The sequence below is a fragment of the Carassius auratus genome, chromosome 12 (genome assembly GCF_003368295.1).
Source record: "Carassius auratus strain Wakin chromosome 12, ASM336829v1, whole genome shotgun sequence".
Taxonomy (NCBI): Eukaryota; Metazoa; Chordata; class Actinopteri; order Cypriniformes; family Cyprinidae; genus Carassius; species Carassius auratus.
Window position 1 is genome coordinate 20981938 of NC_039254.1, and position 72089 is coordinate 21054026.

General features: G+C 35.9%; 3 protein-coding genes across 6 annotated transcripts in view; all 3 read right to left on the reverse strand.

The window, feature by feature from the left end:
• Positions 1–6417: 6417 nt before the first annotated feature.
• On the reverse strand, positions 6418–46120 carry LOC113112128 (disintegrin and metalloproteinase domain-containing protein 11-like). 2 transcript variants are annotated; one of them, XM_026277579.1, is made up of 27 exons: positions 45769–46120; positions 45302–45471; positions 39898–39974; positions 39547–39613; positions 38412–38494; positions 36319–36382; positions 33482–33542; positions 32244–32350; positions 26617–26691; positions 26463–26534; positions 26187–26353; positions 24973–25057; positions 24223–24313; positions 24070–24121; positions 23409–23508; positions 19905–19976; positions 19477–19569; positions 16058–16138; positions 15913–15963; positions 15509–15572; positions 12371–12476; positions 12123–12242; positions 11545–11713; positions 10957–11071; positions 10241–10331; positions 9739–9756; positions 6418–7901 (listed from the first exon to the last, which is right to left on the reverse strand). In XM_026277579.1, exons 1-27 carry the CDS (start codon positions 45827–45829, stop codon positions 7886–7888), a joined length of 2328 nt encoding a protein of 775 aa, XP_026133364.1. In that variant the 5' UTR covers positions 45830–46120; the 3' UTR covers positions 6418–7885. The 2 variants fall into 2 exon arrangements, with proteins under 2 accessions (XP_026133364.1, XP_026133363.1); XM_026277578.1 differs by lacking the exon at positions 6418–7901 and having other exon boundaries at positions 8526–9756.
• Positions 46121–47157: 1037 nt separating this feature from the next.
• Positions 47158–60077, reverse strand: LOC113112130 (protein DBF4 homolog B). 3 transcript variants are annotated; one of them, XM_026277584.1, is made up of 12 exons: positions 59810–60077; positions 55980–56095; positions 55723–55851; positions 55344–55394; positions 54445–54511; positions 53668–53717; positions 53533–53569; positions 53244–53289; positions 50920–51057; positions 50698–50833; positions 50127–50260; positions 47158–47914 (listed from the first exon to the last, which is right to left on the reverse strand). In XM_026277584.1, the coding sequence occupies exons 1-12, from the start codon at positions 59820–59822 to the stop codon at positions 47875–47877; spliced, it is 957 nt and encodes a 318-aa protein (XP_026133369.1). In that variant the 5' UTR covers positions 59823–60077; the 3' UTR covers positions 47158–47874. The 3 variants fall into 3 exon arrangements, with proteins under 3 accessions (XP_026133369.1, XP_026133367.1, XP_026133368.1); XM_026277582.1 differs by having other exon boundaries at positions 47158–49987; positions 59810–59997; XM_026277583.1 differs by lacking the exon at positions 59810–60077 and adding an exon at positions 57538–57615 and having other exon boundaries at positions 47158–49987.
• A 9974-nt stretch (positions 60078–70051) lies between these two features.
• The window catches only part of LOC113112131 (kelch-like protein 11), a 7287-nt gene continuing 5249 nt past the window's right edge, over positions 70052–72089 (reverse strand). Inside the window, exons 1-2 of the mRNA XM_026277585.1 lie at positions 71728–72089; positions 70052–70883 (exon numbers count right to left, since the gene is read on the reverse strand). The exon at positions 71728–72089 is cut by the window's right edge and continues 5249 nt beyond it. The gene's annotated coding sequence lies outside the window, so the exon portion shown is untranslated. The remainder of the gene's footprint in view (positions 70884–71727) is intronic.

Genomic DNA, 72089 nt, shown 5'->3' on the forward strand with positions numbered 1-72089 from the left:
TACATGACCGTATTGTATGTATTTTAGGAAAGTATTATATATATACAGGTCCTTCTCAAAAAATTAGCATATTGTGATAAAAGTTAATTATTTTCCATAATGTAATGATAAAAATTAAACTTTCATATATTTTAGATTCATTGCACACCAACTGAAATATTTCAGGTCTTTTATTGTTTTAATACTGATGATTTTGGCATACAGCTCATGAAGACCTCTCAAAACATTAGCATATTTCATCCGACCAATAAAAGAAAAGTGTTTTTAATACAAAAAAGCTTCAAATAATTATGTTCAGTTATGCACTCAATACTTGGTCGGGAATCCGTTTGCAGAAATGACTGCTTCAATGCGGCGTGGCATGGAGGCAATCAGCCTGTGGCACTGCTGAGGTGTTATGGAGGCCCAGGATTCTTCGATAGTGGCCTTAAGCTCATCCAGAGTGTTGGGTCTTGCGTCTCTCAACTTTCTCTTCACAATATCCCACAGATTCTCTATGGGGTTCAGGTCAGGAGAGTTGGCAGGCCAATTGAGCACAGTAATACCATGGTCAGTAAACCATTTACCAGTGGTTTTTGCACTGTGAGCAGGTGCCAGGTCATGCTGAAAAACGAAATATTCATCTCCATAAAGCTTTTAAGCAGATGGAAGCATGAAGTGCTCCAAAATCTCCTGATAGCTAAGCTGCATTGACCCTGCCCTTGATAAAACTCAGTGGACCAACACCAGCAGCTGAAATGGTATCCCAGATCATCACTGACTGTGGGTACTTGACACTGGACTTCAGGTATTTTGGCATTTCCTTCTCCCCAATCTTCCTCCAGACTCTGGCACCTTGATTTCCGAATGACATGCAAAATTTGCTTTCATCCGAAAAAAGTACTTTGGATACTTTGTGCTGCTTCTCTGTAGCCCATTTCCTGCACATGCCTGTGCACGGTGGCTCTGGGTGTTTCTACTCCAGACTCAGTCCACTGCTTCCGCAGGTCCCCCAAGGTCTGGAATCGGTCCTTCTCCACAATCTTCCTCAGGGTCCGGTCACCGCTTATCGTTGTGCAGCATTTTTTGCCACACTTTTTCCTTCCCACAGACTTCCCACTGAGGTGCCTTGATACAGCACTCTGGGAACAGCCTATTCGTTCAGAAATTTCTTTGTGTCTTACCCTCTCGCTTGAGGGTGTCAATGATGACCTTCTGGACAGCAGTCAGGTCGGTAGTCTTACCCATGATTGCGGTTTTGAGTAATGAACCAGGCTGGGAGTTTTTAAAAGCCTCAGGAATCTTTTGCAGGTGTTTAGAGTTAATTAGTTGATTCAGATGATTAGGTCAATAGCTCGTTTAGAGAACCTTTTCATGATATGCTAATTTTTTGAGATAGGAATTTTGAATTTTCATGAGCTGTATGCCAAAATCATCAGTATTAAAACAATAAAAGACCTGAAATATTTCAGTTGGTGTGCAATGAAAGTTTAATTTTTATCATTACATTATGGAAAATAATGTATAATAAAAATAATAACTTTTATCACAATATGCTAATTTTTTGAGAAGGACCTGTGTATATATATATATATATATATATATATATATATATATATATATATATATATATATATATATATATATATATATATACATACATATATATATACATATATATATACATATATATATATACATACATATATATATACATATATATATATATATATATATATGTATGTATATATATATACACACATACATATATATATATATATATATATATATATATATATATATATATATACACACATACATACATATATATATACACACATACATACATTATATATATATATATATATATATATATATATATATATATATATATGTATGTATGTATATAATGTATGTATGTATATTTTACTATGTATAATTTTGCTAATAACAGGCTGGAACAGGCTGATCATTGGTGAATATAACTCTGCTGAAGTATTATGGTAGTTTTGAAGGCACAAGAAAATATGTGAAAACATAATTTTGAACCGAACTAACAAATATTGCTAATTTATCTTTACTTGATTTTACTGAAATTAGAGTTTGCAAGGATACTTTTTTTATTGTTGTGATGAAACAATATTTGCAAAAATGTGGCCAGGGGCCTGTACCATGATGGTGGCTGAACTAATTTAGGGTTACAGGATTAGTTTTGAGTTGACAAAACCAAACCAGTCCAATCCAGCTTTGTTGATACCATGAAGCTGATCATCAACTTTTTCTGTCATCTCTGGCTTGATCCTGAGTTAATTGAGCATGTGCACATGAAAGTGTGACATGCCTTGAAACTGATTCACTTCTCGTGAGAGACAGTGCGAATTTAAACACATTTACGCAGCAAGATGAAACAATATATCCTTGAAAGAGGAAAACTTAGAGAAAACAAGACTCTCAAGACACTGACTCTCACGCTTCTTGCGTCAGATTAAGGCTGCATCTCATTTCTAGTTTTACTTGATCTTAGTGCTGCGTTCGACACCATAGATCATGACATACTCCTAGATCGATTACAAAACTATACAGGTATTCAAGGGCAGGCTCTAAGATGGTTTAGATCCTACCTGTCCAATCGCTACTATTTTGTTTATTTAAATGGGGAGTCATCTCATTTATCCCCAGTAAAATATGGAGTGCCACAAGGATCTGTCCTAGGTCACGTTCGATTTTCAATATACATGTTGCCCCTTCGTCCCCTTGGAATTATAAGGTTCTATCTGAAATTTTTGAAAAAATTGAGTTATTCTCATATTGTTATTCTGTGACAATGTATTTACATTTTGTGATAGATTTTGTTTATGTTGTATACATTATGGGATTTTTTTGTTTCAAAAAACAATAAGGTACTATCTACACAGTCGAATGGAATGCAAAAACTTTAAAGCTGAATATCTCAAAACTACAGGGAATGCAGATAGAACCTTATAATTCCAAGGGGACGCCTTGGTAATATTATTAGAAAATACGGAATTAGCTTCAACTGTTATCTTGATGATACTCAGCTATATATCTCAACAAGACCAGAAGAAACTTCTAAATTATCTAAGCTAATAGAGTTTGTTAAAAATGTAAAAGATCGGATGACCAATAATTAATTTTATATTTTTTTATGGACCAAAAAACACTACACAGAATCTTGTAGATTACAATCTGCAACTAGACGAATGTACTGTTACTTCCTCTACAGTCAAAAACCTGGGTGTTATATTATACAGCAACTTGTCTTTTGAAAATCATATTTCCCATGTTACAAAAACTTTATTCTTCCATCTTAGAAACATTGCCAAGCTACAAAACATGTTATCTGTTTCTGATGCAGAACAGCTAGTTCATGCATTTATGACCTCTAGACTATTGTAATGCATTTCTAGGTGGTTGTCCTGCTTCTTAAATAAACAAGCTACAGGTAGTCCAAAATGCAGCAGCTAGAGTCCTTACCAGGTCAAGAAAATATGATCATATTACCCCAATTTTACAGTCTCTGCACTGTCTACCTATAAAGTTCCGTATCAGTTACAAATTATCATTACTTACCTATAAGGCCCTAAATGGTTAAGCTCCTGCGTACCTAACTAGCCTTCTACCACATTACAATCCATCATGCTCCCTAAGGTCACAAAACGCTGGACTTTTGGTAGTTCCTAGGATAGCAAAGAATGCTAAAGGAGGTAGAGCTTTTTCACATTTGGTTCCCAAACTCTGGAATAGCCTTCCTGATAATGTTTGGGGTTCAGACACACTCTCTCTGTTTAAATCTAGATTGAAAAACGCATCTCTTTCGCCAAGCATTCAAATAATATACCTTAAATTGTGAGTGTAGTTGCATCTGATCAAATGCGTATTCTTATTCTTTAGCTTGGGTTAAACTAATTAATTTTACTTTGTTGGATCAGCAGCTATGCTAATGATGTCTCTATTTGTTTCTATGTTTTTCCACGGGATTTACATCCCGTTGTAACTAGGATTTACACAAGCTCCAGTCTGGATCCAAAACACCTGAGAAGAGATGATGCTGACCCTCAGAGGACCCAAGATGATGCTAACCCTGAATCAACAAACAGAACTAACAAATATTGCTACAAGTGTGATTGCATCATATAATAATTATTAATTATTAATAATATTAATAATGTTCATCGTCTGGCTGACAACGTCTTGTATTAATTTTTCAATAAATCCTGTCATCCGTGCACAAACTGACAGTCAGCACTTATCAGCTATTACTAAATATTGTAGAAACATAATTTTCTGTAAAGTTGCTTTGTAACGATTTGTATTTTAAAAAGCGCTATGAAAAAATAAACTTGAATTGAATTGAAAAGAAAACATCTTGCCATATAAAGTACAAGTAAAAGTTGTAAAGTTAGTTTATAGAGGATAATATTAATAGGTATAAAACACTTCAAAATCTAAGCTCATATGTACTCATGTTTAAAGCTATTGATTCTAAAACTTAATTATATTGCATATTATCTGTTTATATTCATTTAAAATAAAAGCTTAATAATTACTATTAAACTAAGCAAGCAATGGTATAATAATTATATAAATCATATCAAATAATGCTAAAAAATAATCACTTCTAAAAATCAGAATATTGTATCTTTACATTTTTTTTATTATGTAACATTCTGAGGGAGTGGGGATGTGTCACTTTGCTTGTAGCTAATTGGTCAAATTTCGGTTTGAGATCTCTAAACCAGAACATAACCTGCCCTGGAGCAGGAGTTACTATAGTGGTGAACACCACTTAAAGCCAAGCAACTTTCATGATACCTTAAACCCAAGATTGGTGCAAACTAAACTGAAACATACCTGGCTAGCCAGCTAAAGCAGCTTCATGGACATGGTACAGGCCCCAGGTGTAGTGTTTGTATGGAAAAGTGCACACATTCCTGCTGATCACATAGATGTTTTAAAACTCAGAAGATTTTCCCAAGCTCATCAGATCACCATTAAATTAGGTATCCACTGTGTACTACTAGCTTTATTTCAGGTACTGACTCATTCCTCTTCTAGAGTATTTTGTTTTTCATTTTTAAAACTTGAAAAGGTTAAAAATGCTTAAGTTGTGATTAAACGAAGTCGTTCTATAAAATGGTACATTAGATTTCTACAAATATGCTCTGGCTAGTCGCATTCTCATAAACCTTATTTAGTATAGTTTGAATATTTATGCAACGGCTTGAACAGGTCTCCATTATGCCTTAGAAATAAAGTCCTAACATTAGCCAAGAGAGACATCAGGTTAGCTTACATAAGGGTGTCAAAAATTTTGCCTTTATATATATATATATATATATATATATTGAATTCAATTTCTAATTGAATAAATCAGAATATCACAGAATCCATTGCTAATGCTGCCTGTTTCCCCCCCATTCCTTAAGGATAATGCAGTTTAAGAAATAGGTTTTGTTAGTTAAAGGGATAATATAAAAGTCTAATAAATAAATTTCCCTATGTACAATTTAAGATTGAATTTTTGCCTCTGACATTATGGAGTTGAGATGGCCCAGACAATCTGCCTCTGTATTTTCTGTGTAAATTAAACACTGCCTCTGTGTCTTGAAGTTCACCGATGTCAATACAATTCAGTGTTTCCTGCTGGCTGTGCATGAGAATCAATAAGCAGCATGGAGCTGATATGTTGTCATTCTTGGTATCCGGTGCCTTTTGTGTCCCCAATAAAGACCCTACTGCCTTAAAATGTTGTATAATATACATTTCAATAACTTAGTGCCAGATACATTAAGATATTTTTAAAGAAATACACAATGTCCATACATTCAAATCATACCTCTTTAAAACTGTTGTTCACTTGTTCCTCTATCAGGGCATGAATGCTTCAATTTATTAGTAACACTTTATTTTGATAGTCCAATTTAGCTGGGTAGTAATTGATTACATGTAATCTGGATTACATAATCAGATTCCAAAAAATATGTATTTGTAATTAGATCAGATTGCAATTACTGCAATTAATTTTGCATTTTTATGATGTGATAAATTTAATTCACAATCTCCCTGCTGTTCCTTCACAAACACCAGTTTGGGAAACTTTGACATAATGTAATATTTAATGCACTTGATTTTGTTAATAATAGCAAATGGAATTTTTTTGTTTTCATTTTATTTTTACATCAATATGATATAAACACGAATCTATTTAAATCAGTATGATAAAAGGGGATATCTAAAATGTTTAATGTAATGGATTATGTTAATAAACATGTCATTTGGAATCAGTAACAGACTAAAATTTTAAAGTATTCTACCCAGCTCTGACTTTAAGTGACTTAAGTACGTCAATTTATTCTATTAACCTTAACCCTAATCTACTAATACACTAATGATGTTTTATATCTCCTTATGTGTACACAAAAAAGTTATTTTAAAGAATTGTTTGATTTTCTCATTTAATGATGTCCAAAAGCACAGAATACCAGAAATGACCCAGTAAACACAAATACAAAATGCCTGCTTATTTCTGAATGTAAATCTAATTAGGAAATGTTGCGTTTTTTTTAAATTAAATATTAAATTAAAATCATTTAAAACGATAAAACCATGAACCTAAGTGTCAGTCCACTAAAAGTCAACTTTGACATCAGGCAGCAGATCATAAAGAAAAAATACTTAGTGCACCTGTAAACTGAATAGTGGATAAGATTATTGTAACATAAAAATGATTGGAAATTTGACTTTTGACTATTGTGGTTTTGTATGGATTGTTTTACCCATGACCACTGTATATATTAGTGTCAGTACAACTTTTGTTTTAATCCTTAACACCAAAAATTTATTTGTGCTTATATCTGACTGCTATTTATTTCTACAGTCAAATGGCAAAATAGTTCTGTCATATACATTATATACATACATACTTATGCTCAGCTCAGTGCATTCAAACGGTGTTCCACTTATGCTTAAGATTCACAAATGAAGTATAATACATATTTTACTAAAATTACCTTGCCTTGCCTCACTCAGCAATGTGCATATGAACTACATTAAACACATACAAGCAATGCCTTATTTTTTGTTGTTTAAAAGTACATTCATATGATTATGCAATATTTTTTATCTATTATAGATGACAGTAAAAGCAGCAAGATTATAGATATCCGACTAGCATGAGAGTAAACATGGAATGCTAGCAGACATTCCATTGCAAGAGAATACATTGTTTTAGGATTTCCACTGGGACGTCCGTAAATACTGAATGTCTGTCCTTCTATCCGCATGGAACTGAGAGTGTTTGAAAAGTCTAGGCTTCTCAGTGCTAAAATGATTATACTTTAGCATTAAAAAAAACATTTAAATTGGTCATGCATAGCAAATGTTTCGATTAATGTGGTAAAGAACCACAATTAGTAAATAAAAAAATTGAAATAAAGGTGAAGTGTGTCAAGTGACATGCTTGAATATGCAGACAGGTATCTGCATATAGCGGATTGACTATCTGATGCTTTTTTTTCTTTTCTTTTTTTTTCTGGAATTCAACAATGTGAATTTCTGACAAACAGAGTAAGTCATACAGGTTCGAAACTGCATGAGGGTGAGTAAATTATGACTTTTTTTCCGTTTCTGTGCTGGGTTTAAAGAGCCAAAACCCATTACAAATAGCCAACATCAGTAAAATCGAAATCAGTTTAAAAATGTTACCATGGGATGTACTGATGAGTGTTTCTAGGCAACAGGTGACAGGCAGTAACAGGAAGTCGGAAAGACAGGACAGCATGACACTGGAGTTTGGTGAGAGAGTGGAAGACATCTGTAGTTTCTTCTGTTTCCCTCAAAGTTTAAAGAACACAGTGCAGAAGCACAGGGGAGCAGATGAGATGCTTTATCCCCCTCCAGATCTGAAGAATAGACAGAAATGAGGGAAAATAAAGGAAGAGAATCAATACGTTAAATGATACAACTCACTATGCATTATTTGTTTTCTTTATTTGTTTTCCAATTTAAGAAATTGTGTGATTTGAAGTATATGACAAAAAAAAAAATTCTAATTAAAAGAATTTTAGTAAAAAGAGCCAAAAATGTAACCATTGCTCATCATTGAGGGATTAAGAGATTGCTTACGTTCTTCTTCCTTTCTATATATTCTATATATATATATATATATATATATATATATATATATATATATATATATATATATATATATATATATATATATATATAGTCTTTATTATTATTTTTTTTTTAACAATTTTTTTTTTTTTTTACCTTTATTTACATAGGACAGTGTAATGACAGGAAGGATGGTGGGTCACAAGCCAGGATTTGAATACGGTATGCCCATATCATCACAAAGCTTACTATCTTTTAAACTTTTGATATTATTTCACCAGTTTTATTTTAGCAGTTTTTAAAAGGATTTTATAATACTTCTAACAGGATAGAAAGTGAAGCTGGGGGCGGATTATTATCAAATTATTACAAATTAAAACAAGGTTTTTATTAAAGAAAGAGAAAAATGAAATAAATTTGTAAGTTATGTTATTTCAGCACATTTGCTTTCTTTCTTAATTGTTAGTTCAATATTTTCTGGAAAATAAAGTACACTGCATAAAAGGAATGACTTGCCACATTAATTCATTTTTAATATAATATAACATATAATTACATGTATTGTGTGAATTTATTATTCTAAGAGTCTTTTAGAAACAAAGAATTAAGCATGAAGAGCAGTTGTCAAACCGAAACACTGAGCGCTTGGTATTTTATTTAACTGATGGTAAAATGACAAAAAAACTGATTTGAGTATAATGCATAACAGTTTACATGTCGATGTAGACACACATAGCAAGTCATGGGGGGAAGACTTGAGAATGTAGTGATGATTTGTGACAAAGTTTAAGCAGCACAAATCAGAGAAAATAATATAGTTCAACGGTTGAAATGCCCACATCTATGGACAAGGATTGAAAGCACACATGGTTCACTGCTCACATAATGAAGGATTTGAAGAGATTTTGTATAAAGGAATGGTGTCAGATCTCTTGCTTTATGTGAGTCATCAACCTTACAACACATGATAGGATAAGATTATCATAGCAAAGGGTGGCTGCAAAATAAAGGAATGCCCTCTTTTAATTGTGGAATATAAACATTTCTGTATAAATGATTCGCCATAAGAAGACGACAAGTTTTTCCCCTATAAATTATTTTACTTAAAATAAAGGTTAGATTTCTGTGAATAATTTGGAAGATCAAAAGGATAATTTGAGACATTATTTGTCCATATAGTTTATATACCAAGGTGTATTTGTGGAGGAGGCTGTATTAGCCTCAAATATATGCAATCTGAATCTTAAAATGACAAGATATTTGATATAAAATAATACTCAGTTAGTTAATATTAATAGTGTTTGACAACAATAATGGCATTATTATAAATACCAACTAAACTGGCCAATGTTATTGTACTGGTAATCTAATAAAATGCATTATGTAATGGAATGTAACTGTGTAATGGAGTTAGGGAACAAATGTGATGTATTGATTGATTGGTGCATTGAAATGAATTTGTAACGAAGGAAATGCAAACATTTAAAATAAAATAAAACAGAATAAAACAAAACTCAGAGAAACTAAATGGGCAGGCGAAGACGTGAAAACGGCTGGTGCAAAATGTGTCAGGTGGACATGGATGTATGACATCACATCATGTCCTGTTGGGCATGGTCATACCTTCCTCTTCTGATATTTCTGTAATCAAGAAACAAAACAGAGAGAGAAAAAATGGGATTAAATTAAGCAAAAGTAAATGTCACATTAGAAATTGTGCTGCATTTCTCATAAAAGTAAGATTTAGACATTATAGGGCAATGCATTAAAAAGATTGTTTTATGCATTTCTGTGCATGACCATGTATTTAATCAGTTATCAGAGAACTACTTTTTGCACTTGACACTAAACTACACAGTTTAAGATAAAGGAAATACTTTAAATTTAAATACTTTAAATTAAGGCTTGCTTTGTTTGCTTTCTAATCTCATGTTTCAGAATTATTATTATTAGTATTATTTATTTTTTGTCAAGTAAAACATTTTAGAAACCCTAAAAAAAAAAAAAAAAAAGCAAAAATACTACAAGAACCAAGGCTGCTGAAAAGGCAGGAAGTCACTGTTGAACTGAAAAGAGGAAAATGCTACTCGAACAGCATTTTCTGCAGTAATCGTGGATGTCTTACTTGAAGCCCCAGCCTGTTCCTCCCAATACTATAGCTGCCAGTAGTATCGCTCCCGCTATTGAGCCAATAATGATGTTTGTACCACTCGGACCTGTGGACAGTCAGACAGAAAAAAAAAAAAAAACATGCATTTATCATTAGTTTTCTGTTACATTCTTGCTATATATTTTTAATCATGATTTTGTCATGTGCTTAAATTTTAAATGTTAGTTTTTAGTCTAGTCTTGTTTCTTTCCTTCCTGTACAAATTGATTTTTAGCTTTGACTCAAACAGTGGGCTTAAGCTCTCTGAAGAAGGAGGCGGTGACATCTTGTGATAACATTTGGTTTGACACTTACAATTATTTGAGCTTCTAACCTATCAGAATCTTAGAAATGACTGATGATTTTGCATATGCTTAGAAGTAAGTGGTTCCTAAAATTTCTGAAATCAAAAGACTCCATTATAAATAATGTAATATATAAATAAAAGGTTTCCTCATGAGCACACACCATGAGTCAAATACTTCCAAAAAACGTGACAAAAAGCCAATTGCGAACCCACCGATAAGCTACTTGACCAATTTGATTTACACACATAATTCCTTGTTATATCTCTGAACTGTAAAGGCTCAGTGATGAAGCTAACTGAATCCTGAGTAAACATTTAAAACACAGGCAAAGAGACGCTGGTCCAACTAAAACCAAACACCCGCATGACTGAATATGTTGGGAACCTTTGTACTTCTCAGGACCGTCTTGAGGCTGGGGGTCGGGAATAGGGTCATATACACTGCAGTCCTTCCCAGTGTAGTCTGCATCACAGATACACTTCACCTCATTACTGCATGTCTGAGACAGGGAGAGAGGCAGACAATGTCATAAGCATAAAGCCGGAAATAAATACTTTGGCTAATACACACTACAATCACTGTAGTACAGTGTAGGAGAACTTTCTGGACAAGGATGTAAAACAGTTCTATTAATCTGATGCATGGTGAACAGAGTCAACACTGTCAATTAAATCACTGCTTATTAAATTTGGAAAATCTTACATCAGACACTTTGACAACTGGCTGTTTTTCATTGTTTCTGAGTATTGTTCATTCTTACTTACAGCAAAACTGACTATTATCTAAATCCCTTCATTTCTTTCTCGCATTTAGACTTTTTAATATCCTGCAACATCTGATAATTTTACATTAATTGCTTACTCTCGCTTTGAACAAAACAGACCAATATTTTAAGAAAGGATGAGAGAATATACCTTATATAAACCCTTGAAACAGTATGAGACTGTGATTTTTCACAGAAGAACAGCTCACCCCATGATCAGAGCACACGTGAGAAGAGGACGACCCAGGACAGGATGACAGGTTGAAGGTGGTGACCGGAAGACACCGATGGTCCAGGCACATCATATTAGGACCACAGGGCGTGCCGTCCTCCACGTACCCGAGATCAGTGCCATCTTCTAACACTGCATGACCCCCGCTGAACATAAAAAAACAGCTCAGTTTTACACACAAATGCACACTGCAAAGTAGGGGAGGTTACTTGGAGCTCCTCTAGAACAGAACAGAGGTGTCTGGAGATTAACAGTGTTTATTTTCTAACACACTCTTGTGGCAATTTTTAACTATTTCAAATGAATTATTACTATCTCATCTGCATGTTTTTTGCTTGTTGCCCACTGATGGTTAAATTTAGAGTTTGTTTCCGTATAAATCACATTTTACAAATTCATAAGAAAGCAACTCAAAGTAATTGTATCCTCTCATGAGATTGGGTTATTTCTTAAACTAAAAGAGCTATCTTTGAGACACTCATGGTGTGAGGTGCTGCAGTAATGCAGCAGTAAAAGTCCTAATTTCATGCTTAAAGAAAAGATGTATGTATTTACCGACAATCCAGGTACTTGTTCTGATGGTAGATGGTAAGACTTGTGATTTCTCCATTTAAGTCTCCATACCGTGGTTTCACTGTGATATTAGTGCATAATAAAAATCCGCACAACACATCCCTATGAAAGAACACAGAAATGATAGTGGAAGACAGACAAAGAGGGAAAATATTAACTTTCCAGCAACGGGAGAAATAATTATATCACTGAAAATGTTAAAACAGTGTTCTGGCTGTTTATATACTCACTGTTTATTGCACTGAATCCAGCTGTGTGAGCTGCTGTCCTGACCACAGTTGCCACGCTCCGTACCTTCAGTGTTCAGCTTCTCATAACACATGCGATCTGCTGCATCTAATGACACAGACAGTCAAATAAACAAAGCATTGTGCATGTGCAGTCTTAATATTAGGGTGTATTCACACCCGTCTAGTTTGGTTCGATTGAATCAAACTCAAGTTAGTTTCCCCTCTTGGTGCAGATCTTTTGGGCAGGTGTGAATACAGTAATCGCACTAGAGCGCGGACCACACAACCGAAAACAAGACTCTGAAGAGGTGGTCTCGGTCCGGTTCCAAACAAAGTCTAGTACAGTTAAATGGATGAACCAATGAATGGACCTTAGGCACACTTGTGGTTTAGTTTACAGTTTCTGGTTCACTTGTTAAAAGGGCAGTGTGAAAGCAAACCACACCAAACCAAAAAAATCAACATTGTATTTGGTCCGATCCAAAGCAAGTGAACTAATGCATTTCCTGGTGTGAATAAATCAATCAATGGTGTGAATCCGATCAAGCAGATTGGATCATCAGTCAATCAGAACACAACGGGTTTACACTGGGCAAAATCAACTGACTTTTCTATATGGATAAGATAGAATCGATTGGATCTGTCTTTTCCATGCAATATTTAAACAGGTCTGCAGAGAATGGCCCAGTGCAAAGTCAACCTGAAGTGGTTCGTATTCTTTTGAAAAGATTTTCAGTCACAGGGCATTTTACTAATCAAAGATAAGTGTAGGAGTCTCACTAGTCTCCACATGGGTGTTCTCTGTATTTTTTTCTGATGGTTCGCGAGAGGGGTGGCATTTTGCATGATGTCGACCTGCGAATGCAGACACGATAGCTGGATTGCGTTACATGACACTGAGATCCGATCACAATGCACCTTTGACTACCTCTGGACCAGGACACGCTGATACGAATACATTCTGATCAGAACTGCATTTACAATTGTCTTTTCAACGTGTATGTGGACAACATCTGGATACAGGTCGCACGTTGATGCCAAGTGTAAGTGCAGCCTATACAGTGTGCATGCCCTGGATGTGGTTGACAGCAGTTTTTATGTCTTTCTAAAAAAAAAAAAAATATAATAAAATAAAATAAAATAAACTGGATTTAAATATGAAGTTGATGCTTTGTGGCTCTTTCTGTCGTTGTCCACTGGAAAAAATATCAAAGTAAATGTACAATAAAACTACCAGCTGCGTTTGCCAGAAACTGACCGAAAAATGGTGACAATGTATATGGTATTATGGGATAGCATATTGGTGCCTGTGTACTTTATAAATAACCATATATTTTAAAGGGGGGGGGGGGGGGTGAAATGCTCGTTTTCACTCAATATCCTGTTAATCTTGAGTACCTATAGAGTAGTATTGCATCCTTCATAACTCCAAAAAGTCTTTAGTTTTATTATATTCATAAGAGAAAGATAGTCTGTACCGATTTTTCCCGGAAAAACACGAGCGCCTAGAGGCGGAGGCGTGTGGGCGGAGCTAAAGAATCACGATCGCGATTAGACTTTTGCGTTGAGAGCGTTTGGAAGCTGTGACAGATGAAACTGACCGAGAGCAGCAGCAGCAGCAACGACTTGCTCCGAGCGGGGCTCGAACCTGGGTCTCCGGCAGGGGAGGCGGACGCACTAACAAGGAGGCAGAGATATTTTAAGCAGTTTTAATCACCGCATCCGGTTCCAACACACGATCGTGACCCTTTTTCGTTGGGACTGCATTATCCTTAAGAAATAAACGATGTGCAAATCCGGCGTCAAACTGGGCCTTGTTTGTAAAACAAGCATCTTCGAAATGCAGGGAACAAACAATGACACTTGCACAACTCTGTTGATACTCTGTAAAAATAAACTCCATCCACTGGTCCCTTAATGCTGTTTTTTTGTTAATTTGTGCAGGGTTGTCTTGCCCTGGCAACCAAAAACACACTCCTTTTGTGACATTTCGCTACGCTCTCGCTCTGATCAGTGAATGCCTGTACTCTCTCAGTGCTCTGCTATATGGGAGCGCGTGCTCTTCCGGCAGAAGTGCCCTTATAAGGAAATTCCGCTCCATCTAACGTCACACAGAGTCATACTCGGAAAAAATTTCCGAAACTTGTGACAAACCGGAAGGAGTATTTTTGTTCCAAAAATACTCCTTCCGGTTTGTCACAAGTTTCGGAAATTTTCAAATGTACAGCTTAATTTTTGGAACTTTGTCCATGTTTAGCATGGGAATCCAACTCTTTAACAGTGTAAAAAACTCAGTATGCATGAAATAGCATTTCACCCCTCCTTTAAGTGATATAATGTTAATATGCCAAGAAACGTAAAAAAAAAAAAAAAAAAAAAAAAAAACGTAATTATATAAAATAAATACGTGTCATGCAGGTAAGGGTTTAAACTTTAGCATTTTATAGTATATTCTGTAAAAACATTTTTTACATCAAACAATTTAATGGTTTCATTCAGGGTCAGAAATTTACCAGTGCTACTGAAACAAAATGTGATGAAAATTCCCTAGATATTTCAATGTGTGGAATATTTGATTAAAACAGCCATAATTATTAATTTACAAAATGTATTTTAAAATAATTGATGTGTTTGACTTTATATGTATTAATATGTGTAACATATTACTTTCATGTGACACTTTCCCTGACAAATACAACTAGGGACTAACAATTAACAATACATCTATAGCATTAATTCATCTAGGTTACTCTTAATTAAATGGTTCCATATGCATGAGTTGTAAGCAGACCTTTTTAAAAACAATAAAAATTATTTTCAAAATTATTTACGGCACTAATTTAAAATCACTATATAATCACAGCCATCAAGTAATCTAAGGACATTCATCTGACAAATTCAGACAGCTCTAATATCCTGTATGATGAAGGTTATCAATATTAGCACAGTCCAGTGGCTGCCTCTATCATTACTCTTTTCTACAACCACCTCAAATCTTCAAATCAGAGTGCAGAGTTCTGCAGGCAACTTGTGTTTCATTCATCATTAATCTGTTTATTTAAATTAATATATTTTGCCTGACTAAGCATTATAATAATTATGTAAATACATATTGTTCAACATAAGTGACCTACTTACTGTGGCTCCAGAGCGCCTGACACTGGGCATCCCTGGTCTTGCAGCTACCCCCATAGCAGCGCCCCTGACGGAGCAAGAAGAGAGTATCAGCTTACCGTCTACACATATACACTCAGTCCTACTTACACTTTTGAACACTTTTGTGTCCATATACTGAAAGCTTTAACTAAATCCAAGCCAACTGCCAAATCAGCCTGCACAACAACATCAACAAAAAAAAATTACTGAGTGCCCCTCAATGGCACATTAAAAACCATTTAGTTTAAATCTTAGCCATGTAATTGTTTAACGAGATATGTCTGCAGTGTTATGCAGTAAATCATGTAAGTAAAATACATTAACAATGCTTAGTACTATGGTTCCAAGAAGCATGTAAGGTTCACATTAGACAGAAATAATTTTACCAGTCCAGCATTGCACATGTAACCATCCAGTTTGTGGACATTATGTGGACACTGTTTGAGAAATTAATGAAAAGTACATGTAAATTTCTTACATTATTATGATAACAATGATTTAAATGATGATTTTATATAAATGTATCATTACTTTACTCGAATCACCAGTGCATGTTTCCGGCACATCACAGTCATTCACTGCATCCCTGCAGATCACTCCTCTCTGCTCATACTGCAACACACAAACAAAATGAATCACACTAAATTATAAAAATCGACTGACTGATGACTAGTCCCTTCAAAAATGAATAGTGCACCCTCAGGCTCTTCCAAAGCTGTATAGGCCAATTCACACTGCGCCGACAGACAGCAACAGACATGTTTCCCTGGGTTTTGTCAGATCAGTGTTACCCTGTCAGCATCTGTTGGCATTGGTTAGAGCTTATTTTTGCCATGTAGAATCAGCATTTGGGATGTCTTGGAATGTCTGAAAAGTGACATACTGTAATCTGATGACAGTGGCCATTGGTCTGTATCTGTCGATGCAGTGTGAATTGGCCTTATGACTCTCTTTCTTCTGTGGAGCACAATAGGAGAAATTATAAGCAATATATTGATCGGAGAAACATGCTGAAATTTAAAAAGTTATTCACTGATCCTTCTTTCCAGTGAATGCACAGCTCCATTGTAGATTGAATAATGGAGTCAACTAACTTAGAAGAGTCTGATTTGTGAATTAATCATTGAGGCTGTTTTGTAACATGGCCTGGCAACTGCCACCCTAAGAGAAAACATTGCTACCTCTACATTAGTATGCCAATGTCTTACATATAAATATTTTACTGGACCATTTAAAACTTCTCTTTTTCTAGCTGCCAGATTGGCGCATGCAAGATAAAAGTTTTCCGGGTGACAAGATGTACCTAACAAGATCAAGTCAAAAATCAAAGTCTATTTATAAATTAAAAATCTATTAAAAATATTGTATATTCTCCTTGTTCTCCTTTGCATTATTAACTTGATGGTTTTAAATGTATAGTATAATGTGCATTTTTAACCAGGGATAACTTGGGGTCATGGCTTAATTTTGTTGCATTTACATTGTTGTTGCATTGAGTTTCAACTGGAAATATTTAGAATTGCCTGTTTAACTTAATTCTTGGGGGAAATATTGCCTCTGTACTGAAAATAAATGTTGTCATTTTTCTAAACTTTTTTTATAATTTTTTTATCATGATGACACTTTTTGGAAGAGCACAAGACTTCCAATTTGGGCCAACATGCCTTTTGCTTCGATGGATCATTAAGTTTTTTTGTGTTTTTTTTTTTTCTTAGCACTTGGCAAATACAGACAATCCATTCATGCCATTGCAACATTAAATGTCTGCAACCCCATTGTGTTGCCACTAAGATACTGAAGCTCCTTTGATACAGTGTCATACATATTCCACTGCACTTTAAGCCATTTTAAATGGATGTAAGATCTGGATAAGAAAATGTCTTTCCTACACAAAAAATAAATAAATAAATAAAAATAAAAAAAGGTTTTTTTTATCAGTCATTATTTCATCACATTTTCATCTCTACACATTAAAGCACCACTAAAAAAGAATCTATAAAGAAATACCATTTTACTAGAAATACCACTGACTTATTGAGATAATACTTTTAGATGTACTGTCGAATGGTTTTTTATTCTACACCCAGCAGAACATTTGAGCATATTATCTAGGTGATATTAACTCATTCAGTCATTTCCCTAAAATCACCTTATCAGTGACATTTATGTTTTGCCTGAAAGGCTAAAGTCTAAATCTGTTGACCACTCTAAGGCTGTTGAACTCATTGATTCACTATAAGAAACAGTAATCCATTATTGCAATGAATCCTTTTTTGGAGGATGTTTCTTTGAACAGTTCAAGCTGTATAAAATAGCTGTTATATTGCCAGTTATCTGTTTTTAGTTTTAGTTTTTAAAGGGGTCATATGATGCGATTTAAAAAGACTCATCCACACCCCTCTGAAACGGCTCGTTCTAACATGCCCCACATCTCTGTATCACTATGGTGGAAGATTTGCATAACGCCACCCAGATGTTCACGCAAAGAAAGAAGGTGTACCTTTTATTCTCATTGTAGTATTGTTGTTGCTGCCACCGCCATGTTGTATAGACACTGTGTGTTTCACTGTGAAAGCAAAACTACTATTTTTGGCCTTCCAAAAGAGAACGTTGCCCGCTTTGTCATGCCTGGAGCTGATCCGTGCAGGTTGTTGAGGAAATACATCAACTTTGTACATCAACATCCTTATATCACATTTATAATGGGTTTTATTTTTATCTCTCTTTACTCTGGTAAGACAGGGCATCACAATATGTTAAGGGGCGTAACATTTCCGTCACACAGTAGAGGTATTCGGCCAATCACAACACACAGGATAGCTGGCCAATCAGAGCACACCTTGCTTTTCAGACCGATGAGCTTTGTAAAATACTCGTTTCAGAAGGCAGGGCAGAGGAGAAACAATAATGGGCAACAATTCAGACTTGCATCCTTTAGATGTCAACTGTTGAAAATATGTTTGCAATTGTATATGGCATGCATCTTTTAGTTTAGTTTTTTACTTTTAAGTTAGTCAAAGTCATGCTTCCTGTTTCTATATGTGATCTTGCCATGTGAATACTTTGCTTCATGTGTTATGTTTTCATTAGGTTTATGTTCGACTTGAAGCAGCACTGTGCAGACTGATCAGTATATAACATCCAAGTATCCTGAGAGTGATTGGAAGGCTTACAGAGCCATCTGCTCTCTATAGCTATCAAAGTACTTTAGTGTCATATACCGATAAGTCTGCGCAGCACTGCTTTAAGTCAAACCTTTAGATTTGTTTTCTTGTCATTTTTTTGTTTGTCACTTGTTGGTCAGTATAATAGTATTAACAGTAATTTGTGTAAAACTCAGGAAATATATCAAAGGTTAAATATATTTTACCATCAAACATTATTTATGTATCCATTCACCAGGTGTCTTGGAAGAGTCATAGTACAAATCATATGGTCTACATATATGGTGCTTTTGCATTTTCTTTGTGTTCCATGGAAGAAAGAAAGTCAATAAAGTTTTGGACGGATGTGAGGATGAGAACATGATAAAATAATTTAAATTTTTAAACAAACTACCCCTAAAAGTCATTATTCACAGAAAACTGCCCTCTCATTCATACGTCTGCATATTCAAACTTTATGTGTTTATGTGTAACATGCTGTCTTATGCTGCAATATACATAAATGCACGAGATCTGCAACAGTGGAGGGGAATTTTCAGTAGATAATAACTTACATTTTTGTGTTTGGTTTTTTTGTTTGTTTGTTTTTTTACACAAAGCTATTGTATTATGGACATTTTTTGTGATGCTTAATGAGCAAGGACTGTCAAGCTCCAAAAGGACTAAGATCACCACTATGATGCTCCTTTGGTCCTATTTGGAGATTGACAACTCTTGGTGATGACATGAAGGTAAGCAGATGATGATAATCAAAATTTTTAGGTGAACAATTCGAACACCACTTACCTTGCAACGGCTACAACAGAGTCCATTGCTACACATTGCATCATGGGTCAAAGTGCATTTTTTACAGCATGCACCCCCAGCACGAGAGCAATCCTACAAGAGTGCACATTCAATAAAAACAGCCAATTAGCTTATCACAGCATTGCAAAAAGCTTGTGCATTTGGGCATTCTTTAAAGGGACAGTTCATCTAAAAAGGAAAACTCACCCTTCTCTTGTTCCGAACCTGTACAAGTTTTTTTCCCAAATATATTTTGAACAAAGTTTGTGTCTTCCATAATATTTTTTTTTCCATACTGTTGGAGTCAATAGCTAATGTTTGTAAATGATGATAGGATTTACATTTTTGAGTGAACTATCCCTTTAAGGCAGGGTGAGGATATAATAAATTATATAAGGAAATGTGTGTTAAGTTATCTCATCACCCACCACTTGGGAGCCACAGTCACATTCTTCTCCTTGTTCCACAAAGCCATTGCCACATTCAGGAGGATCCAACAACTGTAGCGACAGTAAAAATGTCACTGCCCCATACTTATATTAAATATGCAGTGTTGAGCAAGCTAAAATAACCTTAATATATCCTGCAGAGAAAGCTATATGGTAAACGTAGTTAAATACATTAAAGCTACTTCATATATTCATTATGATGTCTGTGGTGGAAGATATTCCATTTACAAGCATGCACTGCACTATAAGTGGCACAGGTTATTTTTTTATAATTTTCATTGGTGTTGGAATTTAATTATTTTTGTATTATGCTGAGTGTACCTTGCCATTCTAACAACCATACACTCCGAAAATTTCTGGGTTATTTTTAACCCAAATGGTGGGTTCAGTTTGTTGGGTCATTTTGCCCACCCAGGTGCTAGGTAGTTTTTCTGTAACTAAGCTGCTGGGTTATTTTTAATGTTATTTAAAAAAAAAAAAATTCTACCTAACCACTGAGTTGAGCCTGTCTCTGCCAAAACATCCCAGCTGCTGAGTTACAGTCAGAGCATAGGCTTTTTGAGTCCTCTACAGGAGAGAGCGGTTCTAAGATTTAGACTTTGTGCACTTGTTCAGAGAAATAAAGGATTGTACACATTTTTTTTTAATTTATAATGTCTTTACTGTGCTGTAAATTATAATATTTTACACAACAAAAGGACAAGATGTCGGTCAGCTGCTTCAGCAGCGGTCGCTTTGTATGATGGAAACGCCTTTTGCTCTGAATAACATAAATGGATTTTATTAATTATAATACTAATTATAATACATTATAATAATAGTTTAATTTAATTTGCTGTTAAAATACGTTCTCTAATCTCAGTACTGTTTGTTTATGGGCAGGTTATGGAGTCAGTCACGGCATCTTTTAACAACGAGTGAAACGCGAGTCGGTAATCTGAGGATTCGCACTTCCTCGGTGAACAGCAGTCCATCGCCGGCTCAGATTTTTGTGACACACTCGGAGGAGAATTAGCGCAATTTCAGTTAAAAGTAATTACAGAGAATGGTTGAATAAACTTAAATTAAAATGCTACTTTTAAATGTAAATTTTTTTATTTCTAAAATGCTTGTGAAATTAGTTTAAATGTAATTTTATAAACTATGCCGTGTTCATCGAAATAAATTCAATTTGTCTTGAATTTTGTCCATGGGTGTTCTTGCTTGATAATAAATGTTTATCTTTTGATTACTGCTGTTGCCTCCAGTAATTCTGTGTGTGATTTTTAATTTCCAGACCATTTTAAACCCGCAAAATAATAATTTTTAAACAAGACTTTACTTAAATAAAACAACCCAGCATGTTGGGTAAACACAATTAAACCAACCAGCTGCATCAAAATAACCCATGTGTTCTGTCCAATATTTACCCATCGCTGGGTTTCCAAATAACCCAAGTTGGGTTGTTTTTAACCCAGCATTTTTAGAGTGTAAACATCTACTTTTAGTTGTCTTCTCATTTTCTAAGATTGTGAACTCACTGTTTGCTACATTAGTGGTAAGAATTAGGATCTCTGGAGAAGGAGACACAAGACACTCTACAATGCTTTAAGTCACTGGATCTCCACCATAACTGTCACAAGATGAACATTGTGTAGGCTACTGATGTGCAGAAGGGCACAAGCACTGTGTGCCTATGCGCTATGTGCTGGTACTCACACATTAGTGTCTGCAGCAGCTGAGCCTTAAATGTGATGTACAGTATGTGGTGCTTTAGGAGTGGGGTTCCAATTTCCAACATACAATTTGGCATAAGCAGCACAGCTAAACTACAATTTAAAGTTTATACTGACAGATTTGTACAGTGCATAATTGGGGCTGGTTACATGTACAGGTTCATCTAAATAAATTAAAATGTTGTGGAAAAGTTCATTTATTTAAGTAATTCAACTCAAATTGTGAAACTCCTGTATTAAATTCAGTGCACACAGACTGAAGTAGTTTAAGTTTTTGTGATGATTTTGGCTGACATTTAACAAAAACCCACCAATTCACTATCTCAACAAATTAGAATATGGTGACATACCAATCAGCTAATCAAGCTGGCTGTTCACAGAGTGCTGTATCCAAGCATGTTAACAAAAAGTTGAGTGGAAAGAAAAAGTGTGGAAGAAAAGGATACAGAACCAACTGAGAAAACTGCAGCCTTATGAGGATTGTCAAGCAAAATCAATTCAAGAATTTCAGTGAACTTCACAAGGAATGGACAGAGGCATACAGAGTCAATGCATACAGATGTCAAGGAATTGGCTCCAGTTGTCATATTCCTCTTGTTAAGCCCCTCTTGAACCACAGACAACGTCAGAGGCGTCTTACCTGGGCTAAGGAGAAGAAGAACTGGACTGTTGCCCAGAGGTCCAAAGTCCTCTTTTCAGATGAGAGTAAGTTTTGTATTTCATTGTATTTCAAGTTGCTTGAAGTCCAGTGTTAAGTTTCCACAGTCTGTGATGATTTGGGGTGCAATGTCATCTGCTGGTGTTGGTCCATTGTGTTTTTTTGAAAACCAAAGTCACTGCACCCATTTACCAAGAAATTTTGGAGCACTTCGTGATTCCTTCTGCTGACCAGCATTATGAAGATGCTGATTTCATTTTTCAGCAGGATTTGGCACCTAGCCACAATCCCAAAAGCACCAAAAGTTGGTTAAATGACCATGGTGTTGGTGTGCTTGACTGGCCTGCAAACTCACCAGACTTAAACCCATAGAGAATCTGAAGGCCACTGTCAAAGAAACCTGGGCTTCCATACCACCTCAGCAGTGCCACAAACTGATCACCTCCATGCCACGCCGAATTGAGGCAGTAATCAAAGCAAAAGGAGCCCCAACCAAGTATTGATTACATGTACAGTAAATGAAGATACTTTCCAAAGGCCAACAATTCATTTCTACTGGTCTTATGATGTATTTTAATTTGTTGAGATAGTAATATTGGTGGGTTCTTGTTAAATGTGAGCCAAAATCATCACAATTAAAAGAACCAAAGACTTAAACTACTTAAGTCTGTGTACTGAATTTATTTAATACATGAGTTTCACAATTTGAGTTGAATTACTGAAATAAATGAACTTTTCCACGACATTATAATTTATTCAGATGTACCTGTATATGCTATTCTTTTAATTATGAAAGTGTTGTAAGCTCAGTGTACCTTTTTCATTGGATCGCAAATGTTTTTATGTCACCATCACTGTGACTGGCAGGCTGAATATCCAGGACTCAGTATGAGTTGTCAAAGCTCAATAAAATCTGCTGACGTAAAATGTATTCTTGTCCTTCTACAAAGATTAGGTCAAAGACTAAACAATTTGCTAAAATATTGTCTGTGAAAATGTACTAAGCATTTGATAAAATCACCCTACTATTTAGTCAATAAAACAGCTTTTTTGCTTAATAATTTTTTATAAATTTTCTCTTCCCATTTTTAGTGGATGTTCCAGACAAACCTTGTTAGGTTTATTGAAGAGGCAACTCCCTCCTCCTTGCTGGAGGAATTTAATGTACTCCTCTATACTGCACCGTGAAAACTTTCTGGGTAGATAGTATCTGTCAGGAAGACATAATGCATTTCACAGTGTTCAGTTACCTTTTATATATCTTTTATCCAAAGCAACTTCCATGGAGAGTATTTTTAATTTCAAGTCTTAATGTCCACAAGTTATTTTGTTTCTGTTGCACATTAAGACTTGAAATAAAAAAATACTCTCCATGGTTAAGCAACGGTTCAAATAAAATCTTGTAGAGCATCTGGATTTCACAAATGTGTATAGCTAGCAATCTGAGGAGTAACAATCTGGTTTAATGGCAAAGACATTTGGACCCACTTGAGCACTGTGGTTACAGTAATGCAAGAAGCTTGTGTGCCATTCAGAAATTAATTGAGAATGGCTAAAATTCTAATTCAGTTACTGTAGAAAACATAATTCAGAATCGTAATTTAAATTTGAATGTATTGAAGTAGAATTACATTGTATTTAAATTCATAGAAAATGACCAATGAAATTGCCAAACATTTGTGATTGAGCTCATGCACTTGCATCACACTTTTATCTAGCATGAGTATTAAATACCTAAGCACCTATACAAAGAGCAAAAAACATGACTGACCCGGTATCCTCCATGATGCAGCCTAACCACGGATCTGGACACTTACAGTCTCCTACAACACACAAATTAATTACAACAGTCAGCAGTCTTCATTTATTTAGATATATTTCGTCAAGAGCGGAAGGATTGTTTATTAAGCAGAAAAATGTTTACCTGCAGTAGCACGATCTTTATTCCACATCATACCAAGGTTCTGTCCTAAACTCTGACACAAGGTTATAGCCATGGGCCCCACGTTTCCATACTGACATGCACACACAGATGGAAAATTAATATTCATTTAGCAGATGATTTAATGCAAAGTGTCTTAATGATGGTCATCAATGATAAATGCAAGTTATTTTCATTTTACATTTAAACCAAGAATTAGTAAGTATTTATGCTGATATTGTCCAAAATCCCACTCTGAAACGCTGAGCATTTGGAGTGCACTGCAGTTCCACCTTATCTGACACCTGTTGTTGAAGAAATTTTCCTTTTCCAGGCTGGTTGGAATGTGTAAATATTGAACAGTGTATGCAAGTCAACTGACAATTTATTACTTATAGTTGGCTCTACAAATTGGGCTGGGATAGGACAAAGTCAATGAACTGACATTTAAAATAAAAAAGAAAGGTGTCTGTTCTATTCTAAAATTAAGCTATATTTAAAGTGAATCTGCAGTTGAAATACTGTTTGGCACATGATTGTTGAGAATTTACAGACGTTGATATTTATTTGGAAATTATTTGATTGAGATTACAAAAAAAAAAAAACATTTTATTTCTTTGGAACAACAGTTATTTATAATAAGAAATTAGGGTCAATTCACATTTCCCAAAGTGACTTAAGGGCAAAATGGTGATGGCTCAGTGTTGCTTTTTGCTATTTGGCAGCTCTGAACTTCCACCATTTAGCTCTCACCTCATTGACTCCTCCTCCTCGTGTTGGTGAGCAGATCCCCTCAATGTAGGCAGTGCCACTGCTTCTGCTCTGAAATGTGCGTCCCCTACGGGCCAAATAATACCCAGAACATTTTCAGGTTTTAAGCTTCTTACAGAGTTTGCATAAGGCCCCATGAAATGTTTGAACTAAATTATTTTGTTTTCCTCATTGATGTATTTCTGATTGAAACTAGTTTTTAGGGAGAAGGATATAAAATAGCATTTTAAGGTTTAATTTGTTAACATTAGTTAACTACATTAGTTTACATAAACTAACAATGAAAAACACTTCTAAAGCATTTATTTATCTTAGTTAATGTTAAAAAAAAAATTAAACAACATTTCATTTTTTTAATAAAAAAATTGTATCTATTAATGTTATTTAATAGACCTGAGCTTACATGGACTAACAATGAACAGTTAGATCTTTATTAACTAATGTTAACAAAAATTTATAAACACTGTAACAATGTTAACGTATTAAATACTGTTTAGTTAGAACCTTATTTTTGGTCAATTTGGCAGGAAGTGAAAGGTTTTAAAAACTTTTGGATGTACATTAGAATATAGATGAACTCAAGGCTAACAAACATGAACTAAAGTCCGTTTCATGGGGCTTAACACTGTGTCCCAACCATATGCGACACGACACTGCGACACGCGATAAAATTGATCTTTTCCATGTTAATCTGAGGTTACTTGATGACATACAATCTATAACAGTGAGTTTGAGTTTGATTATCACTTTACATGCCTTTTATATTATACTAAAAGTGACAATGCATAATTTACTTTAATATGAACACAAAGTTTATTCTATTGTATTTATTCTATTTATTCGATTGTATCAGTCACTCAATATGTATTTTAAATAATGTTAAAATGGTTTAATATTTATGAATTACATTATGTACTCAGCAATTTCACTGGAGTGTGAGTGCACTTGCAGAGAAAGCCTGTCCAAATACTCTTCTGATTGGCTATGATTGATTTTGTTGTGTCTCATATCTGTTTCGCTTCTGATGTGGACAGACAGATTGTTTGTTGCTGGAATCTTATTGTGTTGCGACAAATTAGAACACAGTGTTAATTACACTGAATGGATTTTACATTCAATATATTTATATTGCATATGTTAAATGCAGTGACCGAGCCTGAGCGTGTCATCTGTATGTAGAAGGAAACATAACATACGAGAACAGGTGAGCTGCATCACTCTTCTCTTTGATGTTCTCCTTCCTGTATTTCATAAAGTCACGTAGGGTCACCAAAGGGTCATCGCCAATGGAAACCATGTTCTGAGTTGACCATGTCTCCATGGCGACAAGCACTATTCTAGTGTTCAGCTGCTCCTTGTAAATCTGGAATTTAATAGGATGTTTTGTTAAGTATAAAAATTGCTACAGTACTTACTCAAAGAGTACATCATGAGAAAGACTGTTTGTAAGTCTGTCAAACTTCAGGACATACAGCATCAGCCATGTTCACTACAGCTTTGGCAAAATTTCTCGTCTGAGGGGCTGATCTTCTCATCTGTACAAACTACAAACACAATCATCAAGACAAATATTACAGTAAAAAAAGAAATACAGAGAACAATAACTAAAAAGTAAATAAATCTTACCAGTTCATAATCATTGACTATTAGTAGCTCTACATACTTCGTTTCACTCTGAACTGTGCGTGGACCCCTCCGAACCTGTAGAGGGAAACATGGAGTCACAGATTTAGGCAAACCAATGTATGTAAATGGTTGAAGCAACACCACAGAATTTGACATGTCAGTGGTGGACGAAGTACACAAATCAAGTACTTGAGTAAAAGTACAGATACGTATAATAAAATATTACTAGATCAGTGGTTCCCAACCTTTTTCAACTCGCGGCCCACACAACCAAACACATATGTTTGCGCGGCCCACTTCAAAAAAATTAACTGACCCCGCTATTGTTGGGTTAATAACTTAGTACTCAGAAGCTAGATTTTAAACTATATTTATTGAATAAACTAGGGCTGTGCGATATGGACAAAAAAAAAAAAAAAAAACTATCGCGATTTTTTTGATCAATTTTGCAATTGTGCTTTTACAGTCATAAATGCATTCAGGATTAATTTGAAACATATTTCCAAAAGAAAACAGAGCTTTATCCAATCAGAGCTTTATCAAAAAGTTGTAACATCTCTAGAACAGACATAAGTCAAAATTATCACTATAGTGAAGATGTAAAAAAATTTATAGACTTGTGGCAAAAAAAATAAATAAATAAAAAATCCTGTATACAGGGACTTTTTTTTTCTTTTTTGCCATGCATTGTTCATAGAGCTCATTAATTGTAGCGGTGCCTCAGGTGTTTGCAGTGTGTATACAGTATGTGTATGCGGTCAGCAGTGAGAGCGCATAAATATAACACGAAAGCACATTAAAATAATGCACGAGTGCGAATCTCTCTGTTCGCAGCAGATTTCCTTTGCTCTGTCACAAAACCGGTCGTGCTTGCTCAGATACACGCTGCTTTGCGAGGAGAGAGTGTGCACACTTAAAACGTGTCTCCTCTCACTTAAACTGCATCCTGTTCACTAACAAATTCACTCTATGCTCATGTGTTAGACATGAATTATTTTCGCACGTTTTATTTCTAGCCTTTTACCGCAGTGAGAACGCTCTGATCCGTCAACATTGGCTCAGAAAAAAAGTTAGTTTTTTGGAGTTATGCATATGCCCACGCTCAAATCGTGATTTTAGGACGTTTTCTTTTAATCGCACAGCCCTAGAATGGACTGGAAATGAACAGAAAATAATTGGCGGCCCACCTGCAATACCACCGCGGACCACAGGTTGAAAACCACTGTACTAGATTAAATTACCTTATTCAATTTTACTCAAGTGAAAGTACAAAAGTACAACATTTTTTATGTACTTAAGTAAGAAAGTACCGAAAGATAGATTTTGCAATTTTACATAGGCTCCTTAATATACTTTTATATTAGCACATATTTTTTTTATAATCCTACTGCTCAAAATAAACACTATATGGAGTCAAGATATATTTTTGTTGTTGATATGGACTACGTTGATAAGAGAAATGTTCACTGTGAAGCTTACACTGTGATGAACCTGAGAGAAAACAGAGTTGACCATCTGATTTTCACCAGTAAGAAAAAAAGTGTTGTTTTGCAGAACATCACAGTTATATATGACATGAGAATAAGGCCTGAAGAAGAACATTTTAAAGAAAATATAATTTTATTTTCACAATGATTTTTTCCTTCTCAAACCTTGTCTGTGGTGTAAAGACACCCCTGGTCAAATGCCAGAGGGCATCACTTCCCGCTTTGATAATTACTATACATTAGTTACCATGTTCTAAACATAACATCCTTTCATATCCTAAACATCAGATCTAATCTTTCTAGTTGGTTGAATAAAAACATTTGGACTTTATTAAAAAAAAAAAATACCCCTTAGCACCAGCAAACTTGTTGGCTAGACAGTTAGCATCAGCTAACAATATTTACTTATTTCCAGTCTGGTTATGAGTAAACATATATATCTGTCTACTTGGATAACGTTAGTTAATCCATACAATAATTGTATTTTTGTGTAAGGTTTTTTTTTTTTTTTTTTTTTTTTACCTAAAACATAGAGACACTAATTTATGTGTCTGCATTCAAGCACTTCAGTGGGCTTAAATAGATCACACTTTACAGCAGATTTAGTCATAAATGACAGTTATGACCTAAATATGATTTTCAGTTACAATAATTAATCCTAATTTTCGACATTAATAACTTTCTTTTAACGGCATCAGACGTGCGCATGCTCACAAGAACTCCCGGTTGCTTTGGAATTTAGTGACGTAAAAGTAAAAGTTACAAAGTAAAAGGACACATGGAAGAGAGTTGTTGTCATAGGGGTATATTTCTAAAATTGAAGTGAAGTTCCCATTCCCCCCCCCCCCCCCAACTTTCTCCACCCACATTTTGACATTCATTCAGCTGCTGTGTTTTATTTGCTGTTGTGTGACTCTCCTTTTCCCAATCTCTACCCTCCCACCTTTCCACAGCTTGACACATCTCTTTTTGATGTAAACAATTTTTGTTAACATAGGGTGATTTCACAAACCTTTCACAAGCTAGTCTCACCCTCAACCCACTGTCTGTTCGAGGGGTCTCTTATATATAAAACCGACTCGACTCAAACCAAACCATTAATTGGCTGTTTTTACAAATATTTATATTTCTATCTTTATCATTGCCAGATTTTCTTGTGCATTTTCTTGCTTTCTCACCTGTTTTTATCTTAGTAAACACTAGTTCTGTCATGTCTGAGTTGTGTTTTGTCTTGTTTAGTGCTCTGCCCAGTCCTTTTATGGATATAATTTTGCTATACAGAATTCTGACATTATATTTTGGGTGGAGATGGTTTTAGCTAGCTTCAGTAATTTCAGTCTCTCTCAAATTAATTTTAATATGTTTAGCGTATTTTGGCTCAGTGCAGTATAACAGCACTTGTCAGTGTCTAAATGTTTGAGATTACCAATCAAAACAAAGAATGTGATGGTTAAATGTTCACAGAAACTGAGCAGGAATTGCACTGAGGCACTTCTTATAGTTAAATAATGTAAGATAAGATGTAAGCAACTGAGGATGAAAGCTGAATCCAGCAATATTTATTTGCTGACTGTTTACTACATAAAATGTTGCCATTTTGAATGGCTACATTATTCTTCACACCATGTAATTGCTAATTGTGAACGTAATGGGAAAAGACAAAGAAACATTAACAGTTGTATTCAGTATGGTAAAAGATAATGTTTGAATGTGTGCATATTGTGAATGTTACCTGGTTTTCTTGGTAGACTTTCAGTAATTTTATTTAGAAAATGATTCAGTGATAAAACTTAAAGTGGCAGAGTTATCATTTTTAGGATCGAACAAGAAAAGAATTGTGGCTTTCACATAAGTGTGTTTTATGGTTATGTGGTTAGGACAGTTTCATATATACATAATTGGAATTAGTTCATGAGTATTATTCTACAATAAGCAAGTGCTCTTTAATTATTTACAACTTTAATTATACAGTATATTTTCTTTCAGAAAAGATGAGGGTTGATGAAATGCAACCATTTTATTTTGGGATTTCCCTGGTCAGGTCTGTCCTAAAAAAGAAAGCAGCCAGTTAAGATAAATAACTCACCCAAAATGAAAACTGTGCCATTGTTTACTCACACTTACACCATTCTAAACTTAAGTGGTCAACATTTGTTGTAAATAATTACTTTAGAATTTTGTTCCACAATTTAAGCTGTACTCGATAAAATGACAAGAGATCAGGGCTGTCATTCATTATGAAATGAGCTATACTTCTTACAACAACATTCACAAAACAAATGCTTTATAGAAGTCACAGAGAATTTTGCGACAGGTAGCATTCATTTGCAATAAAAATAAATATAAATCACTAAAACTGAAAGCAATAAATATATTTAAATCTAAACTGTGACTTTGGTAATCTTGTTTTTTTTTTCTGATATTTTGTTTCGGCTAGTAGAAGTTCTAAATGGCTGGTCACCTAACAATTTAGAAGACAAATTGACTTTTGAGTGAAAACATTTAATTTAAAAACCTGCCTGTCATTGCATGTACTGTTGAGTCAACAACTAATACCCCCACATCACTGTTATGTGAGCCGGATCAATTACTGATGTAATCAACTAATGGTATAATTACTGATGTTTAACTTCCCGCTGTTCAGAAAAAGACATCAGAAATATCCCTCCCCTTTATGGAACCCTTGTTCAGTTAGTTGGAGTAAATGGAGCACTTGTAGTTATTGAGTTCGCAAAATCCACTGGCATCATAGGATCATATACTCCAGGATACTGGGCTCATTTAAAGTTGGAGTGACTGTTAAACATATCTGAACATGTTTTTATTGACCAAAGATGCACAGACAATTCAGTCTGATATGGTGAAAAAAGAATAATTTAAAAAGAACAAACTGGATTATCTCATTTTAGTTATCACTGTCTTCTTCTATCTTCTTAGTCATCACTTCTGGTCAAATGTTTCGATTCATTAAGATTTGTGTGTGTGTTTGATATCTTGAAATCTCACAAAACTTGTCAAAAATACAGTAAAACAGTAATATGATAAAATATTATTACAATTTAAAAACATTTTTTTTTTTTATTATATTTTAAAAAGCAATGTAGTCCTGTGATGGCTAAATTTTCAGAAGTTATTTACAGTCTTTAGTCTTCTTGAGCTTGGTGCTCAAGAAACACATTTTAATATAACCAGTTTTGAAAACTTTTGAAAAGTTTGAAAAGGATCTTCAATTGCTTTTGCTTTTGTGATACACCACCATTCAGAAGTTTGGGGTAAGTAAAAGAAATTCATATTTTTTATTCAGTTTCTACAAAGGTATAACTTCACAACTGTTTTCAACATTTATGATAATAAAAAATAAAAAAAAATTCTTAAGTAGCAAATCTGCATATTAAAATGATTTCAGTATCACTTGACACTGAAGACTGGAGCTATGGCTGCTGAAAATACAGCTTTGTTTACACAAGAATAAATTACATTTTTTAAAAGAATACACTTATTTTAAATTGTAATAATATGTCACAACATTCCTAGTTTTCCTATTCAACTTTTGAGGCAGTAGTGAAAGTGAAAGACACCTAATACAAATTGAGATTAACCTATGATATAAACTCAGTTAGGAATTCTTGGGCCCGATACAAAAGCTTTACCACGCTTTTGCTCAAACTGATTTCTAGGTGCCCTTTTTGGAAGCTTGTTGTGCATGACTAATCCTCAAGATAATAAAATGAGTGAGTGAGTGAGTGAGTGAGTGAAGTGACATTCAGCCAAGTATGGTGACCCATACTCAGAATTTGTGCTCTGCATTTAACCCATCCGAAATGCACACACACAGAGCAGTGAACACACACACACACACACACACTGTGAGCACACACCCGGAGCAGTGGGCAGCCATTTATGCTGCGGCGCCCGGGGAGCAGTTGGGGGTTCGATGCCTTGCTCAAGGGCACCTAAGTCGTGGTATTGAAGGTGGAGAGAGAGCTGTACATGCACTCCCCCACCCACAATTCTGTCTGGCCCGAGACTAGAACCCACAACCCTTCGATTGGGAGTCCAACCCTCTAACCATTAGGCCACGACTTCCCCAAGTAAAAAATAAAAAATTGATCACCTGATGTAAACAATAAAAACTTTCACCTGTCTTTTTGCCCGTCTCAGCCCATCTGTGAGCTCCGGCTCATTCGTTTCCATAGAAACGGGATAGTCAGTGTTAATGTCAGAGTCACTGCTGTTCCTGGTGCTTCCTGGAAGAGAAGCAGTAGCCATACACGGATGAAAACCATCCCGAACAAAAATTTCCCACACGTCAGCTTTCAGTGGATCAATAAAGAAGTCTATTACTGAAAATTATCCATGCAGAAAATCAATATGCAGCAGATGGAGGAAGAGAGAAATCGGGAAGTAAAAGCAGAAATGATCTGAATGAAAAAGAAAACCACCTGAGTATAGATCATACAGGACAGAGACTGCATATGTCTTACTGTATTAAAGGAAGAGTTCACTTGAAAATAAAAACATTCTTTTTACGGTCAAGACATTTAATAAAAAGAAAAAAAAAAGTGGTCTCTAATTTGTTAACTAGCCTTCTACCACGTTACAATCCATCACGCACCCTAAGGTCACAAAACGCTGGACTTTTGGTCGTTCCTAGGATAGCAAAGTCCACTAAAGGAGGTAGAGCTTTCTCACATTTGGCTCCCAAACTCTGGAATAGCCTTCCTGATAATGTTCGGGGTTCAGACACACTCTCTCTGTTTAAATCTAGATTAAAAACACATCTCTTTCGCCAAGCATTCGAATAATGTTTCTTTTTAATTGTGAGTGTAGTTGCATCTGTTCAAAGTTGCATTTTTATTCATTAGCTTGGGTTAAACTAATTTTACTTTGTTGGATCAGCAGCTATGCTAATGATGTCTGTATTTTGTTTCTATGTTTCGCCACGGGATTTACATCCCGTGGTAACTAGGATTTAAACAAGCTCCAGTCTGGATCCAGAACACCTGAGAAGAGATGATGCTAACCTTGAATCAACAAACAGAACTAACAATAATTGCTAAATGTGTGACTGAATCATATAATAACTTAATAATATTGATAGTTCATCGTCTAGCTGACTACGTCTTGTATTATTATTATTATTTTTTCTAAAATCCTGTCAAATGTGCACAAACTACTAGCTACTACTAAATATTGTAGAAACATAATTTTCTGTAAAGTTGCTTTGTAACGATTTATTTTGTAAAAAGCGCTATACAAATAAACTTGAATTGAATTGAATTGAATTGTTCAATCATTCTTTTCATGAGACTGTCATTTTGAAATGACATGATGGTCAATTTACAATATTTATCAAATGAGAGGAATCTATATTTTACCTGAGGAATGTGGCCTCAACCGGATGTCTGCCATTCTGTATACAACATGAGTATTTGCATCCTGTGTAACAGAATAATGGAAGTCATGTTAGTCTGACATAAAGATCAGAAAGTGCATCACACGCAATTACATATGAAACCATCATTAATATTGTAGCATGTTTAACATGACATTATAGGCAAATGATGGGTTATTCTAGTAAGATTTCAAATAGCTGCCATCCACCATTACTAGTGTCCAAGCAGTTTAGTAAAGTCAAATAATAAAACCGCAAAAAATAAATAAATAAATTTAAACGCACAGTTTAAAGGTTTATTGATTTATTGAAGTTATAGCGCCCCCTGGCATCGGGAATGGGTGAAATTTGAAATTCTTCATGCAGAAGTGAAGTTGCTTACACACAGCCAGTATTAATTAGTCCATATGGGTCACAACCAAATACATAATTTGACTTATAAAAATGGGTAACTTTTCGCAAATTTTTGTCATACAAGTCAATTGTCATATGAATTAGACAGCTTTTTTTTTTCAGAAATGTAAAACAACATGACCTATGGATCTGAGATTCAGAGGAGGGGAATTCCATAATATTCAGCAACTCACAAATAAATGTATTAGCTGCTGGATTAGGATATAAGCATGTCATCTGACATAGAAAACGTATGTAAATTTCAGCCTCTTTGTTCAAATAATTAGTGTTTTTGTTGTTGCTGTGACACACCTTTAAAGAAATGTGTTTTTAAAATCAGAATCTATGTTAGGAGAAGGTGTTCTGTGTTTCAGAATCTCCTAGTGTCTATGAGTATCAAGTTTCATTAAATAAGGATTTATTCAAGAATATCAGGACATTTAAGGCCCATATTTTGAAATATACTTTATTTATTTTTTAAAGCAGGCTGTACTGAAGAAAGAGGTCATACAAAATGTATTTCCACATATAAAGCACCAGCTGTTATTTGATCAGCAATAATTTTTACATGCCTTTTCAAACAAATATATTTTTCTTTTTTTCTTTTGAGAAAAGTAGGCCACACCCTTAACTAGCTCTGAGGAAGTCATCCAGAAAATTCATGCTGTAAGGCCTGTTGTTTGGTACATATATTTTGGCACCAAGATTGTATGAAAATTGTGTTGATAATTATGAAAATCTGCTCATCTATGGCTGAACTGTCTCCTGTTGTTGGGTAACATTTTCTTGCAGATGAAACGCTCACTGATGTACTGGGCTCTGCATTGTAAGGCTATTACACAACAATCCATTATTAATCTCCCATCTACCCAGACAGAAAGAGACACTTTACATGTGGCTTTAAATACTTTATGAAAATGACCCATTTAAGAAAAGCGAAAGAGGAGTGAAGAGAGAGTGAATAAGAAACAGATAACACATACAGATAAACGAGGTGAAAAAAAAACCCAGAACAAAAGATACTTTAATCAATGGAAGGGAGAGTAAATACTTCTGCATTTTATCATCTGAACACCTTCGGCATGCTACTGTCAATGCATCATGACTCGTGTCACGGTAATTCTAAGGTAATTCAATTTATGCAAATAAAAGACATCAAAATGATTCATGTTCAACAATGCTTAAAATAAATTTGGTTACTTTTGCAGCAGCTCTGTTTGTCTTTGAACAAACTCTTCCAACATAAATTTTTGTAGACCAAAACTGGAAAACAAGTTCATTTTCCCGTTCCATCATCATACAGTCAATGGGTTTTTGGTTAAATGTCTGAAATAAGGTAAAGCTCAGGATCTTTTGATATTTAATCAATACCACAAAATAAGTATTTTAAATTACGTAATATATATATAAAAGTTGTCAGAAGCCTAGTGATGGTGATGTTGAAATCATATGACTATGGTGTAGTTTGTTTATAGCCTGCATTTAGTAATTTTCCATAAAAATGTTTTAAATTGTTTTTCTGATTATCATCATTAAGAGAATCATACACTTGGTCACAGAGTTTATTTTCTGCAATAATCCAAAGGCCAGAGTTAAAATAATACTGGGTTTTTGTTGAGGGAACCAGGGGAATGCTAACTTCCAGGTTGCCCTACAAAAATTCAACTTTGCAGTGCTCTTTATTGCTCCATCTTGAAAAAGTAGTCCTGCCTAAAAACAACAATTCAAACAGCATCACAGCTGAAAGGCCAAACAGATAATTAAACAAGGGTGTTTTAACCAAAATACAAGCGTCACATCTCTGCTCATATACCGTCCACCTGATATGCCTGCTAGTCTTCCAACACAAAAGCATCACTGTTAATGAGAGAGACAAATGGAATTATATTTTCTGGTAATTTAACACAATCCACAGATGCTGTTGACAGAGTTTAATCCACTGTTAACCCAGAATAGTCTTGTGTTAGTCATGATAAACTGAGAAATATGTTCTTTGTACTTTTAATATCTAAATGAAATGGTACTAATTAATAACTTTTCTTGAAAATAATGTCAGATATTTCTTATTGTTCTAAAACAAGGCAATCTTCATTTTATATCAAATTTCTTGACAGACTTTGATATTTAATAATGCAGTGCTACTCTAATATCATGCATAAGCTGCTCTGTCTCATATTTTCTCACTTGACATCTCTCCTTCTGCTCTTCACCTCCGTCCCACATACAGACGTCTGTTGTTTCACCTGTCAGTCAACCACAGTAATGCGTATTTCTGTGCATGTGGCTAATATTCAGTGCTCTGCTGTCTCTTCTGTCTTGGGATTGTGTATCTACTCGTGATTTTTTCCAGACTGCAACAGGCAGATAGAGTGACAATTATCCTCAAGAGAAAGTTGAGAGAGATGAATATTTCAGATGCATACTGACCTGATCACTGCTGTTGTGCAAGGGCTCAATGCCGTATGAAAAGTTGCCATCTGAGAACATCCCTCTGAAGACACACCAACATCACAAACGTGAGACACTCCAATGACAACAACCCTAACACATCTTAAAAATGCAGACTTGAAAGGAATTTATTAGGTAAAACTTTACAATAAGGCTATTTTTTTTTAAGTCACTTAACTGTATTAATCAACATGAACTAACAGAGTATTTGAAGGTGTCCTTGTAACAATGTAATTATACGTTTAAGTACTGAGTAATATTAAGTAACTACATGTTTTTACTAGATTGTTAGGGGCTAGGATTAGGATTTTGCTTAGGGATACTTGCATGTAATTATTCATAATTTTTTTATTTTATTTAAATTTTTATAAAAGTAAGTACATGTAACGTGTAACAAGGGCACCTTAAAATAAAGTGCTAGTATTTTTTTTTAAAATCTCATTAAATTTTAATTTCAACAGTTACTAATATATTATTATTATAAAAATATCTGTTAACATTATTTTAAAGACCTTGAGTGCAATTTTTTTTCAATCCAACTGAATATATATATATATATATATTTATATATATATATATATATATATATATATATATATATATATATATATATATGGTGAGATTTATTCAATAGGTGAATTTATCAAATTTTGTATCACAGGTAAATAGTGATCTATCTATTTCATTCTACTGAATACCAACTTTTTGTATAAATTATTTTTATAAACTTATAGAGTTTTTATTATTAATATTATTTAAATATTTGCCTTTAATTGTGGGCAATCATTTTTATTTTATTTTATATTTTTGTGCTACGGCAACTAATTTAGCAAATATTACCTAAGCTGCTTTTCCACCAAAATTAAATGGAACAATTTGTCCCAGAACATTTTTCCCCCCAGACCTGTTGCTGTCTGTGTTTACATCAGGGTCTAAAGCACATAGAAGATTAGGGAAATAGTCTGGTGATGTAGGTCAGCACGCGTTTCTCATTACCAAGTACACAAATTTCGGACTTGCATCCTCGGTTTGGACTTCGCAAATGTTGACTCAGGAGTGTGAACTTCCACGGATGGGACAACTGATAACATCAGTCAGCTCGCCCTAGCTACTGCAATTTTTTTCTCTCTCTGTATTTACAGTGAGACGAAATATGATATCAAACACCACTGCCTCTTTTTGTTTTCATTTAAATATATAATAAGCTTCAGAAATTTAGTTCAGTGAACGTCCACACATTACAATGAAACAAAAATATTATATCAAACAATACTGCCCCTTTTCATTTTCATTTTAACATACTAAAATAATAAAGACCAAAGATTACCTGTTAGATTTACCCAAAAAGAATCTTATATTTAACCATAAGAGCCAGCGGGAAATGTCAGAAGGACTAGCCAAGTTGTGGCTGCTCTCGTCTGGAAACATGAGCTGATCGCCTGGAGCTCACGTCTCCGAAATGGGTGAAGCACATTTTCAAATAAGAGCTGCCTTTATAAATAAGTTGCAGATTTGAGTTTTAAACTACTACATTCTCGCCTGAAACTACATTTCATGACACAATAACAGTAATATTTTGAAAAGTATGCGAATAAATGGTGGTTGAACTGGGGTTGAAATAGAATGCTGCGTGAACTCAACCAATCAGCATGTTCGGTGCCCTAGTCCCGCCCACGAAAGTTCTGGACCTTTGAAAAAGTACTTACTCATATGGACTTTCTGAGGGGCACATTTTTACCCAGAACTTTACTTAGATCCTGGTTCACAGTTGGAAACACACCGAGTACCGGCCCAAAGTCCCTAGTTCCTAGGGAAGTTAATGCGGTGAAAACGGGCTTAATATCTAAATTTGTTCCAATTTAAAAGTAAATGCACACTGATCTTAAGATGGGGCATCTTCCCTAATCATACTCTTCATGCGCATAACGCACAGTTTTCCAAAAATGTCCAAACAGACTTTTTGATATTAATGTCACCGAAGTGCAATTGCTGGAAACAAATGTAAAACAATTGAGAATATTGAGTGTGTTTGTTCTTTGCACTATTGAAGCAGATAAAGTGTTGCTGCTTACTGTAGGCCATGACAGGTGGAGAGAGCTGCCCATGACCTCTGAACTCCTCTCACGTGACCGTGATAGTAACAGTGCTCTCCTCCCTGAAATCTCACACACATTCACAATCACACACTGTATGGAAGTAAAATGATTACACAGTGAACAGCCCTCAAATATGACAGTAACCACAGCAACATCCCCAATTAAAATTCATCAGATCACTTTTCCAATGTCCATCAAACGCTTTCAGCATGCCTTTCCTCCTGTCTGGTGTGAAATGTGTCCCCCCTCAAATCTGATATTTTGGTTTCCATTGCTCTATTTCTATTTCACTCTATTGGTGAATATGTTGAACTGATCACTTAATAAAGCAACGGCAACGTTCTTTCGGTAAGACACAGGATTTGAGGAATCAATCATCATTTCTGCAGCACAAAACAAATTTAAGAGCCGTGGGTTCTGTAAGCGGACGCCCACACACTTGAATGCGTAGGAGACGTTTATTTCAGTGGTGGGATCAGCGTATATGAGGTGGATTTACAAATGTTGCTGGGATTCATTCTACCAGTCTGGCTGTAGTTTTCTGCACTGCAGTCCTGGTTTCTGTGTCTCTGCTACAGTGTAGTTGCTTAATGACTTCAGCTTCTCCACTCAATGCTTCATTCTTCCTGTGTGTCTGCGTGTGTGTGTGTGTGTGTCTCTCTCTCTCTCTCTCTGACTCAGGTTGGACAAAGTGGACTAGAAATGTCTATAAGCAGTTGTCATAGCAACAACGTTGCGATTGGTCAAACATGGCTGATTCTGAAGAAGAGGGGCGGATGCTTTCCCAGACTCCTTTGCCTTGCTGCATTAAAGTCGAGTGCTAAGAGTGGGTATATTCCCAGACCCACATATGATATATCAGGAGTATACATTAAGACAGGCAGTGCACTACAGCTATTAAAGAATTTGCTTATTATATTATAAAAAAAATCATTATGATATTTGTCCTTAACAAAAACTAATAAAGCCATATTACCATGGAAATATGGCACATAATAATAGTTATATTAGCACAGCTAAGATATTATTTGATACAGGGGATCTTATATCAATCTCTAACCAAATCAATTTAAAGTGATACAAATAGAAAAGGGTATATTTTTTTCCTTACCAGACTTTGAAAAGGCCGCCCATCCTCGTCGAAGTGCCGTTCAACATAGTTAGACGACAAGAGATCACTGCAGACACACACATAAATGTCATTAGATGGAATATTTATATAGAGAGAGGGAATGAGAATATTGGTGTTTCTGCTAGTGCACTGTAAAAAATAGTTTTGGAAATTGTAAACAAATACAGGTTATGAAAATACAATTTCATTCTTCTTTAAAATAGTATGTTTATTTCAAAATGTTACTTGCCATTTCTTTGTAATTATTTGTGAAATTTCTGAGTGATAATTGTTTCAAAGTAAATCATACAGTGTGTTTTTGCTTTTTAGTAAGTGGGATTTTGAACATACTGATTGAGCTCCAGGTCTAGAACAAATGGGATTCCAAACGCCGTCACCTGGAATGAGATCTGAGCCAAATGAATGGGCTGAGAAAAAGAAGAACAGATACAGGCAGGTTGGTTACAATATGAAAACAAGCCATTCTTCATCACCATGGACTTAATAGCATCTGAACACTGGAGAACAGGACATCATCCATTTTGTCATTTTATAAGAAATTCAAACAATAAATACTGTTTTGTGGCTCTTTAATGTGTCATGACAGATCCCTGTATTTCCTCAGTTCAAGCTGCATATCAACCGATCATCTCTTTCTCTTTACTACTTACAGCATGCAATAAACATTTATTTCAACAGCAGAAAGATGCCAATAGACACCATTTTTCAAGTTTAAGTCCACCGAAGTAAAGTCCACTCTCCTATCTGATTTGTTTGTCGGACAAAATGGTGCATTGGGTCAGATTGCATATCAAACATGCTCTTTACAAAGGGTCAATTAAACAAAAACATCCTTTCACATTCAACTGCTTTTTTCAGTTAATTCCACAGCATGTGTATCTAGATATATGAACATAAAAAGATTCAACAACTGAGACCTAAAATGAACAAGTTTCACAGGCATTTGCCAAACAGAAATGGAATAACTTTTCCCTGAACAATCCAATATCAAAAGTCACAGTGAGTGTCTTCTGTGCATCTCATCCTCATGGACAGAACAAGACTTGCCAGTTCATTCTTGAGATGTTACCTCACCCTTCCACCAAGGCAATTGCAAGTTCCCAAACATTTCTGGGGGAACACGTGGTCTGTCACAGCAAGGACAATCAGCTGTCCTTCTTCCTGTCTCCCTGTAGCACTGTCTTAGGCGTATTACATTACAGACATTGCAGTTTATTTCCCTGGCCACATATGCAGTCCTTATGCTTCCCTGTAGCAAGGATATGGCATTTTCATGCAGATGAGAAGGGACCCTGGGTATCTTATTCTGATGATTTTCAGAGTCAGTAAAAAGGTCTCTTTACTGTCCTAAGTTACTGTAACTGTGACAATTGTCTACTGCTAACTGTTATTGCATATGCAATAATTGTCCATGGTTCACTAAGATCTGTAAATTTGTTTGGATTTTACTAAATTGCTTTAAAATACAGATTGCTGAAAAATGTTTTTTTTTTTTTTAATATATATATATGACAGGGTTTCTAGGTCTGCAAAACAAAGCTAGCCTTATAGAAACTCAAAAATAGCTCAAAACTAAACCAATGACCCTATCCCAAATATCAAAACTCAAAATATGCAACTCCCACATCTATAAAATATATTTTACAATCACTGTTATGCATGTTCTGCACAATTTCACAGTCTGTTTTCATAAAAGAGCACAAAAGCTCTCTACCAGTGCCAACTCATTATCTAGCACAGTTTTATGTTGATAGAATCAATTAATCATTGTTATCATAGATTTAATTAAAAAAGCGGGTAAATATTTCAATACAAGTAACTGAGTTAAATAAAATTTTGACTCGATGCAATATGTGCAATATATGCAATATGTCATTCCTTTAAATTACAACAGTGAAATAGGGTTAAAGTGAACCATCAAATTTATTGGCAAGCATTTATGGCAAACTAAAATATACTTTAATGTAATTTCTATAGAAATTTGTCATACCTCAAAGTGCACCTATTATGGCCCTTTTACAAGATGTAATATTGGTCTTGGGTGTCCCAAGAATGTGTCTTTGAAGTTTCAGCTCAAAATACACCAAAGGTCATTAACTATAACATTTGGAAAAATTTAATTTTGGGCCATGTCTAAAAAAAAAAAAATGCTGTTTTGGTGTGTATCACTTTAAGTGCAAATGAGCTTCATATTCCCACCCTGTCTTTATAATGTGAACTTGTAGTATATTATAAGATACTACAAATGCACATTCAGTACAAATAAGCACACTTTTTTGCTGCCAATATGCTAAACTAAAATAAATCTGCTCATTTGGATTCCTTATGTATAGGTTGCTTTGGATAAAAGAATCTGCTAAATTAATACATGTAAATGTAAAAACTTAAATGTAAACTCAGTACTCAACACAAATGTGGAGTTGTGTATGTACAATGTTCAAATCAGTCACTTATGATTTTTTTAAGTTTGGATGCTGCTTTAGCAGGACTTTAGCGATTTGCAGTCAATTGCCAATTTCTACTGACAGAGATCATTCTGTTGGTGGGAGATGCAGCCCCCTGATTCAAGTGGATACTACATCAAAACAAGAGTGCCTACTAGAAACCAGCAGCAACTAAATCAGCTTTCAACCAACAAAATATTTGTCTTTTTAATCTTCCATCAAAATATAATCAACTTCTAAACTGACATCATCAAACCAGTTCAAATTGTGATAGACAACACACTTCACCCTCCAAATCAAACTCCTGCCTAAAGGTTTTTATGCTTTTATGAGAAAGGACAGTGGAGTTTTTGATCTGAAAGCGGAGGGAAAGAGAGGGAATAGGTTACAGATTCAGACAGAAGTCATTGGGTCCAGTGCCTAAGGACAGTCACGTAGGGTTGTCGAGTGCTCTGCACCAGTGTCAGGTGAGGCAGCTCAAGGTTATGAGGATATAAAGTGGCCTTTGACAGACAGTTGGTATATATTGCACCCCAGGTTACAGAAGACGAACGGTGTGGGTGTGAAATGCGATCACCTTGCAATACTTGCAGTCGAAGGCACGAAAACGAATACCTGCCTCAATGGAAAAAGTGGGGAGTGCATCTGCACTCATTTATTGTACTAAATAAATCATTCAAAAACGACAGTCTCGCACTGTACAGTAAGTTAGATCAAATGCAGACAGATGAGTACAGTGTGAAACAATACTTTATGTTAAGCCAAATAATTTCTCAGGACCCCACTGTGAAGCCAATTGTACAATAACATCTGGATGACTGTATCAAGCCACTGCAACAAGTTCAGTCAAAAGATTTTCAAACAAAAACGTGAAATAACTGCTTGTCTCTGGGACATGACCCTCCAGGTGCCATATTTATCTCTAAAAGGTTCATAATAACTTAAGAGTATACAGCATATTTCAACTTCACTAATATTAAGATAAGATACAAAGTTGTCCTTTTAAGGGTACTGTCCCAGTGACAGCTGTTGTACCCCAATGTTTAAAATGAACTTTTGATTATAAAATTAAAGTACTTCATTGAATACCTAACAGTATTAATACTTTATATATATTACACACTATGTGTGTGTTGTGTGTACGTTTATACAAGTTAGCTCCAGTCCTCTAATTTGACTTAGCAAACAACGTTTCATGATTGCTGTCTTACTGGTTGTATCACTGCATTTGATTCTGTTTGTTTCATTCTGGAACACAATTTGAGTGAGAAATAGAAAATGGAGATTGTGCTATGTAGCACCTGATAGCATGGTATTCAAGTATTCCTGTCTTTTTACTCTTAACAGTTTTAATACAATTAAATGTGAAGCTTTCAATCATTTTTATTCTTTTCTCTTTTTTTTCGGATGGAATGAAGTGTAGTTGTATAGTAAATTGTTGTATGCTGACCTGCTTTCCTGATTGCTCAAGACAAATTTGCCCTATAGTGAGACAATAATCTCACTATTCTTGCCTAGAACTGGAAAACCCGGGAGTGATTAGTGAATTCTTCAAACAATCCTTTTGTTGTCTAATCTGTACAGTGGGTTTATTGAAGCTTCAGCTAGTCTGGCATTAGCATTCAATGTCATGTCATATTTTGGTGGTAGCCCTTTGGTACTGTATCATATGATGTTCAGTAGGTAATACCCTGCCTTCTTCTGGAACTATTTTTGTTGGTGGATCAAAAAATGTTGAGAAGCTAAGATGTAAGGTAGATGTAAGGTATTTGACATTAACCTATATTTATAGAATCTCTGTATAAATCATCATTTACTCTCATGCTATTCTAAACCAATAAGTCTCTTGTTCATCTTCAAATTGCAAATGAAGATAGTTTTAATTATACCAGATTTCTGTCCCTCAATTAAAAGTCTATGCAACCAAAGCTTTGATGATTCAAAAGTCAATAAAAACACTGTAAACGTAATCCATATGAATCAAGTTATTTAATCCAAGTCTTCAATCACTTCATATGATGATTTATTTTAGGCTTTGCCTCACATATAAAACATTGATCAACGCACAAACATAGAACCCATCAAATATGTTAAATGGAATGGAAAGCAAGTAGGAGGCCTTTACTGTGGTGAATTTGTGGCGATGTGGTTGTATGGACTTTTAATGGATGGACAGAAACCTCTCTGGATTCAAGATGAAGTAAACAATGACAGAATTTTTGGGGTGAACTAACCCTCTACAGATTCAACACTGAGACAGACCTGAAGTAACTCTTCCCCGAACTGTTAAATATTCCACCCTCCTCTACAGCAAGAAGCCAATATTACATTAAAGTATACATTTACAAGTAGAACCTTTAATATGCACTTCCCCTCTGAAAAGGGTTCAGTGTCAATTCTCTCTCAGCTCTATAGCTTTAGACAGATGGGGTTTGGAAAAAAATGGCCAATATTGTTATTCAAGGCCAGAAGTGCATGATATGGGGAGTCAAATGCAATGATTTATGAGATTAAAAAAAGAATAATAATCAGAATATCAGAGAGAGCTATAGGTAGGTTATCCCATTTTATATATTTAGTGCTAATCTTGGGATTAAATGCCATAGTATTTGGAAGATCTGCGATTTTTGTACATGTGGAACCTTGGAATGCATCCGATGCAGGCCCAGATGGAAAGCTGAGCAAAGATCTGAGAATATTATACTGTTTTTGGCAGCCAGATACATCAAAAAACTAAAATATTTAATTAAAACACACTAAAAGTCTCAAAACTTGAAAAAAAAAAAAAAAAACATGAAAAAGCATTTAAAACCCATTGAACATGCGGATGGTGGTCTGCATGTGAATGGAAAAATGTCAAAAGCATAGAAAAATTTGCACTTTTCTATCCCCAGAGGCCACGAAAGTGGATATATTCATAAATGGCAATACATAAAGGAATAATTAAATAAATAAGGCAGCTATTGTTGTAGATCACATGACAATACTAAAATTATGTATAATTACCCTAACACTCAAGAAGTTTTCATCAGATGCAGTAGGCCTAATACTCGTACAGAAATTCAGACTCGGCAGGTATAGCTTGAAGGGAGGGGATGGAAAATAGAAGAGTTTGGTGACCTCAGCCAAAGAGTAAAGTGATTTCAGGGAGGGAGCAAGTTAGGCTATTATATTATGATAAAAGTTGATGCTTGTTTTTCATATGTATCGTTCATTATAAGATCAGGAACGTGCATTAAGAAAGTAAAAGCGGTCGATTTGATTTTATGTTTCAGCGGAGAGACACTCACATGCGCTCCATCAGCATCAATCTTTACTAGAGTACCCAAGTGCCCGTGTGGCAGCTCCTCCTCCGCGTCAGACCGCTGCAGCAGCCGCTGAGGCTGCGTGAGCTCCTCCGAATACGCGTTCTGTTCGCTTCCCCGTTCCGCTCCGTCCCGCTTGATGCTGCTGCCCCAGCCTTTCAATATAGGATACATTCATTAAAACTGTAAGACAATCTTCAAAGCCATGATTCTATGTTTTAGTAACTCCTATTTGTTTACAGCTGCTACATTCTATCTAGCCTGCGGCATCACTGCGTATTCTGTCGCGACGCTGAAAATTCACAGCCGCCCGTGACAGAAAACGGGGCCATCCGTAAAACGAAGAAATCGTTGCACCTGTTAGCGCACAATATACATAAATAGCTACACCGATGGAGCTTGTACTAGGCTAATATCACGAAGCCGCTTTCAACGCGGCGTCCGTCGCTCACCTGTCACGGCGAGTCGCGCGGTGACCGCAGCCCACAGGAGGAGGCAGCGCGTCGCCAACATGATCACATACTCCTGCGGCTTCAACCAGAGCGAAACGATGCGAAACGCTACATTTACCGCCTCATCCCGTTCCGTGGCGATGCTGAAGTCACGAGGAAGACGTTAAGGGTATCCGTGGAAAACAAACAGACTCTTGATGGCAAAGACTTCAGGAAAGTATCCGCTTGCGCGAGGCGCCGTGATGTCTGCTTAAATGGCTAGTGTTGCTGTCGGTCAGAGATTGCGGGTGGAATTCATGTTGGGATTGAAACGCTCCTTCTGCGGGACTCTCACCCGCACCTCCTCCCACTCTCCTCTCTTCTCCTCCCCTTCACTTCACACCGCACACATGCAACATCAGAAATTCCACTTCTATAACCTGGAACAAATAATACGCTTAAAAAAAGAAAATAAATATTACAATGCGCAATATTTACATAAAACGCTTTAGGCTATAGCTGCAGTAGCCTAATTACAATTAAAAAGTATTATTTCAAATAAAATATAAGCCGATTGTGCTGATTTTTTTTTTTTTTTTTTTGTGCTTTGATTTCAGGCATGATTTTGTAAGTGGTTTAAAAGTGAGATATACGTCAGTTACAGTATGTCCTGGAGAGAGAACCCGGCGTCATCTGAGAAATAAAAGCATATCAAATATTCCCGTCCTCAGCAATATCTCTTCATGTCTGAGGACTAAATCGATCTATACTAATCTTTAGTTACTCATAAAACCACCACGATTTACTTTAAGCTCGAAGGCATTCATAACCATATACAGCAAACAGCACGTGGCACACTATTCAGGGAACACAGCAAAGAAATCTAGCCTATCTGATGGAAGAGAAATGGCTGATGTAGCTTTTTATTTTATTTTTTAAATCAGAACTATGGGCAAACGGATTAATAGCTACTTAAATATGTGTTAAATACATTTGAAAGCTATAGTTTGTGAATGAGTATGCAGTATGGATGCCATTTTAAAAATATAGCATTGTATTTTCAAGTTGTGAAAGGTATCCAGTTAGAAAAATATTTTACAGTAACTGTTCATTGTCCGATCAAACGGAGTCAAAAAAGTAATGTTTAAACAACTTGTTGGTTGCTTCCCAATCATTCATCACATTGGAAATCGAAGGTCAAAAAAGTGCATTTCATTGTGATAGGCTACAGCATCTCAAAAAAGTATTGGATGACATGGTAATCAAATTAATTTTAAAGAATATCATATCACACAGTTTATAACATTATATTTATTTATTTGAAACAACTAAACAGACTAGCAAATTTTAGGGGATTGCATAATTCAAAACAAGTAAATGCATTACCCAAAGAAGCACACAATCTGACCATTTGTCTTAGCTTAGATTTTAATGAGCATGCACACAATTCAATAGTGCTAAATTAGCATCTAGAATGGAAGTAAACAGGTTTTAAAATACAACTGTACAAATACCAACACAATAATTCATGATACAGTAAAATAATAATAAAAATGTAATAAAATGTTATTTATAAAAACTCTACATGTATTCACGATTTTGTCTTAAAACGTGTTTAACTGTCTTAAGGCCTTCATAAAGCTAGTTTCCAGTGTTTATGGAAAATCTTCTAAGCGCAAGATTCTAAACATTCTGCATGGACATCAGTGGTACAAGCTTTGTATACTCCTTTCAGAACTTCTGTAATAGGAATGCATAAAGTACTGTCCCTAAATTATGCCTTAAAACATTATCTGACGTCAAATAATTAAAAGACTGCACTCTGTACCAGTCATGCTGGCAAATCCACTGATGCACATTTACAGGAAATCAGAAAAGCCTTTTAAAAATGACTTTCAAAGTACCTCAAAGACCTTCACAGGACATTTTGCCTCCACAGTGTATCCTATCCTGCATGTTCTACAAAAACCACCATGGCATTGTTCTACCACCAACACTGCCTCTAAACTGGAGAGAGGCCAGACACAGCACTTAAACTAATTGGATAATGCCCCTCCAGCAAAGCTTCATTAAATTCTCAATACCAGCACATGTTCCTGGATATTCCTGCTGAAAAGTCATGGCCATTCAGGGCAAGCGGGAGCCATAAGAGAAGTCATAGAAGTCACTAGAAGAAGAAAAAAATGGCCAGCTGGTAATTAAAACTTAATGTTTTTTTTTTTGTTTTTTTTTGGTGAGATATTGCAAACTAAGTGAAAAACACTTTGGAATGGAAATTTAAATATTCTTAACAAAAAGGTATATATCAGTACTGATGTTAGACAAGACAGTTTCATTAGCAAGAAAAAAAATATATATTTATACATTAGATGCAGAGTTAGGCACACTCCTATAATAAAACCTTCTTTATGAAAAACCCAACAAAAACAATTCATTCAAGTATTATTCCACACATTTTGGTGGTAGTCATCTTAACCTAATTGTACAAATGAAAAAATTATGACTATGGAGAATTGAGAATGAAGAACTGCTTTAGGATTTAAATCATTAACAGTCGCAGTTGTTGGTTTGACGCAACTTCAATCCCAATGATGTGAATCAAGAGGGTTGCAGTATGGAGCACAACCGTGATGTATAGCTCCCATCCTGCATGTCTGTATGTGGCTTTTGTAATAACAGACCCAGGTCATCATGTCCCCCTTTAGCCTGATGAGGAACTCCAGCACCAAACCACGACAAGAGGCCAGAATCCCAATCTGACTCAGAGGAGGCTGTGGACCATGTGAGGTTAGGGAGGAGAGCAGATTCAATACAAACGGAGGCTCCGGAGTGTGACAGGAATGAGCAGTTTGTGGCTTTACTTACTAATGTATGGGAAGTGTCTTCAGGTGTCTGCATAAAAAAGGGTAACAGTTCTGGAGGATCATGAAACAAATGACGCTGGAGTTTATGGTCTTCATGGAAAAAAGTAACCAACTGAGGAGGGTCCAAATCAGATGAGTAAGTGGTTATTCGGGATTCCACTGGATCTTTGATTGGAGACAATTCATGTGACTGCATAACACAGGGTTTCTTTGCAGCATGGTCCTGTCGATCAACTCGATGAGGCAAACAGTGGGCACTAGGAGTAAAATTTAGGGAAGGCCTCATTTGAATCTGATCCACAAGAAATGATTCATTTAGTGATGACTCATGGGTTGCTAGTATGCTACCCCCATTTTGATTATTCATATCCATTGTAAAACCCACTTTTGATACTGGTAAACACGACAAGGTGGAAAGTACAGCTGAGTACCGTCTCATCCAGGGAGCACGGGAAACCGCTTGAATTGGATTGTGCTTTTCACTTTGACTAATCTTTCTTCTCTTGGCAAGTTTTGGACTTGGAGTGAAGGACCTGCAGCGCTTTTTCAAGTTAACTATAGAAAATGCGTAATCTGACAAGTGTGGCAATGGTAAAAAATTTGGTAATGAAAAGTAAGAGATGCCAGACTTTGGAGTCCCTACAATATCTTGGTCGGATTCCAGTGATTGTTTTGTTGAAGGCAGCTTTCTACAGTCCAACACATACTGGTCACAACTTTTAGAATTACCATCTTCACCTTGCTGGAGTAGCATTTTTGGTCTGTTTGAGCATATTTTTAAACCTCGATCCCAATCATGTTTTTGATTTTGAGAGTTGACCGTGTTAGGAACACCACCAATAAGATCACTTCGCAAAGGCAATACATGTAGATCATGACCACCTTCACATTGTTCCTGAGTTTCAGGAATATTTTTACCACCAGTGACGGTGCATGGAATTTTGTTGGATCCAGAAGAACTTAGAGTGATCATTTTAGATGGAACTTCTGAGGATGTGACAGAAGATAGGCTCTTGGGTTTCTTCTCTATTGACTTGGATTTTGGAGGACTGTGATGAGGGACTATATCCATGCAGAGAACACCTGATTGAACGTCCTGAACATTTGTGGTGCATCTGATGTTAAGGCCTAATTTCACATTGTCAAGAGGATCAGGAGAATTGTTTTGCATCGTATGATGTGAGGTTGCATTTTGTTGACCCGGCACACTCCGGATAAGTTTAGGAAAGGAGTGCTCTCTGTTGTCAGCATTTGTCAGTAGACAATCACATTCTTGAACAAGTGAAGTCTGAAGAGATTTTTCATTCTCACTGACAGAATTCTGCACCGCTGCAGTCAAATTACTCAATTGTAATTGAGAGAAGCCTGTTGATGACCTGAGGGGAATGAATCAATAGAGTGAAAACAGAGGAAAAAGTCTAACATTCAATGTTGTACTGTCAACAAGACAACAGGGAAAGTCAACAATATCAGTGAATTTCTTTAAAGCATAGCATTCGTATAATTGCTCCTTACTTGATCAGTGTTGGATCCACTTCAAGATTTGGATTACAAACAAAGCTAGCAACCATGGCAGCCGTTAGTTGGTCTACTACAGCGTAATTACTGTCATTTTGAATGAAAGAACGATGCATTTCAGACTGCAAGTGCTAAAAATCAAAAAGAGAATTTTTTTTGTCAAGTTATACAAGCCATTAAGTCTGCATATTACATGGATAGTTCACCCAAAAATGAAAATTCTGTCATTAATTACTCAACCTCATGTCGTTCCAAACTCTTTAGACCTTTGTTAATCTTTAGAACACAAATTAGGCACTACTTGAATGTATTAGTAACCTTGCTGTTGATGGAGGGTCAGAGAGCGCTCTGATTTTTATAGACAAAATATCTTAATTTGTGTTTCGAAGATGAACAAAGGTTTTATGGGTTTGGAACAGCATGAGGGTGAGCAATTAATGACAGAAATGTCATTTTTGGGTGAACAATCCCTTTAATCAGTACCTTGTTGTAACTGATATTAAAAGGACTTGCAAAATCTTTTTTGCAGACACACAATTTTTGCAAACAACATACCAGATTAACTCACCTCATACTGGTCTTTGTAGACGATGTTGCAGCACTCACAATAGCCTGAACTTTTCTTAGTTAGGCCTTTGTGTGTGGCACTTGCAGTAAATGGCGCTAGCAAATTATGGCAGCTGCTAGTCGCTTCTTCCTTCTTCCTGATAAAAAAATAAATAAAACCTTACAGACATGTGTCGATTAATGTAGATTTGATTACCAATTTCTCAAAATGCAAATAACATACTTGAAAATGTCCTTGCTGGAATCTACATCCTTGCTTTTACCAGACTGCAGATGAATGAGGGGCTCAAAAGGGCTAAATTTTCCTGAGAAACTCATCACTGGGAAACTCAGAGTTTGTGCATAGTATGGTCTGAATTTCCTGTTTAAAACCAAAACCATAAGGATTAACAAAATATCAAGCTTCTTTGAACAACATTTAAGTTGGGAAACATTTAGAATAAATCTAAATTACTAAAGGTCTAAATTTGTATAGTGGAAAACTACTTTAACTAGTGAAAAAATTTCTCTTTTGCAAATCAATGGTCATTTTTTTTTTTTTTTTATGAAATGGTATTAATTATACTCTAGAGAAAATTTCTACCTAGGACATGGGGAAGCAAGAACTAAATTAGTTGACATAAGCACTCAAGCATTATAATTGTGATGCCTGAGTATTTATACTTCTGGTTTGTTGGATAAGCTCATCTTCAAAAAAAAAAAAAAGCTAAAAACACATCTCAACCTTTTTTTTTGGACACTAACTCTAGCACTCCCTATTTTAATATTATTTTATCTATTCATTTTATTTATATATATATAAAAAAAGCCTTTCTAACTGCTTGTTTTCTAGAAAAAAAAGGTCTCTAACACTAGCTTTATTCTTTTTCAATTCTATGTACTCGTTTTCCTTTTTATTATAAATACATATAAAACACGTTGCTACGTGTACTGCATTAGGCTAAACAAGACTTGTCATAAAACTAACATATTATTGCTCTTTTGTTGGTTTTGATTGCTTTATTGTACATAGTATATGAAATAAGATGTGCAGACTAACTAGTAAAGCAATCCTTGCATCAAGAATTACTAATAAATGTAAGCTTCCTTTTGTAAGCTTAAAGGAAAGATGCTCAGAGAAATACAGTGACTGTAATACTGAATATACGGAATTCAACAGTAATGATCTGTTGCATTCTTCGGAATAGCTGTAAAAGCTTGAGGAATACAAAATGAATGGATTTTGTGTGCACATGTAAACCAGCTCCCGGCATCAGTGTTGCTGTCATGATCAAACAAAAGCCTCTAATAAAAATTATGTTGAAAAAATTTGAAACTATTGTGTGATTCAGTTTAAGAACACGGAAAGGGTCAAGGATCTAAGCGGTTTGGTATGAGAATGATAATTTTAAAATTTGAAAGAACAGATGCGTCTGGTGCCGTTGACACAGTTAATTAGTAGTAAATGTTACACAGTACAAAAGTTTAGAGATCTTCTTTAGTTGCATCATTCTCTAGCATTAAACATGGATGAAATTTGACATGTCACCTCCTGAATGTACATATGGGTCAAAAATATTTGCCCACACCTGCTAAAGGATTACGGTAAATTAACTTTCTGTAAGGAGTAAAATCAATACCATTATAGCAATTAAACTTATGTATGTAAAGGTATAATAATCATATGTCACATACAGAACCATATTGTAAAATTTACCTAAATGTGTTTAACAAAATCTGGTGTGCAACCATATAATGAAACTATGATCTTTTCTTTTTCTTTTTTTTTTGCTGAGGACACTAAAATGACATGTAATTTTTTATTACATTATTGTATTATTCACAGTATGTAAAATAATGTATACATGTACAGCGTGATGTACAATATGGGCTTAATCACCCATATCCACCAGGATCTAATAATATTTGTGGGATCAATTTCTGATGGCAGTGCCAAACAGACTCAAAACACAATAGTTCTTTTCATTAGCCAAGAGCTGCCCTGTGCACACAGAGCCTCAGCAGGGGAGGGAAGGATACTCTTTCGATCAGCTTCAGGGTGGCCCCTAGGGTGCAGCATGCATTTTGATAATTAACTTATGTAGAACATCTACAGTGACCTGGGCTGAATCATTCGCCTTGTTAATGGGGATGGGGACCAAAACCGTTTTATAACAGAAACAGTCAAGTATAACTAACTGTGTTCATTAAATCTAGAGTTACTGGGATTTTAAAATTAAAGACAAATCAAAATAACCAGATGAAACAAAATCTTACAGCAGACAACCCACTCTGACAATGGCTATGAATGGAACAGCATAACACTACTCATACTACTTCTGCAGTAATCAAATACACTATTACTACTACTATATCTACATTTAAATAAAATGTTCAGCACACAACTATATAAACATAAAAACATATTTTTTTTCATGAATGAATCAGAAGTGATATTAGCTTCAACTGAAAACTTCTTAACTGTTTATTTGATCACAGTATGAAGTACCTAAACTACTATCTAAACAGAAAGCCGTTAAGAGAATGAGACTTAGGTCTAAAACTCACCGGCTCGAGTCCTCCACTTTCAGATAAGGACCTCTCAAGACTCCAGCTGTGTGAAGACATGGGTGTATTAACACTCCAGAGCATATGCCACCTTTACACTCAGGCTTCTCAGGTGTAGTTTTATGTTTTATATTTTATATATATATATATATATATATATATATATATATATATATATATATATATATATATATATATATATATATATATATATATATATTAATTAGACTTACTTTTACTATAGAACAACCACAATATGAAGTAGTACATGTTTATGTAGTTTACAAACCTTTCACATGAGGAGTTGTTAGTTTGCTTCTTTTTTTCTGTTTAAAAAAAGGGTGTGAGAAAATGTTGTGAATAAGAAACTCATTTTGACAAGAAACCCATATTAACAGTATTAATTCACCATTATTTGAATTACCTTATCGGTCCTCATTTTCTGATTTAGATGACTGATGAACTTTAGAAATTCTGTAATTAAAGTTAAGAATAAACAACAACAACAACAAACGAGTACAGTTTTTAACTTATTTAATAGCAGGGGTCCATATGAGTCCTATAAGCAGTATCCCACATTCACTGAAATTTAAACTGTACATATGGTGCTCTCTAGTGTTGACTTCTTGTAAGTCAGTAGAAGACTGTACGTGAGCACTACGAGGAACCAGTATGCTGTAGTGCAGCACTGGAAAGAAGTATTAGTTAATGCTGGAAAAATGAAAATGGTTTATAAAAGGTGTTAACCATGGTCACATTTAATTCTGATCGAATAATTTCAGTAAATGCAAAGCCAAGTTGCAAATGTGATCCTTAACACAATGCTTGTGTAACCAAGTATTTTTCTGAGCTTCACTTATTAAATGACTAATATCCTTTAGGCAAACGATTAATAAAAATTATAATAATAATAATAAAAAAAACGTAAATTGCAGCAATTACCACCACAGGTTCAGAATGGAATAGGTCATATAAAAGCTGAAATTGCCTTTACTATGTGACCCAATGTCACTCCCAACTCCACTGTGACTTTTAGAATTGACATAAATGGTCAAATTCTTAAAACAATATGATTAATTTTGAAGAGGAATGGGGTTGTCAAACTTCAAAATTCCACACCAAAACCAGCCCATGTGACTTATATGATATTGTTAAGTTGTTATATGATGTTGCCCATTAAAGCAGGTAAATGAAAGGATACCATCAACATTGTAGACCCTGACTCCCCATGAACGAGCATTAGCCAACACACTGCTCTGATACTTCTCCTGCAAACAACAAAAACACTCAATGGTTAACAACTTAAAATTCTAAACTAAAAACTGAGAGGTCTTAACATAAATCCTAACTGCAGTAGCATTATGACTGAGGAAAAAATATTTTTATCCAATTAAATGTATCAAATTGTATCCAATCACATGTTCCATTTAACAACATTAATTGTTTAATAAAATTAAAAAAAACAAGGAAGCAAAAAATATATATATTTTTTATTATTGTAACCATAATTGTATCATGTTTGGAACATCAAAGTAGTTTACTGGCTACCAGACATTTATAACATACAGTTGGGTTCAAAAAGCAGAGAGCACTTGTGAATTTTTTTCACTTGACAATTATTTTCATTTGAAATTGTACATTGTTATGATCAGTGTTACAATCAGAGTACTAAAAAGTTTATCTGAAATTGAGAATTTATGTTCTATTTTGCTTCAGCAGAAAATGAGACATGAAAAACTTTTGCATGAAGCTCGATTCAGTTTTTGCCCAGATTAGTTCATGTTTAGTTTGTGCAAACTAATCTAATCTTCAGATGATAATGTTTATATTGAGCTTTGAGAGCCTGCTGATCCTGATCTAAACCAGGTTGTATTTGTTTGGTTGTCAACTCTAACCCTACTCTGAGTTTATTTACGCAAACATCATGCAATAGGCTGCTGATTTGTCAAATCAAAAACTTTCACAAATTTTCAATGTAAATTAAGATCATGAAAAAGTAATTTTGAGACTACAAGTAGGAGCACATGCACAGACACACATTGCATTGAAGTAAAATAAATAAGAAGGAAAATTTTATTAAACATTTAAGTATAGACTTACATTGCTGTGGATTGCTTTTTCCAGTAATGCTTTTCCACGACTGCCACAAACCTTGAGGGTAAAAACACATTTAAAAACAATATCAGCAACCAAACATTCCTGCATGAACCCTTCAGAAATATTTCAATTCACCTCTTTTTCTTAATATACCATTTCAAAGGTAGCTTTGTAGAAAATAAGAGCCTTCATATCCTCTGTGAATAAGACATAGATGACTGTGGCAAGAAAAAAAAAAACGAAATGTCTGGAAGGTTTAGGTTTAAAAAAAGTGACCTTGGAAGGAACCAGAACTCAGCATGAAAGGCTCCTCAAAAAGATCTACTGACAGCACATAATACATGATAAACCACACAAGAACTATTAAGAATTGGGTACATACCAGAGGTTTGGGGGTTCCACTTTGTTTCCTCTCTGCAGTACTTGAACCATCCACCTTCAAATCACTATGCGGTGCTTTAATGCCCGTCACAACTACATTCACATCCTTGGTGAGAAAACTGTCCACTTTCTACAGGAAAACGTGAAGAGACAAGGTAAGATGCGCACCATTTAATATCACCTTGCATGCAGGGAAACAATTTCTGTGATTGCTGTCTTGTCTAATTCACAGATGAATGACAAAATGATATCTCTCACCCCTCCCAGACGGCTAATGATGTCAGTGAGTGTGACGGACTGATGTCTCTTCACATCATGCAGATAGAAGGATTGGCCCCTCAAAACACCTGGAAGTTCTCCAGCCATTATTTGAACTGAAACAGGTTTAGGAATGTATACACATCAATACAAATATGGGGGTTTTCAAAAATAACTGAATTGCTTTATTAATTACTATTAAATATTATTGTTATTATGGGCTCAAGTGCAAAGTGCTACAAACCATATTGGTTTGTACCCCAAAACAGCGGCTAAAAAGTCCTAGAGATCTGAAACTTGCCACTGTTGTTTGGTCCTGAATGGTCAAATGGAGAGCTACAATAAAGCTAGACACATTTTGAGCAATAACTCCTGAACAGCATGTATGAAAATGTTTCTCATATGAACTGAATTATTGGCCCCAAGCACAAGAAAAGATACCTATTACACTTCATCAATTCATTGTGATGAACTACAAATACAGCAGCATCACATTTTGCATGCATATTATAAATTGTTGTATACTCTGCAGTCTTTCATGTTTTATGGCTTGCATTTACACTTTCAACCATTTCTGATTTTTTTCACTTGTATCAGGGGCCTGTTCTTCGTACGTCGCTTACTAAATCCGAGATCAAATGCCACATCCAAGATGATATCATCGTGCTAATCCTGATCCGGCTAATTGGGTTCTTCGAACACACCTGTTGTGTATGATTAGTATCGCTGGATTGAGTTATCTGAGATAATTGCGCGTTCATGTGTTGGCTTAAAAGGGGATATGTATCGATACTCGAAACCACGATCAGCAGTGCAGCGATTGGCTGGTGGCAAGATGGCAATGTAATGACATCATATAATTTAAAAACGACACCTGACGAAAAACTTGACAAATTTCTGGACTTTTATAAGGAAACAGCCAAGCAAACAAAACTACACAAATGTTATAATAGATACATGAAACAGATAATAGATAATAGATACAGGTTCTTATTTTATTATAATTTTTTTCATGATTCCCAATTATTTAGATTCGCAATTTATAATAGTTGTGCAGTCTTTACTTTTTATTTCAATGTAGAAATTATCTATTCATTTCATTTTATATTTGGAAAGACTTGTTGCGTGACAGCATTAATGAAAGTTTCTTAAGGGTCAATATCATGTTATCTGCATCTCCTGCGCTCCATCAAGCCACTCTTATAATAGCGGTCATCACTCAAAATAATGCACGACTCTATTATCTTTATAGCATGTGTGTAAGACTCTAATACAATTATGAAGTAATAATTTTCTGACAAATAAATATTTCAGTGAGGAAAACTGGCTGTGTCTATAGTAGGCTGTTATGGACTACACAACATTTTTATATTATTTTTAAATATTTTTTTAAATGATTATTATTTTAAATTATTGTCCCTGGATCAGTACGATACTCTTGTAATAAAGTAGCGGTAGTAGCAGACATATTTTGAGTATCAGTTCTGGTTGAAAAGAAGCAATCTAATCCTGTTTACATGAAATAAGCCTGCTCCCGACCAGGTTTAAGCTTACGGACCTGCTTACGGACCCTATGACAGCAGCTCTGGGATGAGCTTCGAAGAACCAAATTAGGGGTGCTCCGATCACGATCGGCCGATCGTTATGCGCATCTCGTCAGTAAAGCCACTTCATTTTCAGCGTTTTTTGCCGCATCTTCTCGGTTAACAACGGCTCTGTGTAGTAACAGCTGCTCTAATTATTCACTGATTAGAGAACCGGCTTTACTGACGAGATGCGCATTAACGATCGGCCGATCGTGATCGGAGCACCAAATGATCCAAGATCACGCCAAACCGTCATTCAAATCCAGCTGAGTTAGCGACGTACGTTTTTCCATTCAATAAAGTATGGATTTCACATTTCTTGTTTTAATAAATCAATAAAAATTTTGAAAAATACAACTGTGCACCTTTAGTTCAGTTAGAGTTTTAGTTTAATCCGTCTTTAACAGTGACTTAAAAATCATTAGGCTATGTCGGAGTAATCAATGCAGAAATCCATATTCAAAGCGTTTGTAAATAAATGTATAATATATTTTAATAAATTAATTAACAAAAAGAATAATAAAATGATTACGGCCTACGTGATTATATATATTTTTTTTTACAATGAATACGGATTATAAATATCAATGTATGGTTTCTCTCTTGAGCTCTCTTGCTATTTACATAAAAACTACATTTATCATGTTGTTTTTGTCATGGCATGACCTTCAGCCTAAATTCTGTCATGTCACTGCCTTTCACAACTCCTTTCATTTAGCATCATGGGATAGTAAAGTGTTTATTGGATGTACACTTCAGGATTTCACTGGAAGCTCTTGATTCAATTTGACTGCTTTGATATTTCCACTACCTCCATGTTGACATGGCGGGGAGGCACCCTAACATTAACACCCGTCTTCTATTATTCAATATTCTCTTTCACTCCAAAATACATCACAGACATTTTTGTCAGTTTCAAGTTACGGTTTAAATAGACTTTAAATAATAAAGGAGGACATACTGTAGTATAGTGCATAGCAGCATATACAGTACATTTGGTAAAGCCTCAATTAACCAGTGCTGGGTAAAAAATTTGCCCTTCAAATGCACCTTCATTTAACTGATCTCAGTTCTTAGCTCTCTCTCCACTTTCAATACCACGACTTAGGTGCCCTTGAGCAAGGCACTGAACCCCCAACTGCTCCCCGGGCGCCGCAGCATAAATGGCTGCCCACTGCTCCGGGTGTGTGCTCACAGTGTGTGTGTGTTCACTGCTCTGTGTGTGTGCATTTCGGATGGGTTAAATGCAGAGCACAAATTCTGAGTATGTGTCACCATACTTGGCTGAATGTCACTTCACTCATTCACTCACACTTAGATTCCAAAATGGATATTTTACTCTTTTTTTAATATATATATATATATATATATATATATATATATATATATATATATACATATATATATATACATATATAGATAGATAGATAGATAGATAGATAGATAGATAGATAGATAGATATTAGCATGCACCTCCCATCCAGTAAATGTTCAGAAATGGATATATTGAAATTGATACTTTTTCTTATATACCTTACTGTTTTCTATCTAATGCACCAATGAATGTGATGGCAAAATGGGTATATATTATCAACACTTTGGTATGTTGATTTGAAACTTTTATTATGAAATCTCCTTGTAGCTGCTTTTTTTTTAGGTCAATAATTATCAAACTCGTGCTAAAATTCCTGACATTTTATTATACATTACAGCACAAGAAACTTGGATTGTAAATGGATAATAATAATCTTTAATAAGTAAATTGTAAACATGGAAGTTATTAAACTATTGAATTCTCTCATTTTTATGCGTTGATACAGTTGGGCCCTAATTTCTCAATGTATTATTAACTGATACACATATTTTAACAAATAAATCTTGGCGTGAACAGGGGAAAAAAACTGTTTTCACCAAAATTGTTAAATAAGAACTAAACCTTTAAACAGACATGCTAGAAGTGCAAGACAAAGAATTCGCTTATGCCATGTATTACAGCATGTTGTCTACTCTTTATCACAGCAGTAGCCGTTTTATTAGAAAGGTTTATTTGACATATAGCCTACCGAGTTAGGAGGGCATGTAAATACCATGGTAAACAAGAGTTTTGCTCTGTGCGTGTGTATGTATATATATAAGTTGTATGAACTCCATAAAAGAAGTGGATAAGTTAGTATCGACTGAACACATCAACAGAAGCCACAAAAACCCGTATCATTAAAGAATTTATGCAAATAATTATCTTACCTCGAGGTCGCATAAGGATTAAAAATGTCGCACTTCTTGATATATTAAAACATCCTCCTTTGTATAGTTTTCAAGCGATACAAATATTACGCGTAGCCTCTTCTCTGTGAATCTTTTCAAATGGCCCTCCGAATTTCTTCTTCTCTTGCATATTGTCTGCTGTAGCGCACAATGTTACACAATACCGCCACCCACTGGTGTTTAGTGTGTAGTTGCTATAAAACGTCTGTTGTCTGTTATGCTGTTCATTGTAAAACTGTTCGTAATTGGAAATGGTCTGTATATTTTGTCATGTATTGCTGTCTCTGACAGTTATTGATATTCAGATTTTGTATTATTCAGGTAAATTTGGACACTTTTTTTTTTTAAGATCACTGGACAAAATGTCCCAGCTTGCTTGACAGGGGCGCCCCCAAGGGGTGGCCAGGGTTGGCCACTTTCACTGGAAATGTAGAATTATCACATTTTCAAGATAGGGGGCAGACAATTCATAGGTCTGTATAATTGATAAAATTTCATATAGCTACTATCACACGAAGAGTGACTTTTTTTTCTCAAAGTCAGCAAAATTACAAATGTGATATTGATTTTATACAATAGTTCAATAAAAAAAGAAGTTAATATTAAGACACTTACGTTTTAGACAATATATACCCTGTTCCCTTTCATAGGTCACTTCGATGCTGCGGTGACGTCACCACGTATGGGAACACCTTCGGTGTGACGAATGTCTGAAGCCCTATACCATCCCGCCAATCCTATTGGCCAAATGGCGCTTGGCACCGCCCACGCATGCGTACGCATATATACCTGGTGCCGCGCGCCATTTCACTCAGATTTCATTCCTTCAGTAAATGAAGCGAATCTTCTGTGCCCTTAAAATCCATCTCGCGTTCTCCAGCGATTCTTAAGAGAAGTCTACTCCTCTCCGCGGATGCGATGAGTCAACGAAAGGTAAGAGCCGTATAATGGGTTTATCACGAGGAGGCATTCATGAGAGGTTCTTTTGCAGCCTCTCTACATGTTCTCTCCGTGATAGCCTACGGCTACATTAAAAAAAAAGAGAGAAAAAAAAAGAGAAAGAATCAGCGCTCTGGAGTGTATTTCTATAAGTCGCCTCGCGTCTAACCCCCACCGTTTCACTTCTGCGGTCGCAGAGGCCCCGCACGAGGTGTTGGTTAGGGGCGATATGTGCGGCTTGACTATAATACAGTGATGCACTGGAGTTTCCACTTGCTCGCTCTCCCCCACTCGAGCGCATTAATCAGCAGATTTGCTTTTCAAACTATGTTTGTCCAAATGCGGCTTCGAGCTCAGAGTAAGCTCTGGCCGGCATACGCGGTTCTCTCCCTCCGAGCGGACAGGAGAAACGCGCCTCCCCTTCCTCAGTGAGCTATTTATGTGGCTGCCCGCGTGGTGGATAAACACGGTGAAGAGCCTCTCGTCTTCAACCCCCACGCTCTAACATTGACTGTCTCGCAGCGAAGGCACCTCGAGCATCATTGAACTGAGCTATCATTTGAGCGCCCCTCAGACACTCTGCACAATCCAGCCTTCAGAGTTTGAGGAACGGCGCAAGAGGCTGGCAAGGATGGCCAGTGTATGACGGCTCACACAGCTGCCGCGTTTTCGCTAGCGGCGTGGCCCGATGTTTATCTTGTTGGATTAAATCCTGCCGTGGATATACGTTTCAGGATTAGACACAACGAAACGCAGAGAGTTTGTCAAGTGCGTTTTCCTTCATGTTCGCCAGGGACTGTGCCCTCCACCACAGAGCGCTGTTGGACTGCTAATGCACATCCAACACTCTCACTGCAGTCCCCACACTCTAACATTGACTGTCTCGCAGCAAACAGCGCTTCGAGCAGCATTGGATCGAGCTGTAGCGCCAAACGTTCCCTCAGACACTCTGCGCTATCCAGCTTTCAGAATTCGAGGGGCGATTTAAGGGTCCTGCACAGATGACCCATTTATGACGGCTCGCACAGCCACCGCTTTTTCACTAGCGGCAGAGCCCGGTGTTCAATCTGTTGGCCTAATTCCTGCCGTGGACACATTTCAGGATTATACACAACGAGACGCAATGGCTCTTGCGCATACACTTCCCCTGTGCACGAACGACACAAGCTTTTCGTGCCCGGACATTTTAACGTGTATGATAGCGTTGCAGGAAGCGGAAATTTTGAGACCGCTAGTATTGTTTCGGGCCATGTGGGAACGCTTGCCCGACATTTCTTAATGGGTGTTACGCACAAATTGTCACGGATACACCTTTTGGTTTCGAAAAGGCCCGCCTCCTTTCCACAGAATTCTTTCCACGGTGGTGAAACTGATGGAAATAGCGGTGCTGCGACAGGAGATGTCGACTCTGCTGAGCAAAGGGGCTATAGAAGTACACCCCTCTCAGATGGAGGCAGGGTTTTACAGCCGTTAATTTGTGGTACCAAAAAAAAAAAAAGACGGCGGATTACGACCCATTTTGGATTTATGCTGTCTGAATTTTGCACTCGAGTCGAGCAAATTCAAGATGTTGATGGTAAAGCCTATTTTGGTTTATCACGATCGATCTGAAGGATGCATTTTGTCTTCATATTCAGATCATCAAGAGACACAGGAAATTTCTCAGATTCGCTTTAGAGGGCAAAGCGTATCAGTGCTTTCTCAAAGTGCATGGACGCAGCTCTGGCCCCGTTGCGATTGGCTGGTGTTAGCGCACTCACAGACTCAAGCACACTCTCATTGGGATCTTGTGCTGAATCATTTAAACAGCCTGGGCTTACGCATGAATTTACAGAGAAGTGTTTTAATCCCCTCTCAACGGATAACCTTCTGAGAATAGAATTGGACTCTCGCGCGATGACAGCAAGCTTCTCTCCCGCGTGCTCAGTCGATTGCGTCATGCGTGCGGCGCTTCAAAGCGGGTCGCACAGTGACAGCAAGATTGTGCCTCAGACTTTTAGGTCTTATGGCAGCAGCATTCCCTGTAATTCGTCTGGGATTACTTCACATGCACCCTTTCAGTGGTGTACGAAAAGACAAAATATTTCACACCATTGTCTTCCGCATCAGACGATTCCGGTGACACGGTGATGTCGTTAAAACTATGAATGTCAACTGAATTTCTCCTGACCGGGGTTTGGCTGGGGATTTGTGCTTTCCGAGAGACTGTCACGACGGATGCGTCTTTGACCGGTTGGAGAGCTGTTTGTCAGGATGCCCAGCCGGCGGAGTGTGGACAGCGGCCTCTGAGCGGAGTGAGTTAATATGTCCCGGTCTTTCTGTTGAAACCACTGAGACTATACTGAATTCTAGAGCAGCTTCTACGAGACGCTTATATGCTTTCAAGTGGAGACTGTTTACAGCCTGGTGTGAAAATCGTAATGTGGATCCAGTTTACTGCCCAGTGGCTTCAGTAATGGATTTCCTTCAGGACCGTTTTTCTGATGGAGTGACACCAGCCACTCTAAAGGTTTACATGGCAGCCATTTCAGCTTACCACAAATATATAGACGGTGCCTCAGTGGGCCGTCATCCTCTGGTTTCTTGTTTCATACAGGCAGCGCAACGGCTGAGGCCTTTCCGCCCTGTGCGAGTCCTTCATGGGATTTATCCATTGTGTTGCAGGGTAAATCTTTGTGTTGCAGGTTTTATCTGTACCGGATAAAATCCTGACTCTGAAGACACTTCTTCTTATGGTTTTATCCTCCCTCATGAGAGTTGGGGATTTACAGGCTATCTCTGTCTCACCCTCGTGCATGGGATTTGCACCAAGCTCTGTGAAGGTGCTGTTGCGGCCAAGACGTATGTGGATCGTACAGCCCCATGGCGTGAGTCTGACCAGCTGTCTGTTTTGGACATAAGAATAAGGCCATGCGGTTACAAAACAGCACATGTCCAATTGGCTGGTGGAGGCAATATATTTAGCCTATGAGGCGCGCGGACTCGCTTTGCCTTTAGGAGTTAAAGCTCATTCCACAAGAGCTTTGGCTTCTTCTTGAGCTTTTCTCAGTGGATCTTCTTTGGATGATATCTGTGCTGCGGCAGGTTGGTCCTTACCGAGCACTTTTATCAAGTCTTACAGTCTGAATGTGAGGATGGCTCCTAGCTCCCGGGTTCTCTCCGCTTGAGCAGATGCTTCCTTGGATCCCAGCTATCAGGTACGTCAGGTATTATGGTATAGCGTTCCCATACGTGGTGACGTCACCGCAGCATCGAAGTGACCTATGAAAGGGAACATCTCGGTTACGTATGTAACCATGGTTCCCTGAATAGGGAACGAGATGCTGCGGTCCTGGCCGTGCCATACCTTGATAGCATTCTTCTTCTTCAGTCATGAAATCTGAGTGAAATGGCGCGCGGCACCAGGTATATATGCGTACGCATGCGTGGGTGGTGCCAAGCACTATTTGGCCAATAGGATTGGCGGGATGGTATAGGGCTTCAGACATTCGTCACACCGAAGGTGTTCACATACGTGGTGACGTCACCGCAGCATCTCGTTCCCTATTCAGGGAACCATGGTTACATACCTAACCGAGATGTTTTTGTTATTTTCTAAAAACTAAATAATTCCAAACACAGCCACTGTTTTTCGTCTCTGAGCAACATGAAAGTGTTTCCTTCCTGAATGAATCAACGTTTAAATGAATCGGTTCAATCGCAATGACTCTTATTAACAGTGACTCGCTGCCACCTATTGGCTGTTTTAATTTCACATTTAAGGTACCTTTTAATTTTTTTAATAATTTCAAACATCAGTTCTCAATGTTTTATCTGTAAAATATCAAAACATTTTTTATTAATTTGTAACTGCAGGTTAAAGTATTACATGTCCCACAGAGCTGCATTATAATGCAGATGTTTTTATACACTGTTTATGTGTATGTGTAAAAACATCTAAATGACACTTCATATACAGCTTCTGTTTTCTCTGCATTGCAAAGATCAGTTTTGTTGATACTGATTGCATTTGCTTGGTAACAGCCCAAATGCAAGTATTTGACCTAAGAGATGGTTCACACTTTTAGAAAAAAATTGTGTAAAGGTAAAAATAAGAGTCAGCTGTCAGCACAATTAGAAATAAGACATCAGCACAATAACACTCAGCAAAATAGTCTAATTATCATTATCAATAAAATCCCAGAAATCCCAGAGATATAACTTTTTGTCAATATTGCAAACCCTTATTTTTTATTTGTATTTTTATTTTGATGTGCCACCCCAGGATTTACAATGGCATCAACTGGCCACCCCTGTAAAAAAAGATTCTGAGGGTGCCACTGATTTGAACCCTTTGTAGCCTTAACGAGTTAATCAGTGTCACATGAGCAAAAGTACACTGTTAAATTTGTTAAAGTGTGAAATTACTGTATATTCCAGGTTAAATTACTTTCAAAATAATTTCACAATGTGACTTTTCTTGTATCTAATTGTACTCTCAGATATTTATTGTAAAGAAACAGCATCATACTGTTTCTACAGGGTAATGTTATATGAAGGCACCCAGCATACAATGCAGCATGAATAGATCATGCTGTAGAGTTTTTGTTTATAGAATTCTTGTTGTTTTTAACCATTGTTGTGTTTTGTATGTCTCGTATTTGATGTTGCATCTTTCAAAGATGTGTCTCGGCACTACTGTGACATCAATACTGTCTGCAGTTGTTTCATAAAATATAAATATCCATATCCATAAAATATCCATCCACAAACAGTTATAAATACGAAAATAAGTTACTGACTAATCTTCATGCTTAATGCTAATCTTCATGTTCATGCTATTAATAGTTATACTAACATAAAGTCAAAGTCATTCAATTTATTACTCGTATAAAATAATCCAGAACCATTTGTCCCGAAAACGGAAAAAGCTCCCGAAGCAACATCCCAGCAGATCTTCCACGTTTACACATCCGAACTCCTCCTACAGTACAGGAGCCCGCCCCACAATTGCTGGCGACGTGGTTATCCGTGGAATGTAACCCAGGACCTATAGATGATATTGCAGTTGATCGACACTTTTTACCTAAGAGCTGCTTGAGAGAAGTGAAATCAGGAGATTTCGTACGGTATCACTATAACGGCACTTTTACTGACGGAAAACTGTTTGACTCTAGGTGAGGTAATTAAGCCAAGTGTTAACTAAGTTATGTTCATTCTTTGGATCTTGCACATTTAAATCCTTTGCATCAAGCTATACCATTGCGTTTTGTAGATGTCCAAGGTAGCGCCGTGATTTTTTGGACGTGCACCGCTGGAATATGCTATTTTTTGTGTTACGGGAAAATCAGGCAACTTCCATGATATTCTTTTAAGTATCTTTTTGCAGTTCAATGCAAATATCCCTTATGAAATTTATCCATAGTTTTATCATAGTAAAATTTTACCTAGTAGCCTAGCTAACTTTTTGTGTGTGTAAATTTGTATAACCACAGATTTACTATACCATGGTTAAACTATGGTTAATGTAGAAACACCGTGGTTTTTCGTAGTAAAACCATGGTTAATTTTTGTAAGGAAGGTTTGTTTAAGATGGTTTACTCAAGTCTGTTAAACAATATCACATTGCATATTATAGCCTACTATGGCGGTGTTTCAGACACTGGTGAGCTACCTGCATGGAAAGCATTTCTGGACATCATATAATGTATCATACGTGTCCTGTCTTGATTGGGAGCTCACTTGGTTTCTGACCCTCTTGCTTTTTTTTTTCAGTGTTTGAAGTCTTAATATAACTACTCAATAAGGAGTTAAAAGAAAATGTATACATGATAAACAAGCTATTGGCAAAAGAGCTATAGAAATAAAATGGACTTGACTTGTGTAAAATGTACTTTTATGACTTGCAGAGCTTTGTGTGTGTGCTTATGTGCTGTGTGCTGGAAATCTTTCACTTTCACAATCAATATAATGCAAAGTGATTTTTTTTTATTTATTCAAATGCAGCTATGATAGGGGGGCTGCATTCTTTGGACAGGTGGGCCAGAAGTGGCAGATTGCTGGTGTGGATAAGGGCATTCTGGGTATGTGTGTGAATGAGCATAGGAGGATCACTGTGCCACCCCACTTGGCCTACGGTAGCCAAGGAGCAGGTGATATTCCCAAACACACCTTTTACATACATCAAATTAATTGTAAATACTGACTCATTTGTACACAAAGGTCATGCTTAAAAATGTCAGGATGTCATTGTATTAGATATTATAGAAAGTGTCATTTTAAAATACTATACAAAATAATTAATCAGAATACTTACTCCTGCTCACTCAAGCCAAAGAACTCCCCGCTCAAGCTCGCCGTCTCTGCAAGATTAATGATGGCAGTTTGCACACACAGCTGCTAGAAGATTTACATCTGTCAGACAGGTTGCTGACGTCGTCAAGCTTCATTTGAGTCTGCGCGTCAGAAACGGAAGTGCTAAAAATAGCTAAAAACGGGCTTCACTTGTCTCAATTGAGTTCCAATGGGGTCGCTGTGTCCATTTCTTTTACTGTCTATGATAGTGACACTGAAACATTGTAAAAAAAAAATGTTGGTGAGCCAAATTCATTCTGTTTTGGTAAGTGACTCCTTTTAATCTCGGATTACCTGCATCTTAAAGGGTTAGTTCACCCAGATAGCAAATTTATGTAATTCATAACTTACCCTCATGTTGTTTCAACCACGTAAGACCTCCGTTTATCTTTGGAACACAGTTTAAGATATTTTAGATTTAGTCCGAGAGCTCTCAGTCCCTCCATTGAAACTGTGTGTACGGTATATTGTCCATATCCAGAAAGGTAAGGAAAACATCATCAAAGTAGTCCATGTGAAATCAGAGGGTCAGTTAGAATTTTTTGAAGCATCGAAAATCCATTTTGGTCCAAAAATAGCAAAAACTACGACTTTATTCAGCATTGTCTTATCTTACGTGTCTGTTGTGAGAGAGAGTTCAAAACAAAGCAGTCTGGATATCCGGTTCGCGAACGAATCATTCAGTTCACCAAATCGAACTGAATCGTTTTAAATGGTTCACATCTCTAATACGCAATAATCCACAAATGACTTAAGCTGTTAACTTTTTTAATGTGGCTGACACTCCCTCTGAGTTAAAACAAACCAATATCCAGGAGTAATTCATTTACTCAAACAGTACGCTGACTGAACTGCTGTGAAGAGAGAACTGAAGATGAACACTGAGCCAAGCCAGATAATGAACGAACGATTGACTTGATCATTCTCGAGTCGAGATCCGGTTTCTTCGTTTGTCGGATCACCAGTAGTGATGGAAAGTTCGGTTCTTTTCCGTGAATCGGTTGTTTGGGACAGTTCGATTCAATAAACCAGTTGAAGAAAACGGTTCACCGGTTCTTTTGCGCTCGACGTAATGATGTCATAATGATTGCCCTTGATTCAAGTCTTCGGTTTACCTGCACTCATAACATTAGATCTGGTTAGATCTGGTTACATAAAGTGATTTGTTCGCGAACAGGATATCACTACACTTGAACGAGCTCACAACAGACCCGGAAGAGAAGACAATGCAGAATAAAGTCGTAGTTTTTGCTATTTTTTTTACCAAAATGTATTTTCGATGCTTCAAAAAATTCTAACGGACCCTCTGATGTCACATGGACTAATTTGATGAGGTTTTTATTACCTTTCTGGACATGGACAGTATACCATACACACACTTTCAATGGAGGGTACAGAAGGCTCTCGGACTAAATCTAAAATATATTAAACTGTGATCTGAAGATTAACAGAGGTCTTACGGGTTTGGAACAACATGAGGGTGAGTCATAAATGACATAATTTTTCCTTTTTGGCTGTACCAACCCTTTAAACTACTTCAGTCTGTGTGCATTGAATTTATTTAATAAACGAGTTTCACAATTTGAGTTGAATTACTGAAATAAACAAACTTTTCCATGACATTCTAATTTATTGAGATGCCCCTGTACTTCAGTATATCTTTAGTTGGACTCGAGCAGTACTTCCACATAAAGTGCATTAAACACAAAATTAGTTGTTCCAATTTAGCAGACAGTTCAGTATACCAAAAGTACAATTGCAGGGTATTTTCATTGAGTACATAGATATGCAAATGTATTTGTAGGAGATTTAGCATGAGATACAGTAAATGTATTTCGAATACAATATTTTTCACTAGGGTACTGTACCTTGTCTCCACAGTTTTCACAGTTCATCAAACAGCAGGTTTTAGAAGGTAAAGGACGTCTTAAACCAGCTCAGGCTACGGATAGTGTCATCAGGGATATGTTTAAGAACCAGGATAGGAATACCGATGGTCTGATCACTCAGGATGAGCTAAAATTATAAGTGGATGAAGATGTAGAGAAAACACGCCATGAAGAACTGTGAAATGTTTTCCCAAAAGCATGTGAATGTACATGCATTCAGAGAGAGAACAAAACAACAGACTCGTAATCCTGAGGCTGAAAACTGAAACAACATGCTTCCCAGTATTAAAAGTTTGTACATTTGATGGTCAAGGTTTTTTTTCTTTTTAATGTTGGATCACAAAAATTCATTTGTGCCACTGAAAAAAAATCCCAAAATTAAAGTATTTGCAAAAATTGTATTTTGAAATACGAAGACTTCCCTTACAAACACAAATGTTTTTCTCGATTGCATTGTTGACCTAAATCCAAAATATCTTACATTGTGTTCCGAAGATGAACAGAGCTTTTATGGGTTTGGAACAACATGGGGTAAGTGATTGATTTGTTCATTTACCCTTTTATAATGCTCTTCTGTGGTATATGACTGTATATATGATGCAGTAAGTAATTTTAGGGTGAATGCAGATTAAATAAACATTTTCATTGAACTTAGCATATTTTACAACTTGATGGATGTAGCCATGTTTAATTTATCCTACTATTTCTGCCTTACCTTTGCATTAGTTTCTATTGGACTTTATGTGCATATATGTGTGTCCACCAGTCACCAACACTGCACATTTGAAATGGCAAAAGGTTTGCTCAATAACTTTTTTTATTTTCATTTGACCATTTTATTTCCTATAGACACTTGTCGATAATACCATAAAGATCAATATCTCATGTCAATTTGCACACATTGTCAGGTACAACATTTAGGGGAATAATAACGTTCTATGTGAAAATGCCTTGATCGATTTAAATTAACACTGTAATACAATGTTATACTGCATCAGATTTTAGTAAGCATAATAGTAATGGCACGCCAGGAAGGGAAACAGCTAGGCAGAAAAACAAATCTTGGACAATATCAGATTTTTAATAAATATGTATTGCAATCACTGAGATCCACAACATGTGCATACTTTACAACACATGCAAAGAACTATATTCACCCCTAAAATACTTTTACACCCTTACAACAATGAGAGCGGGTTCAAGGTAACATCTCAGCCTTGATACTCTTATTGTTAGACACTTTGGACACGCACATACATACATACATACATACACAATCTTTATCTGTGCAAGAAGGAAAGAAACTGATATAGATCTTAAACACTATTAAACCACATCTCAACATGAGAGACACAAAACCTACATTTCCCATTGAGTAAATACAATATCTAAGATTCTACAGTCTCCAATATGCAGGAAAATGTTTGAAAAAGGCTTAATAATGTGATCAATGTATGTCTCACAGCATTTTTCCCCGTGTGAAATGACTATGGAACTCCACACAAGTCAAGACGAGAGCTACAGATACATTGTCAAAGCCATTTCTATCTTGCATTGTGTAGAGATTTTAACATTGAAGTGTAAAATTAGTTAATCTAAGATGGCATACTTAAAGACTTTGGTATGGAGTGCAGTAACAGTTAAATGTTCTTCAAGCAAACATTGTGAAATGTTTTCTGGTCTAGATGGTGCCAATGATCACTGGAAAAAATTTCACCCATGTGAAATGCACAGAGATTTCTTGTAATAAGACATCTATGTAAAAGACCGGGAACAAAAAGACTGAGGAAATACAAAGAGGGAATGTTGATGAAAGAAAAAAATATTCCCAATAAAATATATATATTTTATAAATAGTGTTATACATGTAACAAAGACATGGATGCAGGTACCTTATTAAAATTGGAATGGACAATTACAGTTGACTGACGGGAAATGTTAACAATTCTTGACAGGCATTGCATGACAGAGCACAAGCTGATGAGGTTGCTAAACACATATATGAATGAAAATAATTAAATCAAGCTGAGAGATCTCAAACTGGCATAGACAGCAAAACCAATGACAAATTGTTTTTAAGTAACAGAATCCTGCCCTTGACACTGAGGTAATGAATCCTTGACTATATTCTGAACATCTATGGTTTTGCAATTATATTCAGTGTAGGCTTCATTTGTCAATAACTGATGCCATAATAGTCTTTATTCCCTGTGCTTTCAAGCTGAAAAAAATAACAAAAATAATCAATTTAAACTATAAGAATAAAGATTAAGACAAGGGCTAATGCTGAAATTAAGTGCTTGTAGTTGTGAAGAATGCATTTTTGCACATACACAAAAAATGTGAAAGAATTGCACTGACAAACATGTGCAAGACAAATAAAATCATCACAATTAAGACCAGAAACAAGTAATTTACAAGTGAAGGGAATAAAGATGCAGTGGTTCTTTCTGTAGTTATTAATGGTTTGTTCAAAACATTTGAGTAGCTTTGAACTGCTGATTGATTACAGCTGGGAAAAATGGCAAATTCATGCAAGGCCATGAAACAATATTTCATCTGTACAGATATTTACAAACGTATCTTTTTTACATATTTATATGATTTCATTATACAAAGTCACATTGAAAATACTCTCTTTACTGGCTTCAGCCATTTCATTCACTCGCCCAGTGATGAAATGTCACAAGTAAACAAATAATACACATTGGATTATGTGGACATGGATGCAGGTACCTTATTAAAATTGGAATGGACAATTACAGTTGACTGACGGGAAATGTTAACAATTCTTGACAGGCATTGCATGACAGAGCACAAGCTGATGAGGTTGCTAAACACATATATGAATGAAAATAATTAAATCAAGCTGAGAGATCTCAAACTGGCATAGACAGCAAAACCAATGACAAATTGTTTTTAAGTAACAGAATCCTGCCCTTGACACTGAGGTAATGAATCCTTGACTATATTCTGAACATCTATGGTTTTGCAATTATATTCAGTGTAGGCTTCATTTGTCAATAACTGATGCCATAATAGTCTTTATTCCCTGTGCTTTCAAGCTGAAAAAAATAACAAAAATAATCAATTTAAAC

What these genes read in the sequence shown, in the direction of transcription:
- LOC113112128 (XM_026277578.1), bottom strand. Translation starts at nt 45,829, where the DNA reads ATGTTGGCGACGCGCTGCCTCCTCCTGTGGGCTGCGGTCACCGCGCGA. An exon ending in TGCACAACAGCAGTGATCAG is followed by an intron (nt 33,543 to 36,318) that starts GTCAGTATGCAT and finishes TCTGTTACACAG; the next exon opens with GATGCAAATACTCATGTTGT. An exon ending in ACGTGTGCTCTGATCATGGG is followed by an intron (nt 11,072 to 11,544) that starts GTGAGCTGTTCT and finishes TCCCTGTCTCAG; the next exon opens with ACATGCAGTAATGAGGTGAA.
- LOC113112130 (XM_026277582.1), bottom strand. An exon ending in AAAAAGCAATCCACAGCAAT is followed by an intron (nt 54,512 to 55,343) that starts GTAAGTCTATAC and finishes TGTTGTTTGCAG; the next exon opens with GAGAAGTATCAGAGCAGTGT. An exon ending in TCTACAAAGACCAGTATGAG is followed by an intron (nt 50,261 to 50,697) that starts GTGAGTTAATCT and finishes TTTGATTTTTAG; the next exon opens with CACTTGCAGTCTGAAATGCA.